This window comes from Passer montanus, unplaced genomic scaffold (assembly GCF_014805655.1).
Source record: "Passer montanus isolate IOZ18808 unplaced genomic scaffold, ASM1480565v1 scaffold157, whole genome shotgun sequence".
Classification (NCBI taxonomy): Eukaryota; Metazoa; Chordata; class Aves; order Passeriformes; family Passeridae; genus Passer; species Passer montanus.
In genome coordinates this window covers 483,524-552,714 of record NW_024362827.1, presented here as the reverse complement: position 1 = coordinate 552,714, position 69,191 = coordinate 483,524, and the positions used below count along the sequence as shown (strand labels likewise).

Genomic DNA, 69,191 nt, shown 5'->3' with positions numbered 1-69,191 from the left:
GGCACCAAATCCACCTTTTTAAGGCACCGGGCACCACACCGCCCACGGGCAGCACGGCCTCGTGCCAGGGGCTGAAGCAGTGCCAAACGCCCCGGTGCTGCTGTCCCCGTGTCCCCCTGTCCCCACCTCAGTGGCTCGCCCGCTCCTCCATCGCCACCAGCCAAGGATCCGGGGACAAGGTCCTCCAACGGCCACGGGCAGTGCCAGCCCTCCTTGGTGGCACTGCCAGGGCTCGCCCGGTGGCGCTGCCACCACGGCGGGATGGCACCTGCCAGGGGAGGCTGTGGGGACACTTTTGGGGACAGCAATCTGGGGACAGCGTGGCAGGAGCAGGGAGTTCCCTTCCCTTCCCTTCCCTTCCCTTCCCTTCTCTTCCCTTCCCTTCCTCCGTGTTTTTCCAACCCTTTTCTTCCCCTCCCATCCCTCAGAATTCCCGTTCTGCTCTCCTGGGATCTGCAGCTCTCAGCACCCAGGGGTGGCCGCTCAGGGTCACCCTGTCACCCACGGTCCCCGCGAGGGACAATCCGCCCTCGGGGGAGCAGGGACAAAGTGCTGAGCCCCGCTCCGCAGAGGAGCCCAGGGAGGGAAAAAATGGAATGTAAGGCACAAAAATACCACCCAGGCCACAAAAACCATCCCAGGGCCACCTAGACCCCAAAAACCAGGGTAACCCAGACCCCAGGAACCATCCCAGGGCCGCCCTGTCCTGCAGGACCAGTGCCCCTCGTGCGTGGTCCCCGCGGCAGCGGCTCAGGGAGGGAAGGGGAGGCCGGGGCCGAGCCGGGAGCCCCGGGAAGCGGCCGGGCCGCGGTGCCAGCCTCGCCAAGCCGGGCAAAGTCCTCGGGAAGGGCGGGCGGCAGCAGCAGCGTCACCCGGGGACATCCCGGGGCTGGGGAGGGACAGAGGGGGAAGCTCCCGGGGGATGATGGAAAGGGAAGGCCGGGATTTCCAGAGAACAAAGCGGCTGCTGGCAGCCAGCGCGGCCGGCGGCCGAGGGGAGGGCGAGTCCCCCACTGCCGCGCCAGCTGGGGTCGGGGAGAAGCACAAAAAGCACAAGAAAAGCACAAAAAAAGAGCCGGGAGTTTGTGTTTTATCTCCCTGGAAACGCCGGCTCCAGCCCCGGGGGCTGGCGGCCAAAAAGCGCCGCTGCTGCTGCCGGGGCTGGAGCAGCGTCCTGGGCCCGGGGGGACACGTGGGGTGGGTGACAGCCCTGGAGCAGGGCACAGAGGGTGACAGGCCCTGCCCGGGCAGCTCTGGTGTCGCTGCATTGTCCCCTGGTGGGGACAGAGCCCCAGTTCCTTGGGCATGGGATCGCAGAGCCACCATTCCCACATGGAGCCACCATTCCCGCTTGGAGTCATTGTTCCCATCCAGTGCCACCATTCCCACATGGAGCCACCATTCCCGCTTGGAGTCATTGTTCCCATCCAGTGCCACCATGTCCCCTGGTGGGGACAGAGCCCCAGTTCCTTGGGCATGGGATCGCAGTGCCACCATTCCCACATGGAGCCACCATTCCCGCTTGGAGTCATTGTTCCCATCCAGTGCCACCATTCCCACATGGAGCCACCATTCCCACTTGGAGTCATTGTTCCCATCCAGTGCCACCATTCCCGCTTGGAGTCATTGTTCCCATCCAGTGCCACCATTCCCTCCTGAAGCCACCATTCCCGCTTGGAGTCATTGTTCCCATCCAGTGCCACCATTCCCACATGGAGCCACCATTCCCACTTGGAGTCATTGTTCCCATCCAGTGCCACCATTCCCGCTTGGAGTCATTGTTCCCATCCAGTGCCACCATTCCCTCCTGAAGCCACCATTCCTACCAGGAGGCACCATCCCCACCCCGTGCCACCATTCCCAGCAGGTGCCATCACTCCTACCTGGAGCCACCATTCCCACCCAGTGCCACCATTCCCACTGAGTGCCACCATTCCCATCCAGTGCCACCATCCCCACTGAGTGCCACCACTCCCACTTGGAGTCATTGTTCCCACCCAGTGCCACCGTTCCCACCACAACCTCCAAGCCGCCACCTGCAGGGTTCAAACTCTCCCTGAGCTCTTTGGGAAGCTGCTTCCACGGCTGGGAATTCCTGTCCCGAGCAATCCCCGGCATCAAAGGAACACGGCCCCGACCCCTCCCCGCCGGGTCAGCTCAGGGGAAATCCTGCAGGAACAAATCCCCAAAATCCCGCAGGGACAAATCCCCTGAATCCTGCAGGGACAAACCCCCAAATCCTGCAGGGACAAACCCCAGAATCCTGCAGGGACAAACTCCAGAACCCTGCAGGGACAAACCCCAGAACCCTGCAGGGACAAACCCCGAGCCCTGGGCTCCACAATCGCACCCAGGTGTGACGGGGCCGTGCCCAGCGCGCTGCTCCTGCCAGCTCTGCTTGTCACCACCCTCGGGCCACCCGCTGCTGGCCAGACAATGGCCACGAGTGCCACGGCCGGCCCTGTGTGACACTGCCGGGCCTCCGTGTGACACAACCAGGGTCCGTGTGACATGGCCAGGATCCGTGTGACACAACCAGGATCCGTGTGACACAACCATGGTCCGTGTGACACAACCAGGGTCCGTGTGACACGGCCAGGCTCCGTGACACGGCAACACACACGCACTCACTCACACACACACACACTCACCCTCACCGGTGCCACCGCGCGTCCCCTCCGCCTGCCGCGCCCCTCGCCGAGCCGGTGGCGCTCCCGCAGCCGGCCGGGGCGGATGGTTTCCCTTCCAAGCCCGTGGAGACCGTCCTTGGGATCAATCATTAACAGCCGCCGCAGCTGCCGCCAGCTTTAACCCCCTCGGCTCCGGCCGGGAGCCATCCCCGCTCCCGCTGGAAGCGCCTTTAGTGGCACCGTGACACGGAAAGTCACCGCGGGACAGCAGCCCCGCAGGAAAAAGGGTTTCCAAGGGGCTCCGCACTGCCACGGACCCGCGGCCGCTCCTGCAGCGTCCCGTGTCCCCTGTCCCCGGGACAGGAGCGCCGGGAGCAGCCCCCGCGTGTCCCGAGCTGCCCGAATCACCACATCCCGGCGGGAGCGGCTGGAACCGCCGCTGTCCCCGCGCTCAGGCTGCTCCCGAGGGGCAGGGGCTGATCCCCGCACCCCGGAACGGCTCCCCGCACCCCAAGGCTGATCCCCGCACCCCGGGGCCGTAGCTCGGGGCCGCTCCCCGCACCCCAAGGCTGATCCCCGCACCCCAAGGCCGCTCCCCGCACCCCGGGGCCGCAGCTCGCGGCTCTCGGAGCTCCCTCTCCCTCTCCCCGCAGCCTTTCCAAGGATCATCAATGGCTGTAACTCTACCCCGCCGTGTTTACAGCCCAGCTGCGGCTCTTGGCTCCCTCAGCCGCGCCGGGGGCCAGCTCGGCTCCCGCTCAGCCGCCACTCGGCGCTGTCACAGCGTCCCTGTCCCCCCCCGCCCGCCCCCCGCGGTCCCCAGGGGACCACCGGGATCAGCACCTGCATCCCCACGGAGAGGGGCTGGAGAGGAGGAGGAGCACAGCGCTGTCCCCGTGCCGGAGCCCTGCCGAGCGGGTGCACAGATGTCGCTGTCGCCTCCCCCCGCCCCCGCCGCGTTACCCAACCTGCCGAGGGGTTGAATGATTAACCTCGGGCTGTCCCCGCACAGCCCCGCGGCGCGGTGCCACCTGCGGACCCCGCGCTTCTGCCACAGCTCGCAGGAGCATCCCCCGCCAGGCCCCTCAGCGTGTCCCCGCCAGCACTCAGAGGGTCCCCACCCTGTCCCTCACCCCTGTCCCCCGTCCCTGGAGCGCTCACAGCACCGGCACCTCCTTCCCGACGAGGCCACCGCGGGAATTTCGCCCTTGTCCGGCCGCAGCTGCGGCGCCGGGGGCTGGAATGATCACAAACAGCTTTGGACAAACATCTGCACGGCACCACCCCCGGGCTGCGGCCGGGGGCTGCTCTCGGTCACGGGCAAACCCCACCAAACGGCCGCAAAAACGCCCGGGGCAGCGAGGCAGGAGCGGCAGCCGATAAGGCCCTGCAGATGTGGGGCTCGGTCTGGCTCCCCGAGTCCATGAGAAGCCGTGGAATGGGAACAGCTTTGGGAATTCCCACTCCCCACACCCACCCGGGATATAAAGCCACGAGCTCCTCGTGAACACCCCAAGCTGGGAGCGCTCAGGGGGTGAAGTGAAGCATCCCCCTGTTCTCAGCAGTGATTCCCCGGCTCTGCAAACCCAGCAGCTGCAATTCCCTCTCCGGCCCACCGGGATGGGGCTCGGGGCGAGCCCCCCTGGGCTCCATCATTCTGTGCCACTCCCTGTGGAGCCTCTTGATGCTTTTTGGATAAACCCCCCAATTTTCCACTCCAGGACCAACAACAAAGCCACAAGCGCGGCACCTCAGGGCCACGAGACAGCGGCAGCTGCCACCACGGGATCCCATTTCCCGGAGCTGTTTGGAGCCTCTGGACGGGGGGTTCGGGCAGCGCTGGCTCTGCCCAGCCCGGGAGCTGCCAGCCCCCCCGATTCACCCCGACCTCCCGCAGTCAAGCCCCGGCACATCCGGCACATTCCTGGCATAGCCGGCACCCGGAGCCCCACACCTGCCGGAGCGGGAGCCTGGGAAGCTGCCAGCGGCACCATGCAGGCCCTGCCAGGAGATTTCTGGATGCCAGGCACGGTGCCAGGGCGGGGATGGCGGGGCGGGAGCAGCGGCGCTCCGGTGACACAGCGAAGTTGTCGCCTCGCTGAGCGTCCCCGCTTGTTTTGCTGGTGCGGTGCCACGCGTCCCTTGCGCCGGGCTGGGTGTGAATGGGGAAATTGTCCTTTTTTAGATCTGATCCCACACCTTGCCGGGGCTGGGAACAGCCTGTCACCGGCGGTGACACAACCGTGCCGGTTGTGCAAGGGCTGTGCACCGAGCAGCGCCCAAGGACGGGATCAGCGCCGGCTCCGGGCTGGCCGCGGTGGCTCTCCGGCCCCAATCCCATCTGGGGCACATCCCACGGCCCCGGGAGCGGCCTGGGACCGCCGGCGTGGGTGCCAGGAAATGCGTGGAGCGGCCAAAAGCATTCCTGAGTGCCTGGGAAGAGCCGCCGTGGAGCCAAGGCTGGCGCACGTGGGTGGCACGGCAGCTCCAGCCCCTCCAAAAAACGGGCACGTGCCCACCTCCGTGTCAAAAAGAGCCAAAAGTCCCCCAAATCGGGTTTGTCCTAAGAAAAAAGTCTAAAAAAACACTCTCGGGGCTCCCCAAATCCCAGGGTCAGGCTCAGGATTTTGCCGGGATTTCCTCTGGAAATTCCCTCGGGACGTCCCCGGGGGGGAACCGCAGCCTTTCCCTCGCTGTCCTCGGATGTGACAGCGCTGATTTAGTGTCACCTCCAGCCCACCACGCCCTGGTGTGCCCGGGAACGGCGTCCCGGTGAATCACAGCTCGTTCCCAGCTTCCCACCCGCGTCCTCACCAGCGCCCCAAGCCCCGGGGAGCAGCTGCGGGGGAAAAGCCGGGAATCTGCTGGGGGAAAAACAGAGAGAGCCGAAAAACCAAACCCTGGGAGCCTCCCAGGCGGCGCGGGGACAGGGACACACCTCTGTGTCACCAAACAGCCCTGGCCGTGTCGCCTGTCCCCCTCCCAGCGCCACGGGCGGGCGAGTGGAGTTTGGTCACCGTGGGATGCTTCCAGTCGGGAATCGGGACAGTTCCAGCGCCAGAGCGCCGCTTCCCACAAATCCCAGCCGTGCCAGCTCCCCCTTCCTTCTCCCACACAAACAAGCGCGGCCCCGGCCCTTCCTCCGCCCCGCGGGGAGGAGCGGAGCTGGAAGGACGGGATGGCTGAGCCGGGCTGGAGCCGGGCCAGCCCCGCCTCGGGAGAGCCCCCGGAGGGGCCTTTGGGGGCGGGGAGCAGCTCGGGATGAGCCCCTTGGGGTGGAGAGGATTCCCCTTGGAATGCTCACAGGGTCTCTCCGAAAATGTCACAGGACCGCTGCGAAAATGTCACGGGGTCCCCACCTTGGAATGCCCACAGGATCCCTCCAAAAGTGTCACGGGATTCCTCCAAAACCATCACAGGATCCCTCTGAAAATGTCACGGGGTCCCCACCTTGGAACGCTCACAGGATCACTCCAAAAGTGACACAGGATCCCTCCAAAAATGTCATGAGATCCCACCAAAAGTGTCACGGGATCCCCACCTTGGAACGCTCACAGGATCCCACCCAAAAGTGCCACAGGGTCCCTCCAAGGGTGTCACAGGGCCCCCTCTTGGAATGCCCACGGGATTCGCTCTTGGGATGCTCACTGAACGCTGGATCCCTCCAAAAATGTCACGGGATCCCCACCTTGGAATGCTCACAGGATCCCTTCCAAAACTGCCACAGGATCCTTCCCAAAATGTCACAGGGTCCCTCCCAGGGTGTCACAGGGTCCCTCCAAGGGTCCTCACGGGCTGGGACCGAGGGGCTGCCCCGAGGAGCTGGGATGGGTTTGCTCGGCCCTGGGAAGAGCCCGAGGCCGTCCGGCATTCCCGGAGGGCACAGCCGGGATAAAGGCGTGGGAAGGGAGGGAGCTGGGGGATCTGGGGGGATCCGGGGGGGATCCAGGGGGATCAGGGCAGGGATCACGGGGGGGGTGTGTGTGTGTGTGTATCCCAGGTGGATCCCAGGTGGATCCCAGGTGGATCCAGGGGGGGATCCCAGGTGGATCCCAGGTGGATCCAGGGGGGGATCCCAGGTGGATCTCAAGTGACTCCAGGGAGATCACAGGTGGATCCGGGGGTGGATCCAGGGGGGGATCCAGGGGTAGATCCCGGGCAGGGATCCCAGGTGGCTCCAGGGGGATCCCAGGTGGATCTCAGGTGGATCCAGGGGGGATCCCAGGTGGATCTCAGGTGACTCCAGAGGAATCACAGGTGGATCTCAAGTGACTCCAGGGGGATCACAGGTGGATCCAGGGGTGGATCCCAGGCAGGGATCCCAGGTGGATCCCAGATGGATCCCAGGTGGCTCCAGGGGGATCACAGGTGGATCTCAAGTGACTCCAGGGGGATCCCAGGTGGCTCCAGGGGGGATCACTCCCCAGGTGCCCGTGGCTCCCGTTTCCCGTGGGTTTGGCTCAGGGATGCTGCTCCACGTGACTGGTGTCCCCCAGCGCAGGAGCCCCTGGGAACGGCGGGAATGTGATCCCCAAGCTCCCCCCTTGGGAAGCAGGCAGAGCCATGCTGCCCTCGGCCTGCCCCGGTGCCTTCCCCCCTCTCCTTTCCCTGCCCAGCAGGACGGCGCCAGCCCGAGGAAGGACGGAGCAGGATGGAGCTGGGACTGAGCTCAGCCCCAAACCCGCCCCCGGCAGCGCTGCAGAGCTCATCCCAGCTTCCGGGCATCCCAGGGATGGCTGGGAGCCAGGGCATGGAAACACAGCCAGCCCACAGCCCACAGCAGGGCAGGGATGATCCACCACAGCCAGCACAAATCCCACATCCCAAATCCCACAGCTGGGCAGGGAATCCCAGCACAGATATCCCAAATCCCACCACAGACAACCCAAACTCCACATACCAAATCCCACAGCCCACAGCAGGGCAGGGAATCCCACCACAGACATCCCGAATCCCACCACAGACATCCCAAATCCCACCACAGACATCCCTCTCCCTCATCCCACAGCCCACAGCAGGGCAGGAATAGATCCACCACAGCCAGCCCAAATCCCACAGCAGGGCAGGGAATTCCCATCACAGCCAGCACAAATCCCACATCCCAAATCCCACAGAAGGACAGGAAAATCCCACATCCCACAGGAGGGCAGGGAAAATCCACCACAGACATCCCAAATTCCACATCCCAAATCCCACAGCCCACAGCAGGACAAGGAATCCTACCACAGCCATCCCAAATCCCACAGCAGGGCAGGGAATCCCAGCACAGCCATCCCAAATCCCAAATCCCACAGCAGGGCAGGGAATCCCAGCACACCCACTTGGTGCTGCCAAACAGGGGCTGGGGCACCTGACACTGGGATTTGGGGAGCAAAGGGCTTTTCCAGGCTCCAGGAAAACTCTGGGAAGCCTGACAGGGCCCACAGGGAAGGGTCAATTCAAAAAAGCCTTTCCTAAAACATCCCTTTAAAGAGAACAAAGCAGGAGTCACGGTGGGGTCTCTCCCAGGGGATTTGAAGCAGAATTTCCAGGAGATTTGAGCTGGAATCTCCACCACAATCCCAGTCTGCTCCCTCAGGGGTGCTCCCCCAGGCTCCAGACCTGGCCCACGGCACAGGGAGAGACCCCCCAGCCAAGCAGCATCCCCTCCCAGCCTGGTAGGATCCCCCAAAACTGGGCAGGATTCCCCAGGATCCCCCTGAGCCACGAAGGATCCCCCCCAAAACCGGGCAGAATTCCCCAAAACCAGGCAGAATCCCCTCCAGCTGGTCAGGATCCCCCAGGATCCCCCCCAAGCCAGGCAGGATCCCCCCCAAAGCCGGGCAGGATCCCTCAAAATGGGCAAGATTCTCCAAAACCGGGCAGGATCCCCCCAAAGCCGGGCAGGATTGGGCAGGATTCCCCAGGATCCCCCTGAGCCACGAAGGAACCCCCCCAAACCCGGGCAGAATTCCCCAAAACCAGGCAGAATCCCCTCCAGCTGGTCAGGATCCCCCAGGATCCCCCCAAATCCAGGCAGGATCCCCCCAAAACTGGGCAGGATTCCCCCAAAACCAGACAGAATCCCCCTGAGCCACACAGGATCCCCTTCCAACAGGGCAGGATCCCCTCAAAACCGGACAAGATTCCCCAAAGCCAGGCAGGATCCCCCCAAAACCAGACAGAACCCCCCCAGTCCCGCTGGAAGCAGAGCCCTGTGCAGGCACCGGCTGCCCCTGCCCGCTCCCGGCCGTGCCAGCCTTATCCTGCTGCCACACCTTCCCGCAGCTCCGGCACGGAATTAACCCCTGGCACGGCACGGCACGGCACGGCCCGGCCCGTGTCCCCGCGGAGCCTGCACGTCCCACTCTCCCCGAGCGCCACCGGGGCCGCGTCCCCTCCCCACGGGCTGCTCCAAACCCCATCCTCGGCTCCATCGCCCCCATCCCGTTTTGACCCCTGCGAAGCCGGGCAGGCAGCACGCCGCGCCCGCAGCCGCCTCGGTTACCTGCTCGCGGAGCCCCGGGCGGGCGGGGAAGGGACGGGAGGAGCCTCGGTGGCCTCCGGGAGCCGGCAGGAGCAGCGAGGGCTGAAACGCGAACCTGCTCCTCGCTATATAAACACCGCGCACACCCCCGGCCGCGCCGCCCCTCCCGCTGCGACAGCGACAGCGACACCGACAGCGACAGCGACAGCCACAGCACAGCCACAGCACAGCGACAGCCGCGCTGCCCGGGCCCCGTGTGCCAGCCCTGCCCGGGCCCCGTGTGCCAGCCCTGCCCTCGCCGGGGCCAGCCCCAGGTGGAGCCTCTCCCGCTCGGGGTGGTGCTCCAGGGGCGCTGGCAGCGGGGCCGGGGGTCGCGGAGCCCCGGGCGGGCGGGGAAGGGACGGGAGGAGCCTCGGTGGCCTCCGGGAGCCGGCAGGAGCAGCGAGGGCTGAAACGCGAACCTGCTCCTCGCTATATAAACACCGCGCACACCCCCGGCCGCGCCGCCCCTCCCGCTGCGACAGCGACAGCGACACCGACAGCGACAGCGACAGCCACAGCCACAGCCGCGCTGCCCGGGCTCCGTGTGCCAGCCCTGCCCGGGCCCCGTGTGCCAGCCCTGCCCTCGCCGGGGCCAGCCCCAGGTGGAGCCTCTCCCGCTCGGGGTGGTGCTCCAGGGGCGCTGGCAGCGGGGCCGGGGGTCCGGGAAGGGGACGGGACCCCCGGTGGGCTCCGGGGAATGGAGGAATCAACCGTGCGGGGGGAGCGGAAAACGCGGGGTTTAGCCTTAAAAATGCGGGTGGGAGGGGCTGAGCGCGGCGCGGGGCACCTGTGGCCGTGGGAAATGAATGTCCCCTGCCCCAGTGGTGACACCAGGGGAGTGACGAGGGCAGAGCGCGGCCGGTGCCACCCTGGGGATGGCCAGGAGCACACCGTGCCACCGCCGACTTCCTTGTGCCACCGCGGGACTTCCTCGTGCGTGAGGAATTCCCGCCCTTCCCGCAGAGCGACAAAACCCTCCTGGCGACAAAACCCTGTCCCGTTTTTCCCAATTTTTCAGTCTCAGCCCCGCACTGGGACGGTCGCACACCACGGGCGAGGCTGGGCCGGGCGGGGTGTCCTGATGCCGGGATCATCCCGGGAATTATCCCAAAAGGGGGAACCCCGGGAGCTCTGCCAGCTCCGGGGGCACATCTGAGGGGACACCCCAGCCCTGCGGAGCTGAGTTTGGGAAGGAGCAGCCCGTATTCCCTGCGCTGCCAGGGCTGGATCCAGGCTGGAATTCTCCGGGGGGGTGCGGGGAGCCGCGCGGAGCCAGCTCCCCGCCCCGGTTGCTCAAGCGGCCCTGGGGACAATCCCAGCCTGTTTACCAGCAGCCGCCACCTGCTGCCCGCCCGAGCCCGGCAGGAAGAGCTGCGGCTCCTGGATCCACCCCCGGATGGCCGGGCAGGGCCACCAGCTGTCCCCAGAGCGGCCAGGGGCGTGGGGACACTCCCCGGAGCAGGGGGTGCACGCGCTGAGCCTCAGCGTCCCCCAAAGGTGTTTTGGAAAAGCAAAATTTGGAAATGTGGGTGGAGTGGGGTGAGGATTTCCTCCCCGGGGCCACCCCGAGGGGTTTGGCTCCTGGGGACAGCGCCCACCGTGCCCCTGGTGTGAAAATCCCCCCTCAAGGCCTGGCAGCGCCCAAAATCCCCTTCCAGCACCCCAAAAATCCCCGGGATGGAGCAGAGCAGCTCCGGCACGGGCTGGGGCTCCTGCCAGCACAGGGAGAGATTTGGGGGCGATGGAGGAGAAACTGGGAGCCTCTGCATGGGGGTTTTGAATGCACAATCATCACACTGGCCCCAAATATGAACTTTTCTCTTCAGTTTCTTTCCCTTCAAGAGAAGAAGGAGCAGAGCCAACCCCCAGGCCGTTCCCAGCCCCAATTCCTGCCCCATGCACGCACGGAAAGGCGCAGCCTCCACTCGCCCAGGGCTGCTCTGCGACCCCAGCCCCACACCGAGCTTTTGGGGGGATCTCCCCCTCCCAAAGGGGGGGTTCAGCCCCCCAACACCTCCCTCCCGGCCCCAGCAGCGGGACAGGGAGCTTCCCCCCCTGCCCTGCTCCAGCAACCCGAGCCTGAACCCAAGGCCCCGCTTATCTGCAGCTCAGGCTTGTCTGCTGATAAGCCGGGGTGAGATAAGGCCCGGCAGCCCCGGCGCTATCTGCAGCCCTTCCTGCAGCCCTGCGCCCCAAGGCCGAGGGGTCCAGCACCCCCAAACCTCCCCCCAAACATCCCCCAAACATCCCCCCCATCAGCCTCTCACTTGGGCGAGATTTCAAACCCCCACCCCGTTCCCCTGTGGTTGTTGTTTCCCAATCAGGCAAAGCGTTGGTTCAGGGGAAAGGGGGAAAAGTTGAATAAAAAAATAATAATAAAAAAAAAGAAAACAAAACCACGCAAGCAAAACAACAAATAAATCCCAAAGCAGAGCAAATAACGTGTCAGGGCTCCCCTGCCAGCGCCGGGGGGGCACACCCAGCATTAGGTGTGCGGAAACTGGAATTGCAAATCATCGCTGCTCAGCCGAGCTGAAAGGAGAGCCGAGGAAAACAAACCCGCGCGGGGACCTGGCACCCGAGCCTTCCTCCTCCTCCTCCTCCTCCTCCTCCTCGCTGGGGCACCGCGGGCTGAGCTTCCCCCGAGGGAAAAGAGGGGGGAAACACAGCCCGGGGAGGGGAGAGACTCCGGGGTCACCCCAAAAACAGAGGAGGGCAACACAGCCCAGAGAGGGGAGAGACTCTGGGGTCACCCCAAAACAAGAGGCAAACACAGCCCGGGGAGGGGAGTGGTTCAGGGGTCACCCCAAGCTGTGCCAAGCCCCGGTGCCCCTTCCCGGTGGCACCCTCGGGGACATTCCCGGGATGTGCATGGGACCCCCCCGGCGGGGCCAGCCTGGCGTTAAATTGGAGAATTAAAGGGAAAAAACCCCAAAATGCCCCCCTGGGGTGGCACCGCTCCCTGGCATCCTGCCAGGCTCCAGCAGCCGGCACCGCTCGGGCGGGAGCGGAGGGTGGCACGAGGGACAGGAGGGGGGACACGCGTGGTGGCATGGCGGGGACACGGGGCTGGCAGGAGGCGGCTTTTCCTCTGGGGCAGGGCAAGAGAGGGGCAGGGAACGGGGTGACACTGCCAGAGGGGTGACAGTGCCAGAGGGGTGGCACTGCAGAGGGGTGGCACTGCCAGAGGAGTGACAGGGCCACAGCAGGGTGACACTGCCAGAGGGGTGACCCACGGTGGGGTGGCACCGTCAGCGAGGTCACACTGCCACAGAGAGGTGACACTGTCAGCGGGGTGACGCTGCCACAATGAGGTGACCCTGCCACAGCGGGGTGGCACCGCCAAAGGGGTGGCACCACCAGTGGGGTGACCTTGCCACAGCGGGGTGACCCTGCCACAGCAGGGTGACATCGCCAGCGGGGTGACGCTGCCACAATGAGGTGACCCTGCCACAGCGGGGTGACACCGCCCCAGGGGTGACACCACCGGCGAGGTGACCCTGCCACAGCGAGGTGACACTGTCAGCGAGGTGGCCCAGCCCCAGGGGTGTCACCACCAGCGGGGACAAGCGGGGGCGAGGCAGGGGAAGCGCCCCGGAGGTGGCGGGCGGTGCCAGCCTGGCACGGGCACCGCGGGGACACGCCACCGCCCGCTGTCCCCAGCGCCACCACCGGGCAGCGCGCCCTCTCCCCGGATGTCCCGAAATGTCCCAAAATGTCCCCGCGACCCCCGCCGGGGGCACGGCCAGGGGCGGGGGAAGCGCGGGCCCGCCGCAGGATTGCCGCCTCATTAGAGAGCAATTACCGCTAATTACGCGGTGGCAACGCCCAAAGCCGATCGGGAAATGGGAAATGGGGCTGCTGGGCGCCCCAGGCGCGCGCATCCCACCCATCCCAAAAACCCCTCTGGAGCGGGGGTGGGACACGGCGCGCCGCGCGGCTCCGTGCCTCAGTTTCCCTGGTTGGGGGGGCGCGTTCCGCCCCCAGACCCGCGCCGGGATGATCCCATGGGATCGGGAGTGGGGTTTGGTGGCACCCGGAGGGGGTGGCCCTGTCCCCTGGCCCCGTGCCAGGGCCGGGGGTGCCCAGGGCAGGTGACCTTGGGCCCAGAAGTGACATTCCTGCGGGATGCCGCTTATCGGGGCGTGCCTGGCACAGCCACAGCCGGGACACGGGGCAGGGACAGCCCGCCGGGAAGGTCACTCCGAACCCGCCTGCACCTCCAAAATCCTGCTGGGGGTCCCTACAAACCCTCTTGGACCTCCAAAATCCTCCTGGAGGTTCCTCCAAGACCTCCAAAATCCTCCTGGGGGTCCCTCTAAACAGCCCTGTGGGTCTCTCCAAACACTTCCAGACCTCCAAAACTCTCCTGGAGGTTCCTCCAAACCCTCTTGGACCTCCAAAATCCTCCTGGAGGTTCCTCCAAGACCTCCAAAATCCTCCTGGGGATCCTTCTAAACAGTGCTGAACTTCCGAAATGCTTCAGAGTTCCTTCAAGACCTCCTAAATCCTTCTGGACCTCCAAAATCCTCCTGAGGGTCCCTCCACACAGCCCTGGGAGTGTCTCCAAACCCTCCTGGACATCCAGAGTCCTCCTGAGGATCCGTCTAAACAGTCCTGAATGTCCAAAACCCTCCTGGGGTCCCTCTAAATCCTTCTGAACCTCTAAAACTCTCTTGGGGATCCTTCTAAACAGTCCTGGGAGTCTCTCCAAACACTTCTAGACCTCCAAAATCCTCCTGGGGGGTCTCTCCAAAGAGCCCAGGACCTCCAAAACCCTCCTGGGGGTCTCTCCAGACCCTCCTGGACCTCCAAAATCCTCCTGGGGATCCCTGTAGACAGTCCTGGACCTCCAAAACCCTCCTGGGGTTCCTCTAAATCCTTCTGGACCTCTAAAACTCTCTTGGAGATCCTTCTAAACAGTCCTGGGAGTCTCTCCAAACCCTCCTGGACATCCAAAGTCCTCCTGGGGATCCCTCCACACAGTCCTGGGAGTCTCCCCAAACATTTCTAGACCTCCAGAATCCTCCTGGGGGGTCTCTCCGGACCCCCCTGGACCTCCAACCCCCCCGGGGGTCCCTCCGCCCCCCCGGTGCCGGCCCGGGCGGTGGCTGCGGGGGGCAGTGCCGGGGGGATGGCATTTTCCAGCCGTGGGCTCTGGATGGGCACAGCCCCTGCCCAGCCTCCCCCGTGCCCCGCAGCCCCCCGGGCGCTCGGCAGCTCCGGCAGCTCCGGGAGCTCCGGGCTCGGCCCCGCGGGACCGGCCGGGCGGGGCGCGGAGGCGGCCGGGGCTGCCGGACCGGTCCCGGCTGTTCCACCGGGGCCCCGGGCACGGCACGGCATCCCCGGGGCTCCGGGACAGCCCCGCGGAGCCACCGAGCCCCCGGGGGCTGCTCCGTCCTGGCTGTCCCCAGCCCTGTCCCCAGGGATCAGCAGCACCTCATCCCCAGCTCAGCGCCCACCACGAAGGGTCCTGGACCTCCAAAATCCCTCCTGGGGGTCCCTCTAAATGGTTCTGGATCTCAAAGTCCCTCCTGGGGATCTCTCCAAACCCTCTTGGACCACAAAAATCCCTCCTGGGGGTCCATCCAAAAGCTCCTGCATGTCCAAATTCCTCCTGGGGGTCTCTCCAAGCCCTCCTGGACCTCCAAAACCCTCCTGGGGGGTCCCTCCAAATGCTCCTGGAACTCAAAATCTCTCCTGGGGGTCTCTTCAAAACCTTTTGGACCTCCCAAGTCCTCCTGGAGGTCCCTACAAACATTCCTGGACCTCCAAAACTCCCCTGAGGCCCTCTCCAAACCCTCTAGGATCTCCAAAATCTTTGTGGCGGGTCCCTCCAAACCCTCCTGGATCTCAAAATCCCTCCTGGGGGATCTCTTCAAACAATCCTGGACCTCCAAAACCCACCTGGGGGTCCATAAAAGTCCTCCTAGACCTTCAAAACCCTCCTGGGGGTCTCTCCAAACCCTTCGGGGGGTCTTTTCAAACCCTCCTGGGGTCTCTCCAAAAGCTCCAGGACCTTCAAATCCCCCTCAGCGCCGCTCCCGCCCCACCCGGGGAAATCCAGCAGCCACATCCCAGCTTTCCCCACCGGGCCCGGGCCTCGGTGTCACCGAGGAGCTGCCGGTGTTTGGGAAGGAAAGCTCGGAGGGGGAAAACGGCGGCGGGGGAGGAACGGGAGCGGCGGGACCGGCGGGAATGCGGGATGTTCACCAGGAGGATGAAGGGGGTTCCCCGGGAGAATGGGAAGTGTTCACCGGGAGGATCCGGGGTGTTCACCGGGAGGATCCCGGGTTTTCACCGGGAGGATGCGGGGTTTTCACCGGGACAAGCCCCAGCCCCCCGGCTGCAGCCCCCCAGGCACGGGGAGGTGCCGAGCAGCGCAGGGACGGTCCCCGGGCTGGCGGAGGGCACCGGGATGTCCCCGCGGGCCGGGAACAAAGGGATGCGCGGGAGCAGCTGCGGGGCCAGCGCGGGTGGGAGCGGGGCTGGGGCTGGGACAAAGCCGGAGAGGGGCGGGGGACACGGACGGGGGGGACACGGAGAGGGGGGATCAGGGACACGGAACAGGGACACGGCTCGGGGGGGTCACAGACACGATCCAGGATCACGGACACGGCCCAGGATCACGGACACGGCACGGGAATTATGGAAACAACCTGGGGGGTGATCACGGGCACCACCCAGGATCACGGACACAGCCCGGGATCACCGACACGATCCAGGATCAGGGACACGATCCAGGGTCACGGACACGGTGTGGGTGGATTGTGGCACGGGGGGATCACGGACAGGGCATGGGAATCATGGACACGATCCAGAATCACGGACACGATCCAGGATCACGGACACAGCCCGGGATCACCGACACGATCCACGATCACAGACACGATCCAGGATCAGGGACACGATCCAGGATCAGGGACACGATCCAAGATCATGGACACGAACCACGATCACGGACACGATCCAGGATCACGGACACGATCCAGGATCAAGGACACGATCCAGGATCACGCACTCGGCCCTTCCCCAGCGCCCCGGCCCATCCCCGGCCCCCGGGTGTTCGGAGCACGGCGTCTGTCGCCGGGCTGCCAAACACACACAAAGGCGTCTCATTATCCCCTAATTAGTGCCTTGCCGGCTCCTGCAATTAACACCCGTGCGGGCGGCTGCTGTTGAGGTAAACAGAGCGTTTGGAGAGCTCTGGAGAGCCGGGGGGCCCCGGCGGGGTGGGGACCACCCATGAGGCCAGAGGGTCCCGCTGAACTGCAGAGCCCCCCTTGCCTCGGGAGAGCTGGGCAGGGAACAGGGACACCCTCCCCTGTCCCAACCCCACAAACCCGGCCTTGGACACTTCCAGGGACGGGACAGCCACAGCTGTCTGGGAAATCCATCCCAGGGCCTCCCCGTCCTCACAGCCAGGAATTGCTTCCCAAAATCCCATCCAGCCCTGCCCTCTGGCAGTGGGAGCGTTCCCTGTGTCCTGTCCCAAATCCCTCTCCAGCTCTCCTGGAGCCCCCTCAGGCCCTGGGAGGGCTCTGAGCTCTCCTGGAGCCTCCTCTCCCAGCCTGGCTCCGAGCAGGGATGCTCCAGCCCTCGGAGCACTCCGTGACCTCTGGCCCCGCTCCAGCAGCTCCACTTTCTCCCAGAAGGAGCCCGTGAGTCAGGAGCAGCCGGGCCGGGACCCGGGGCTGCGGCTCCTGCACAGCCAGGTGTGCATTCCCTGGAAACATCAAAGGTCGGGAACCTTTCTCCGGCTGACCCAGAAACGCGGATCAAGAGCTGCCTCATCCCTTAATTGAGAACTCGCTGGCTCTGAATCTTCATTAAGGAGCTTTAGTGAATTGGAAGATTAAGGGCACGACCGGCTGCTGCCACTGCCACCATCCAGTCTTTTTCGTTGTCACCATCCAGTGTCACTGCCATCATCCAGCTTCATTCCCTGCCACCTTCCAGTGTCACTGCCACCATCCAGTGTCACTCCCTGCCACCATCCAGCCTCACTTTCTGCCATCATCCATCCTTGTTCCCTGTCACAATCCAGCTTCCTTCTCTCCCACCATCCAGCCTGGTTCCCTGCCACCTTCCAGTGTCACTGCCACCATCCAGTGTCACTCCCTGCCACCTTCCAGCCTCATTCCCTGCCACCATCCAGTGTCACTGTCACCATCCAGTGTCACTGTCACCATCCAGTGTCACTGCCACCATCCAGTGTCACTGTCACCATCCAGTGTCACTGCCACCATCCAGTGTCACTGTTACCATCCCGCCCCACAGCCGCTGCTCCAGGGCCTTTTCCCTGCTCCAGCCCGGCTCTGGAGCTCTGGACAGGCCCTGAAGAGCTCCCTGTGCTGCTGCCACTGAGTAAAAACCAGAATCAAACCAAATCCACGCGGAAAAGCAGCGCTGCCTGCACAGAACATCCCGATCCCGGGGGATTTTCCGGATTGGGATGGTGGAAGGAGCAGGCAGGGTGGAAGGGGGGTCCACACGTGCCCCCTGCCTCCCTCTGCCCGCAGGTTCCCACCTGCCCGTGCCCGCAGCCGTGCCAGGAGAAGCAGGGATGGTTGGGATCAGTGGGAAGGGGCTCCCGGGCGGGCGCGGAGCCGCGAGGCTGCGGGGGAAGGAGGCTGGAGAGGAGGCAGCGCGCTGCTGCAGGCGCCGCTGCTGCGGGTGAGCGTGTTTTCCTGGGAAAGCAGGAGTGGGGGATGCTACTACCAAATCCTGGGAGGGAGGGAGGGAGAGAAAAGAGAGAGGAGCAGCGCCGGAGCCGGAGCCGCGCGGCCCCTTCCAGCCCAGCTCCGGGAGAAATCCCAGCCCGGCAGATTCCCGGGGCACAGACGGAGCAGAGAACACCCCCGGCCCTGCCGGGCTCAGGGGCCTCGGGGGCATTGAAAACACCTCGGTGCCCATCTGGGCTGGGGTTTGTGCCCGAGGCCGGGCCTGGCAGCGGCGTGGGCACCACGACAAACGCACACACACACGGAAACAGCCGTGTCACGGTGACACACGGCCAGGGCCACGCTGTTGTCACTTGTCCCTTTCCCCACGGCGGGGAGCAGCCACTGGTCAGCGGTGCCTTTGAGGTGTTGGCACTGTGGCATCACCCAGGCAACACCAGCCGTGTCCCTCACCCTCCTGCCTGGCACTGTGGTGTCACCCTGGCAGTGCCAGCCGTGTCCCCCGCCCTCCTGCCCGTCCCTCCTCTGCCTCGTCCTCGCCAGCCCCGCGGCTGCTCCCGCCTGTTTCTATGGGAACTCGGCAGGAAAGCGCGGTTTGCAGCGCCAGCCCCGTGCCAGCCGCTGTCACCCTGTCACCGCCTCTGCCGGGGGCACCTCTGGGCACCTGGGCACCCCTGGCCACAGCCCCTGTGGGATGTCCCCGGTGGGCAGCAGGGTGGGTGCCAGGGGTCCCCAGGGTGGGCTGGGGGCTCCCCACGAACACCCATGTCCATAAAGGGCAGATTTTGTGCTTCCCATGGGATTTTTAGCTCAGGAATTGTAATTCCTCAGGCACCCCCTCTCTGGGAGCCCGATCCTGGCTCTGTGTCCCCACGGGGGTGGCTCGGGGTGGGTGACAGGCCCGGGTGTGCCCCAGGCACGGCTCTGCCAGGCCCAGAGGGAAGGAGATGCTTGGGAAGCGTGTCCCGGTGAAGGGACGGGGACAAGAGGGACGGGGACAAGAGGGACGGGTGCCGGTCTGAGCGGGACAGGAGCTGCAGGAGATCTCCTTTCCCATGAGGAGGCACCAGCAGGAGCCAGGGGAAGGATCTGGAGCAGCCACACACACACACAGAGCCCGGCGTGTGCAGGGCTGGGCACCCCGGGGCGAGCTCGGGGTGGGGATCACAGCGGGGTTCACAGTGGGATTCATGGAGGGATCACAGTGGGATTCATGGAGGGATCACAGTGGGATTCATGGAGGGATCCATGAGGGATCACAGCGGGGTTCACAGTGGGATTCATGGAGGGATCACAGTGGGATTCATGGAGGGATCCATGAGGGATCACAGCGGGGTTCACAGTGGGATTAAGAATGGGATTCATGGAGGGATCCCAATGGGATTTGTGGTAGGATTCATGGAGGGATTCATGAGGGATCACAATGGGATTCATGGAAGGATTCACGGAGGGATCCACAACATGTTTTGTGGAAGGATCACAGTGGGATTCATGGAGAGATCACAGTGGGGTTCAAGGCAGGATTCACAGTGGGATTCAGAATGGGGTTCATGGAGGGATCAGAGAGGGATTCATGGAGGGATTAATGGAGGGATCAGGGTGGGATTCATGGAGAGATTCACAACAGGATTCATGGAGGGATCACAGGGGGATTCAAGGTGGGACTCACGGTGGGTTCAGGGAGGGATCCACAACATGATTCATGGAAGGATTCAGGATGGGATTCAGGGCGGGATTCACAACGGGATCATGGTGGGATTCAGGGAGGGATTCATGATGGGATTCACAGTGGGATCCCAGCAGGATTCATGGAGGGATTCACAACGGGATCACAGCAGGATTCAGGGTGGGATTCACAACGAGATCATGGTGGGATTCAGGATGGGATTCAGGGTGGGATTCACAGCAGGATCATGGTGGGATTCAGGGTGGGATTCACAATGGGATCATGGTGGGATTCAGGATAGGATTCATGGTGGGATTCACAACGGGATCATGGTGGGATTCAGGGAGGGATTCACGGCGGGATTCACAGCAGGATCCCGGCAGGATTCATGGTGGGATTCACAACGGGATCATGGTGGGATTCAGGGAGGGATTCACAGCAGGATTCATGGTGGGATTCACAGCAGGATTCACAGCGGGATCCCGGCGGGCTGCAGGCGCTCCTGCAGGCGCGCAGGAGCGGGATTCGGCGGCGGGGTGCCCGACTGCAGAGCCGCCCGCAGCGCCGCCGCCGCCGGGAGGGACGGACCCTGCAGCAAACGCCAGCCCCGGCTCCTGCACTGCCCGCGCTGCCCTCCCCGCTCGCAGGGATTACCGGAGCGGCTCCGCGGCCATCTGGAGCGAGAAACCCCCCCGAGGCCCCGCGGCATGGCAGGGCCGGGGCTGCCCGGAGCCCCCGAGACCCCGCTCGGAGGTGCCGGAGCGAGCGGACGCCCCCGGCCCGCGGTCAGCAGCGGGGTCCCCGGCGAGCCCCGGGGGGGCGGCCCGGCCCCTTCCGCTGGGCTTTAACAGACTCGCGGCGTACGAACACCCCCGTCATGTGATGAACCGGAGGCTGCTTCGCTGCGAGCTGCGAGCGGCGCAACAAAGCTGCGATTGAGGGCTCGGGGCAGCGGCACCGCCAGACACCCCCCGGTGCAGGGGGGCCCGAGCTGCCCTTCCTCTGCCCGGCAGGAGGAGGAGGAGGAGGATGGCAGCTCCAGAGCCGCCCGCAGCGCCGCCGCCGCCGGGAGGGACGGACCCTGCAGCAAACGCCAGCCCCGGCTCCTGCACTGCCCGCGCTGCCCTCCCCGCTCGCAGGGATTACCGGAGCGGCTCCGCGGCCATCTGGAGCGAGAAACCCCCCCGAGGCCCCGCGGCATGGCAGGGCCGGGGCTGCCCGGAGCCCCCGAGACCCCGCTCGGAGGTGCCGGAGCGAGCGGACGCCCCCGGCCCGCGGTCAGCAGCGGGGTCCCCGGCGAGCCCCGGGGGGGCGGCCCGGCCCCTTCCGCTGGGCTTTAACAGACTCGCGGCGTACGAACACCCCCGTCATGTGATGAACCGGAGGCTGCTTCGCTGCGAGCTGCGAGCGGCGCAACAAAGCTGCGATTGAGGGCTCGGGGCAGCGGCACCGCCAGACACCCCCCGGTGCAGGGGGGCCCGAGCTGCCCTTCCTCTGCCCGGCAGGAGGAGGAGGAGGAGGAGGAGGAGGATGGCGCTCCGCTCGCAGCAGGCAGCGAAAGGAGCCGCGCAGCCAAGGGAAGGTCTCGGCTTTCCTGGGAAGCGCCAGACGACATCTCCGAGCCCCATCCATCACATCCCGGCCCCGGCGCAGCGAGGCGGGTCCGGCCCTTGCGAGCCCCCCCTGCACCACGATGGGGTTTGGGGGGGCTGAGACAGCGAATTGCGGGGCTCCCCCAAAGCCTCGGCGCTGCTCTGCCCCTGCACGGAGTCGGGGGGGCCAAACCCGGCGCGTCCCAGCCCGGGGGGGCCAAACCCAGCGGGTCCCAGCCCTCAGGTTTGGGGTTTTGGGGACACCAACCCGCTCGCAGCCCGTAAACACACGGCGGGGACAGCTCGGGGGGGCCCCGCTCGTCACCCAGAGCTCGGCACGAGGGGCGGGGGGTGCAGGGGGAGCCCCTCGGGCAGCCGGGGGGTGCCGACCCCCACAGCGCGCCTATGGGGCCGGAGCGCAGCCCCCCCCTTCCCTAAAAGAGCCCCCGAGGGGATGCGCTGCCGCTCCGCGCCCGCGAGGAGGAGGAGGAGGAGGAAGGAGCCGCGCCGGAGGCACTCACCGTGCGGGGCGGGCGGCGGCCGATGCCCCCCCGCTGCCTACGGGCGCAGCATCCTCCCGGCCACCGCCAGCCCGAGCCCGAGCCGGAGCGGGAGCCGGAGCCGCAGCCGGAGCCGGAGCTGGGCATGCTCGGGGGCCACCGAGCGGCACGTGACGCCGGGCTGGCACCGAGCAGGGCGGGGGCGCCGCGCCGCCCCCGCCGCCCGGCCCCCGCCAGCCCGAGCCCGAGCCGGAGCGGGAGCCGGAGCCGCAGCCGGAGCCGGAGCTGGGCATGCTCGGGGGCCACCGAGCGGCACGTGACGCCGGGCTGGCACCGAGCAGGGCGGGGGCGCCGCGCCGCCCCCCGCCCCCGCGGGCACCGCGCCGAGCCCCCCGCCCCGCACCGGGGGCACCGCGGCCCTGCGGGGGGATGGAGAGCGCTGCACAGCCCGCATCCCGCGGGAGCGGCCGGGACCCGCTCCCGCACCCCCGAGCCTGGACCCGCACCCCCGAGCCTGGGCCCAGAGCAGACCCGAATTCCAGAGCCTGGGCAGCCGCCCCCCGCCCCCGCGGGCACCGCGCCGAGCCCCCCGCCCCGCACCGGGGGCACCGCGGCCCTGCGGGGGGATGGAGAGCGCTGCACAGCCCGCATCCCGCGGGAGCAGCCGGGACCCGCTCCCGCACCCCCGAGCCTGGACCCGCACCCCCGAGCCTGGATACAGCCTGGATCCACATCCCAGAGCCTGGGGCCAGAGCAGACCCGAATTCCAGAGCCTGGGCACAGCCTGGACCGGAATTCCAGAACTAAGGCAAAGCCTGGACCCACATCCCAGAGCCTGGGGCCAGAGCAGACCCGAATTCCAGGGCCTGGGCACAGCCTGGACCCAAAATCCAGAACATGGGCACATCCTGGACCTGAATTCCAGAGCCTGGGCACAGACTGGACCCACATCCCAGCAGTGGGGACACAGCCTGGACCCGGAATCCCAGAACTTGGGTACAGCCTGGACCCAAATTCCAGAACCTGGGGCCACAGCGGACCTGAATTCCAGAATCTGGACATAGCCTGGGACCTAAATTCCAGAACCTGGGCACAGCCTGGACCTGCACCCCTGGGCTTCCTGGGCACATCCTGGACCCGAATTCCAGAGCCTGGGCACATCCCGGACCCAAATTCCAGAGCCTGGGCACAGCAGGGACCGAGCTCCCCACACATCCCCGTGTCAGGGCACGGAGGGGTCGTTGCTCCCTTTCCCACATCCCAACATCCCAGACCCTGCACCCCAGCGCTGGACAACGCTCCCCAGGCACCCCAGCCCTGGGATGGGGGCAGAGAGGTCCCTGCATCCCCCCGGATCTCACAGGACATCCCTGGGACCGTGCATCCCTCGGGATCCTGCACCACGCGGGGCAGGGGAGCCCCTCTGGTGCCAGCCGGGTCCAGGGTGGGCTCTGCACCCCGGGACTGCCCCCGCGGGGAGGGGATGGGCAGCAGGACGGCCCCAAAGCCCAGCTGGTGGCCAGGATGGCTCAGGTGGGGCTGGCAGGACCCTGCCCAGGCCCCCAGCCCGGCCTGGCTGCTCCCGGAGCTGGGCACGGGGGCACCGACCCTGCAGACTGCAGCCCTGCAGCCACAGCACCGTGCCCCCATCCATGGCACTGCCCTCATTCTGCCTGTCACAGCTGCCAGGCCCCTGGTGGCACCGTGCTGTCCCCTGCCAGGCCCGTGGTGGCACCGTGGTGGCCCCGTGGTGGCACCCAGCTGACCCTGCCAGGCCCGTGGTGGCACCAGCCGGGGCTCAGAGCCCGCAGGGACCTCCCGTCCTGGGCAGGGCAATCCGGCGGCCGCCCCTGATCCCGTAATCCCTCATTAGCCACGCGGCTTTAGGGCTGGCCACGGGGTGGCTTTCACTGGATCTGCTGCCTCCGGTGTCCCCACAGCGCGGGGGACGCCGTCCCTCCCTGCCAGCCCACGGCAGAACCCCAAAGTGGCAGCTGTGCCCTCCCCAGGGCCGTGTCCCCAGCTCTGCAGGCAGAGGGGATCCACGGGGGCTGCTCCACCACCTCCTGCTCCCCAAAACGAGCCCAGGAGAAACTGGGGAGCACTCGGGGCAGCCCCCAGCCCCCGGCAGGCCGAGCACCCCAGTTTGGGGCTGGCTGTTCCCTCTGCCTTCAAGGCAGCCGGGAGCTGCTGGAGCAGCCCCATCCCAGCCATGGACACAGCAGGGCCCCTCCTGCAGGCACAGCTGGGGCAGGGTTGGGATGAAAATCCCAATTTTTGGGTGGGGGCACTGGGTGCTGCCCACCCACACTCCGGGCTGGGGGTGCCTGGCATCCCCTGGAGCTTCCCTTCCTCACAGCTGGGCCCGGGGCCACCTCTGGAGGACAACGGCCACCACTGTGTCCCCTGGGAGGGCTGGCGGGACCCTTCCCAGCCCCGGCCTGGTGGCTGCCACCTTCCAACCCCATTCCCTGCTCTGCTGTGACATTCCCAGGCCCTGGGGCACACAGGAAGGTGGTCCCTGTCCCTGGGGTCACAGCTCCAGCCCCACCACGAGGCTTCTGGAGCAGCCCCAACCCCATTCCCTGCCCCACTGTGACATTCCCGGGTCCCTGGGCACACAGGAAGGTTCCTGAGGTCACAACTCCAGCCCCACCAGGAGGCTCCTGGAGCAGCCCCATCTCATTCCCTGCTTTGCTGTGACATTCCTAAGTCCCGGGACTCACAGGAAGGTGCTCCCTGTCCCTGGGGCCACAGCTCCAGCCCCACCTGGAGGCTCCCAGGGCAGCCCCAGCCCCATTCCCTGCTCCGCTGTGACATTCCTAAGTCCCGGGACACACAGGGAAGGTGGTCCCTGATTTGGAGGACACAGCTCCAGCCTGACCAGGAGGCACCCGGAGCAGCCCCAGCCCATTCCCTGCCCCACTGTGACATTCCCAAATCCCAGAAAACACAGGAAGGTTCCTGGGGTCACAGCTCCAGCCCCTCCAGGAGGCTCCCGGAGCAGCCCCAGCCCATTCCCGGCTCCACTGTGCCATTCCCGGCTCCTGGAGCAGCCCCAATCCCATTCCCTGCCCTGCTGTGCCATTCCCGGCTCCCGGAGCAGCCCCAATCCCATTCCCGGCCCGTCTGGGGCTGCCTCAAGGCCGCTGCCCAGATTAGAGCGGCTGATCGCGGCGCTTTGCTCCAGCCCGCCGGGGATCTTTGCTCTCTCTGCCGGGTTTTTATTGCTGTCTGGGCGCGCAGGGAAAGCTCCGGGAGCTCAAAGATCCCGTCTGGAGCAGCCTCGCCCGGCAGGGCCCGGAGCCTGCAGCTCTCAGCCTGTCTAGACACCGAAATCGCCTCGCCACGGCCCCGATCCCAGCACCGGGGGCAAAAAGGGGCGAGAGGGAACACGGAACAAGCCAGTGGGATGAACCGGGAGCAGCGCCTCGGGCTGGAGCCCCGCGGGGCTCCCGCTGCCTCGGCCCGGCCAGCACAGCCAGCTCCGTGTCCCCGGGACCCCCGCTCCCTCCCACAGCATCCGGCGGCTCCGGGAGGCCCCGCCGGGCTCCGGGGATGTTTCCCTGCGGGATGACGCGGGGAAGGGGGTGGTTGGCTCGCCCACTCCGCCCCGGAGCCTCCGAGCGCCGAGAATTTTGCATCTGGGACGGGCGTGTGGCGCGGGAGCTGCAGGTGCAGGGCCCGGAGCTGGGGCTGGTCCCGCCCCATCGCTGCGGAGCCCGGCGCGGGGAGCGTCCCGCACATCCCGGGGAGCGTCCCGCACATTCCACAGCATCCCGCAAATCCCAGAGCGTCCCGCACATCATCCCGCACATCATCCCGCAGCATCCTGCACATCCCAGAGCATCCCGCACACTCTGCACACCCCGCAGCATCCTGCACACCCCGCACATCCCGCGTATCCCGCAACATCCCGCACATCCCAGAGCATCCTGCACATCGCGCACATCCCGGGGAGCATCCCGCACACCGCGCACACCCCGCACATCCTGCAGTGTCCTGCACATCCCGCACATCCCGCACATCCCGCACATCCCGCACATCCCGGGGTGCCAAAGCTCCTCCCCGGCCCCTTCGCACTCACTTGATGAAGTAGAGGCCGCCGTGCGTGGCCGTGTCCACCTCCCAGCCTCGGGGCAGCCCTGCGGGGACAGGCCAGCAGCGGGGTCACCCTCGCTGTCCCCACCCCGCTGTCACCTCCCCCGGGGAGGGCGGGATGGGCGGGCAGGGATGGAGGGGTGACGGCCACGCTTTGTGCTGCCGTGGTCGGCTCTCGCAAGGCTCAAACTGAATTTTTGGAGAAGTTTGAGGCCCCTCCTCATCAGAGACCACAGGAGGGAGGGGAAAATCCAGCAGGGAAACCCGAGCTGGGGAGAGACAGCATCACCTCGTCCAGCCCCCAGCCCTCCCCAGCTGCACACGGTCACTTTTGGGGGGTCTCCCTTGCACACGGTCACTTTTGGGGGGTCTCCCTCGCACTCCCGGGGGATTTCGCTCCACATTTCCCAGTCCCGGTCCCCGGGAGCCGGCCCGGGCTCACCTGGGCAGGAGAAGTGCCCGCTCTGCACGGCGTAGCCCGAGCCCGGGTGCACCCAGCTGGTGGATTTGGTGTCGTCGCTGTGAGGGACAAGGACAAGAGGGGCTGTCAGCACCCCCGGGGGGCTCGCCAGCCCCTTCCCACCTCCTGGCACCACGGGGGACTTCTCCAGATTTTAGGGAAGGGGGGAGCTGCCACAGCGATGTCCCCAAGGAGGGAGAGACGGGAGGACAGGAGAGTGACAGCACAGGGAGCTCTTGTTGGCACCCCAAAGGGAGCCCCCCACCCTTTGCAGCCCCCCAGCCCCAGCAGAGCCCCCTCCCCAGCCCAGGCCGTACTCGATGAAGAAGATCCTGCCGTCCCCGCAGACGCCGTAGGTCCACCTGCCCGGCAGGTCCAGCCACTCGATGTCATCGCCCATGGGGGTGGCACGGGGGGCTCGGGCACGGAGCAGCCGCCACAACTTCCCGGGAATTCACTCGGGAAGCGCCCGGCAGCGAGTCCCGGGCTGTCCCCGGAGCAAAGCTCAGCTCAGCCCTTCCAGCCCGGCTGTGTTTGCTGGGAATAACCCGGCAGGGAGGGAAAAGCAGAAAAAAAAAAAAAATTCCCGACCAAACCCATGGAGTTTAACCCCTTCGGAGCCGCGGTGCGCAGGGCACGCTCCCAGCCCTCCCCGTGACTCTCCAGGGCCAGCCCGTCACTGCTTCCTCCAGTGCCTACTCGCTGTAATTACCATCAATTAACTCGAGGTGAGTAATTATGGAGCTGTTACTTCCCTCTCCTGTTCATTTTGGAACAATGTCGGATTCTTCTGGCCCGTCTGATCTCGCAGCCAAGCCGTATGTAGGGCACTCCGATGATTATCTGGGCACTCCTGGGGCTGCCCACCGGGTATTTTCTCTCGCAGCCCTCAATTAAAAGTCTTTTAAGGCCCAAGGTGGGGTCTGGGAGGCACCTGGGCCGCTGATTGAAGGAGCCAATTTGCCCTCCTGCCTCAGCGGCGCCTTTGCAAAGCTGCTCGTGGCACCAGCAGGGAGATGCTGGCTCAGGAGAGGCCCCAGAGGTGGAAAAGAAGAAAAAAAAAAATAATTCCCGGTTCCCAAAAACTCCCTGGTTCTCAGAGCAGGGATTTTAGGATTATTAAGGTTGGAAGAGAGTTCTGAGATCGAGTGGAGTGTTTGAACACCACCACGGCCACGGAAGCATTTTGGGGTTTTTCCTGCTCAGTCCCCACATCAGAGCTGGGATTTGGGGAAACCAGTTCCCCAAAAGCTTTTCCAGGAGTTCTTTGAACCACTGGATGAGAAAAACACGTCTGGTTGGTCCCTTTGGGAGAGGAGCTGATGGCACCCTGGCGCTGCCACCGTCCTGGGCACTGTTTCACCTGGAAAACTCCATTCCATGGCCCTTGTTTCACCTGGAAAAGTTCAATTTCCTGGGCATTTTTTCACCTGGAAAACTGCAATCCCTGGGCACTGTTTCACCTGGAAAAGCTCCATTCCATGGGCATTGTTTCACCTGGAAAGGCTCTATTCCCTGGGCCTTGTTTCACCAGGAAAACTACAATCCCTGGGCATTGTTTCACCTGGAAAAGTTCCATTCCCTGGCCCTTGTTTCACCAGGAAAACTGCAATCCGTGGGCATTTTTTCACCTGGAAAAGTTCAATTCCCTGGGCATTGTTTCACGTGGAAAACTCCATTCCAGAGGAACCTGGGAATACCAGCAGGGCTTTTTGTTTCCATGGAATCCCAGACTGGTTTGGGTTGGGAGAGACCTTGAAGCTCATCCAGAGCTGAGGGCAGGGACATTTTCCTTATCCCAGGTTAATCCAAGCCCCATCCTGGGGCACTCCCAGGGATGGAAATCCGCTGTTATCCACAGGGATCCGTCCCTTTGGGTGACTTTGTTGTGGTTCCCAACACGAATCCCAAACTCCTCTTCCATCCATGACTGCCCCAAATTCCTCACTTCTCCCCCAAAGAAGCAGCAAGACAGGGAAGTGGAGGATCTGGGATTGAGGGAATAAAATCAGGAGCTCAGGCTGGAGCTGGTTCAGGGTTGTGGTGACCCCCAGGGTGCCCAAATTCCATCCCCTCCCAAGCCAGGGGGATTTGCTGCTTTTTCCTGGGATAACAAAAGCCTGGGGGACAGCAGGAAGAGGAAGGGGACAGCGGGATGAGAGGGAATGTGTCCTGTAGGAAGATCCATGGCCTTGGACAGGGATGCTGTTTGGGGGGTGAGGATTTTCATTTTCTCCCTTCCCTTTCAGTTTTCCTTTCCATTTCCCTTTCCCATTTTCCTTTCCTTTTTCCTTTCCCATTTTCCTTTCCATTTTCCTTTCCCATTTTCCTTTCCTTTCCCATTTTCCTTTCCATTTTCCTTTCCCATTTTCCTTTCCTTTCCCATTTTCCTTTCCCATTTTCCTTTCCTTTCCTTTCCTTTCCTTTCCTTTCCTTTCCTTTCCTTTCCTTTCCTTTCCTTTCCTTTCCTTTCCTTTCCTTTCCTTTCCCGGATTTTCCTTTCCCGGATTTTCCTTTCCCGGATTTTCCTTCTCTTCCCATTTTCCTCCCAGCACCGATGTCCCCACGGAGCAGCCACCAGCTGCCACCTCCTCCCCAGCACTCCCAGCCTCCCGGTCACGCTGGGACCGGGGAGCAAAGGGAGGGCAAAAAGGGACGTGCGGTGAGGTGACAGCGCTGTCACCCCGGCAGGGAGGACACCCAGCCCGCGGTGACCCTGCTGGGTGACACCAAGCCGGGCTGGGGACATTTCCTGCTGGATCGCGTGGCTCAGGCACCAGGAATGTCACAGAACCGGGCTGGGGGGCGGTTCTTGCTCCCGCCCTGGATTTTCCCGTCCCAAAGCTCACCCAGAGGATGGGGGCGGTGGCACCCTGGGGACAACCTCGGAGGGGGCGGTGGCACCCTGGGGACAACCTCGGAGGGGGCGGTGGCACCTTGGGGACAACCTCGGAGGGGGCGGTGGCCTCGGAGGCGGCGCGTCCCGAACGGTTCTGGCACCACCTTCTGGACAAAAGATTCCCGGGAAAAACCAAAAACCGGGAATGCGGCTGAGAGCGAGGGACGCGGCGCTGCCACTGTCCCCAAGCGATGTCCCCTCCTCGGCTGCAGTCGTGGGATGGGGAGGATTTAGGGATTTAGGGAAGGAAGGGACAACTTCCACTGTCCCGGGGTGCTGCGAGCTGGCCTTGGGCACTTCCAGGGATGGAGCAGCCACAGGTGATGTCCCAGGGTGTCCCCACCAGTGTCCCTGTCACCCAGCTGTGTCCCTGGCACGCAGCTGTGTGCCTGTCACCCAGCCGTGTCCCTGGCACCCAGGTGTGTCCCTGGCACTCAGGTGTGTCCCTGTCACCCAGCTGTGTCCCTGGCACCCAGCTGTGTCCCTGGCACTCAGGTGTGTCCCTGTCACCCAGCTGTGTCCCTGGCACCCCTCCCTCCCCCAGGCTGTTGGCTCCCCTGGCATTCCCAGCTGGAGCAGACCCCGGGGATCAGCCCGGGTGAAGGAACTGGAATTTCCTCCTGCTCTTCACTCCTGGTGGTTTTGAGATGGTGCCAGGGAACGCTGTGCTGCTGCTCCCGGGTCATTCCTCCCGGGTCATTCCTGCTGGGAATGCCGGGCCTGTCGGTGAACTCTGCTCCCCCATCCCAGAACCTCCCCCTGGGATCTCCATCCAAGCCCTGATTTTCTGGAATCCGGTGTAGGGCGATGCCAGCAAAACTCCCCTGCAGCTCTGGGAATGTTTTCCACCTGGATCTGCTTTCCCCTCTTTGCCAGCACCTCAAATCCAACCTCCGTGATCCCAGGGAGGAGCAGGAAGAGGAGCTGAATCCAAATGTCCTGCCCGGCACAAAGAGGGAGCTGGGCCTGGAGCCCAAATCCCCGATGTTCCAGAGCCAGGGGATGTGCCTGGCACGCAGAGAGGGCACAGCTGGCACGGACCCACTGCCCCCGGGGAGGCTTCCTGTGGGGACAGGGATGGGAGGAGCAGGGAGGGAAAAGGGGAAGGGAAAAAAAGGGAAAAGGGGAAAAGGAAAAAAAGGGAAAAGGGGAGGAGTGGGAAAAATAAAAGGGAAACGGAAATAAGGGAAAACAGAAGGAAAAAGAGGGAGGGAAGGAAAGGAAAAAGGAAAAAGGAAAAGGAAGAGGAAAAAGGGAAAAGGAAAAGGAAAAAGGAAAGGAAAAAGGAAAAGGAAAAAGGAAAAGGAAAAAGGAAAAGGAAAAAGGAAAAGGAAAAAGGAAAAGGAAAAAGGAAAAGGAAAAAGGAAAAGGAAAAAGGAAAAGGAAAAAGGAAAAGGAAAAAGGAAAAGGAAAAAGGAAAAGGAAAAAGGAAAAGGAAAAAGGAAAAGGAAAAAGGAAAAGGGAAAAAGGAAAAGGGAAAAAGGAAAAGGGAAAAAGGAAAAAGGAAAAGGGAAAAAGGAAAAGGGAAAAGGAAAAAGGAGGAATTGGAAAAATGAAAGGGAAAAGGAAAGAAGGGAAAAGAGAAGGAAACAGAGGGAGGGAAGGGGAAGGAAAGGGAAAAGGAAGGAAATGGCAGCTCCTCCTCCATTGCCACACCCCGAGGTTTGGCTGATTTCAGAGGCTCAGAGGGGACATTGGGAAGGAATTCCCAGAGCAGCCCTGGCAGTGTCCGAGGGCAGCCCGGAGCAGCCGGGCCAGGAAAAGGGCTGGGATCCTGCCTGGGGGATCCTGCCTGGGGGATCCTGGCTGGGGGATCCTGGCTGGGGGATCCTGGCTGGGGGATCCTGGCTGGGGGATCCTGGCTGGGGGATCCTGGCTGGGGGATCCTGGCTGGGGGATCCTGGCTGGGGGATCCTGGCTGGGGGATCCTGGCTGGGGGATCCCGGCTGGGGGATCCCGGCTGGGGGATCCTGCCTGGGGGATCCTGGCTGGGGGATCCTGGCTGGGATCCTGGCTGGGGGATCCTGGCTGGGGGATCCCGGCTGGGGGATCTCGGCTGGGGGATCCTGGCTGGGGGATCCCGGCTGGGGGATCTTGGCTGTCTCTCCCATCCCAAACCATCCCATGATTTTATTTTTTTCCTGGCAGAAAGCAGCGATGGAAGGTGAGGAGAGCTCAGGAAAAATTCCATGTGCATCCCAAAAACCCAGGCCAGGAAAGCAGCCCCATCCAAGGGGAAAGCAGGCAGAGTTTTTACCCTGAGGGCAGCTCCAATCCTTTATTCCTGATTTAAATCCCATCCAAAAACCTGGATAAACTTTGGATTAAACCCCTCTCAGAGCCCAGCGGGCCAAGGTGGGGCTGCAATTCCAGGCTCTCCTGGAATGTGACAAAATTCCAGGTTTATTCCTTCTCCTGCTTCCCAGAAAAACCTGAATTTTGGGATCAAAGCAGCACCTCAGGAGCTCCAACAAATCAATTCTTCCATCCTGGGAGAAGCTGCAGCTCTGGAGCAGGAATTTTCTCCTGGTGCTGATGGGATAAAGAATTCCCAGTGGGATTGGTGTGCTCCAGAGGGAAAGCCCAGGGAAGCTTTCCCTGCACCCCAGCATGGAAAAATCCCAATTTTCAGTTCAAAGCAGATTTTAGAGACAGAATTTAAAAATCTGCTTTAAAAACTCCCCACATTCCCCATATCCAGCTTTTTTTTTTTTTTCAGGAATACTGCAGGAAATTCCCTGTTTTTTTTTTTTTTTTTCTTTATTATTCCAGTTTTTTATCCTGATTATCAGGAAAATCAACCTTGGGGTGTTTTAGGGATGAACAAGGTGAAAACAAAGAGGGGAAAACACGGATTGTGCTCCAAGGTGGGAATTCCAAGTGAAACTTTTCCTTTTTTTTTTAGGAATAAACCTCCAAGAAGTTGGAATTTCTTCCCAAAACTCCCCCAGAATTCCAGAGATTCCCAGCAAAACCCTGGGGGTGTCACCTCCAAAGGGAAGTGACAGCAGGATTTTGGTTAAATCCCAAAAATCCTTCATCCCATTCTTTGAGAATCCCTGGAAAAATCTATTTTATTCCTCCAGGCACCTTCAATCTGAATTTTTGGGATGATTTCCCAGCTCCTGCCAGGAATTCCAGCCTGAGAGGAGCCCCCTGGGTGGAATTCCCTGCTCCAAACCCCATGGAATGACAACCACAGCTCCTCACCACCCAAAATTGGATTTTCCAGCTGTTTTTCCCCAAATTTCCCCCGAATTTATCTTGCAAATCTCTTTATTACAACACACAGATTAGTCCTGAATGGTTTCTTATGTACAGAAATAGAATTTTTAGGTAGAAAAAACCCAACAAAGCGGCCACAAACCAAGGAAAAAATCCATAGAAAGCCAAATCCAAACTTTCCCCCCCAAAATGATACAAAAATAAAAATCTGCAGATCACAGTTTTGATTTAAACCCCTCCAAGTTTTGCTTCCCATGAATTTTAAGGAATTTTAAAGGGGAAAAAGGAGCTTTGAGGTGTTCAGGGATGGGTTTGGTGGTAATTAAATTCCATTTCCTGCTGGAATAGCTGGAAAAAAGGAGGTTGGAGAAGTGGGAAAAGCTAATTTGTGGGAATTTAGTTAAAAAATCTCCTTTTCCCCAAGGTTTCAGCCCTCTGGAAGCAGCTGTTCCTCCTTGGGATCCATTTTTCCAAGCAGCTGTGGATTCCCAGAGCTCCCAAGGCTCTCCTGAGCACCAAGAAATCCGAGTTGTCCACAAGGAACTGAAGCAGCACAATCCCAAAAATCCCAAAAATCCCCAAAATCCCAGGGATTGGGAGAGCCGTGGGAAAAAGCAGCTGGGAGATCCATGGAAAAATCCAGAAATCCACACTTTTTGCTTCTTGGAATTCCATTTTTTTTTTGTTGGTTTTCCCCCCTGAATTAAAAAGCAAATCCAATGTGGGGAAAATCCTCCAAAATTCCAAGTGGATTTCTCAGGGTTTGAGGGGGTGATGCAAATTTGTAATTTTTTTTTTTTTTGAGGAAAAAATTCAGTTTTTAGGATGGCAAACAGCTGGAATTTGAATTAACACAGCTCTAATTTAAGTAACCCCCTGAATTTTCTAACTGCACCACAAAAAAAGAGGATTTTTCAACTCAAAGAAGCCACTTCCTGCAATAAAAATAAAGGAAAAATCCAAAAATTCTGGGATTTTCAAGTCAGGATAAAGCAGGAAGAAATAATTTTCTTCCAAATTAAAAACTGAAGGAATTAGGGACAAATTTAAAGCACTTTAAGGTTTTTCTTCTACACAATGGAAATTGTTCTGGCCAGCTGAACAAATAATTGATTTATTGACCCAGCTTTGTGCAAACATTGGAATTTTTCCATTTTTTATTCCCTGCTTGGAAAATTCCCACACCAACCTGCAGCTCCCAACTCCTTTTTCCCTCAAGGATTTTGATTAAATAATGTAATATTTTAAATTAAGAACATAAATAAAGAGTTTTGTCCTCTCACTGAAATGTTTTTGGTGACCCCAGTGCAGACACAAAGAGTTAATACTGATTTTTGGGAAAGAAAACAAGGAATTTTTGCCTTTAAATTTCCTTAAATCCAAGATAATTTCCTTAAATTTAAGAAAATTATCAAGATCAGCAGATTGGATATAAAAATTCACTTCAATCCCTCTCCCAAAGCAGAATTACAGCAAAGGTTAATTAAATAATTCAGGAATTTTCCTCCCTAAATTCAAGCATCATCCACAGCCTCATTAAGTTTGAATTATTAATTGGGATGAGGAATTTCCTTGCCCTAAAAACCAAGGAATTTGTTGGACAAGCAGCCAGAACCCTCTGGAATAATCCTGGAAAAGGGATTTATTTAAATCAAATTTAATTATTTAAATCAAAGCTTGGCTGGAATATTCAAACCTCAAAAACACTCAAATATTGGATTATTCCAAGCAAAAAAGTGGGAAAAAAATCCCTAAAGAGATTTTTTTAGAAATGAGGCTTTTGGATAAGCTGGAAAAAAATGGAGAAACACAAAAAAAACCCAAACAAAAACTCTCACCTGCACATTCCTCAGGGAATTTTAAATCAAAACTGCAATTCCAGGGAATGAACCCCATAAATATTTTAATCAAAATAGGTTTTGCTTTTTTTTTTTTTTCCAAAGTGCAAAAATCCAACAGAACAGTCCCCACACTTCCCAAGGTCTGGCAGGAAAAGGCATTTTTTGGGAACGGGTTGAACCCCCAAGCAGTCTGGCTATGTCAAGTGCTAATTAACAGGAATGCAATCAGAGCACCCTTCTCAGGGCAGCTCCAGGGATTTTATCTGGATACCAAAACGAGAATTTCAATATCAAACTGGGGGAAAAAAACGGGCCAAAACAACAATCCCATTTTTTTTTCTCCCCATTTCAGCACATGCAGCTGCCACTCGCGGTTGAGATTGAATTAATTTAAGGGTCGGGCAAATTGCAGGGCTGGAGGTGCTAGAAGGGCTCAGTCCTCTGGGCACGGCAGCCCTGCAGCCTGTGGAGCACCCTCAGCCTGTGCTCGGGGCTCAGGCAGTAGCCGATGGCCTCCTCGGTCTCCTGGATGCGTTTGTGGAACCTGCAGCCGTCCCGAGCCAGCTCCTCCCACGGGCCCCTGCGGTCCTCCTCGCTGCTGATGTAGTACTCGGTCACCTCCTCCTGGAATGTCACCTGCCAAAAGAAGAGATTCAGCGTGAATTATCAGCAAATGGAGCGTTAGAAGTGCTGGGGTTTGGGGTTTAAGCTGAAGTTGTTGAGTGGTGAAAAGGTTGGGGATTTTTTCCTGAAGAGTATTAGGAAGGGATTCCTGACTGGGATGGAACTGCCCGAGGAGCTGTGGCTGCTCCAACCCTCAGAGTGTCCAAGGTCTGGCTGGAGAGTGGATAAAAAAATGGCAAAAAATAGATAAAAATAAATAAAATATGGATTTAAAATATTATAAACATAAATAAAATATGAGGCCCTTTCCGGGCCTGCTGCTTGTGTAATACTCTGTCACCTCCTCATGGAATGTCACCTGGCAAAAGAAGGGTGGAAGTCAGGAATTCTCAGCAAATGGAGCTTTGAAGTGCTGGGGTTTGGGGTTTAAGTCAAAGTTGCTGAGTGGTGAAAGGGCTGGGAATTGTTGCTGAGTGGTATTGGGAAGGGATTCCTGACTGGGATAGAATTGCCACAGGAGCTGTGGCTGCTTCATCCCTACAAGGGTCCAAGGGAAGGCTGGAGAATGGATAAAAATGGCAAAAAACAGATAAAACCAAGTAAAATATGGATTTAAAATATCACAAAAATAAACAGAATACGAGGCCCTTTCTGGTCCTCGTCACTGCTGATGTAATACTCTGTCACCTCCTCATGGAATGTCACCTGGCAAAAGAAGGGTGGAAGTCAGGAATTCTCAGCAAATGGAGCTTTGAAGTGCTGGGGTTTGGGGTTTAAGTCAAAGCTGTTGAGTGGTGAAAAGGTTGGGAACTTTTTCTGAGAGGGATATTGGGATTTATGGGATATTCCATCCTGACTGGGATGGAACTGCCAGAGGAGCTGTGGCTGCTCCATCCCTGCAAGGGCCCAAGATCAGAATAAAAAAATGGACAAAACATAAGATAAAAATAAATAAAATGTGGATAAAAATGGTTTAAAAACATGGATATAAAATATTATAAAAACAAATAGAATATTATTAAAATATGCATGGGACTGCTGCCAGGACTGTGGGGTCCCTGCTGGGACTGGGGGGTCCCTGAGGATTAGGCAACAACCCCAAAAAAGAAAAAGCAGAAAGGTTTTGTTGAGTCAAGAGCCCCGTGAGTCACCACGGGGACAGATAAGGAAGGAACAGGGCACACTCACTGCAACGTGACCAGAACAACCCGTCCTGGATTGAAAATACACCAAAAACTGTCACAATCCCTCCTGGAACTCCAGGGGTGGAGCTCACATAATGAAATTAATTAAAAATATACACACCAAAAACTGTCACAATCCCTCCTGGAACTCCAGGGGTGGAGTTTGTGTAATGAAATTAAAAATATACACACCAAAACTCACAATCTCTCTTGGAATTCCAGGGGGTGGAGTTCACATAACGAAATTAATTAAAAATATACAAACCAAACTGTCACAATCCTTCCTGGAACTCCAGGGGGTGGAGTTCATCTAAGGAAATCAATTAAAAATATACACACCAAACTGTCTCTTTAAACTCCTTTTAGCAGCTATTCAGCTATTTTTAGTAAATAAAGGAATTTACAGGCTCGGGATCTGCACTTGGCAGGGTTTAGACTAAGATTACAGCAAGGATTTAAGTGTGAGTTAAACCCAGCTTATTTTAGGCTCCTGCTGGCCTACTTGTCTTTATTTTGCACTCGGCTACAAAAAGGCACAAACTGAACTGTCACACCTCTAAAATCAGGATTAATCACTCAGAACAAACTCTGCTACAGCACAAATATTCCTGGAAACATGAAAAACCATGGAAATGTAAAAAAAAAAAAAGGTGTTGTTCTTTTCCCAGGATTTACCAGCACACCGAGGAGGGTGTTTGTGCTGCAGGGAGCTCCCAAAGAGGAAAATCTGGAATTCCAGAGGGGTTTGGGACACTTCCCACTGTCCCAGGGGCTCTGTCCAAGGACAGGATGAAGAGGTGACTTTAAAAGGAGGATCCGGACATTCCCTGCTCCCAAAATCTCCGCGAGCGGAGCCAGCAGGTGCCACGTGCCGACACCGCTGAGCCCAAAGTGCCACCAACACTCCCGCATTTTATGGCTTCAGCAGCAAAGCACGGCAGGATTCCAGCCGGGAAGGGGCTGAATAATCCCAAAACTGCCGGGAATGGGGCTGGCCTGTGCAGCAGCCGCTTCGGGAGCTGTTACATCAGCCCGTCCCCACCTTGCAGCTTTTTTACATCAGTCGGAGCCGCAATTCCCGCGGCTCTGACATCAGGGGGGACACTGCGGGCAGCTCAGCCCGCTCCCAGCACAGCTGCCGAGGCAGGACCCCGGCTGGAACCGCAGCCCTGCACCTGCCAGGGAGCTGAATTAATTATTGATCGGAATTCAGGGAGGAAATAAATGTATGTGATGCAAAAACAGGAAAGAATTGTTAAATGTTTGCTGTTTGCAGGGTTTGTTCCACCACTGGATTGCCCGCGGATCTGGTGTTCAAGTCATTCCTCATCCAGATGTTTGAGGAATGCACCTTGAACATCCGCAGCAGCACAGAATTTAGGATAAATTCCTGTTTATCTGCACCCCAGCACCACTATTATTATTATTATTATTATCACTATCCAAATTAAAAATCAAATTATTCTGTTTGGGCTCTAAAGCCTAATTTTTGATTACATCCCTCCAATAAATAAATATCCCATAAATAACTATTCATACTTACAAGATAAATATAATATTTACAAATAATGTTATAATATTTAATAATATCTTAAGCGGAAAGGGGAATATTGGGATAATTTATATGGGAACCTCAGTTTACTTCAGAACACTCAACAAGGCCACCTGGGTTATAAAAAAATTCTAAAAAATCTTTTGGTTTCAGGTCCTAAGTAACTTCCTTTTAACAGAAACTGCTGCTTTTCAGGGAAACTCCTCACAGCTCCGGAGTTCCTCAGGCAAAAATTTCCAGCCCAGCCCTGGAGTTTCTGTGACGTCGAAACCACAAGAGAAGCAGAAGAGAAATTACAACTCAAAACGGAAATTGAAGTTTGAGTCTAGAGAAAAAAAAAAATTCTCTGTGGCGGCTGTCAGCGAGACTCAGAATGAGTCTCAGAATTTCCCATCACGTGCCCGGGATGGGGCGCAGCATTCCAGGGAAATTAGCAGCACACACGGAACGCTGACCTCACCCCCACTTGGCTCTGTGTGGGTTTGTTTTTTCTTTCTTTACCAATCCCAAAACACACAAATATGAATAAAATCTACCTTTTTCCGCTTGGAGCTCGCGGTTTTCTCCCTGCTGTGCCCCAGTTCAGTGCTCCCGCAGGTGTGTTGTTCCAGCTGGACCCTACACACGCTGAAATGCTCCGAGGGGACAGAGCTCGCCCTCTCTGCCCCTCGCAAACCCGGCGTCCCTTTTTTCTCCGCTGTCTGAAAGGCCGCCGTGAAATTTAAAGGGTTGTAGGGATCGTCCGAGCTACAGAACGAGTTCCAAAGTTTCAAGTTTTCCGCCTCGTCCACGCTCTCACAGTCCCACTCGTCCTCCTCGGAACTGGGAGAGCCCTCGGAGGACTCTGTTCACGAGTCTTCCTCCTCCTCCTCCTCCTCCATGTCCGACATTCCCTTTCCCGGCTCGCTGGAAGACGTCTGGATGGTGGCTGTGAAGTTCTGAGGGTTGTAGGGATCCAAGCTGTAGAAGGAATTCCACAGGTGAAGCCTCTCCCCGTCCTGGCTGCCGGCGTCTGAGTCCGAGGGCAGCTCTTCGCTGTCAAACCCGTCATCATCCTCTTCATCACCACCACCATCATCATCATCCCAGTCTTCCTCACCCTCACTCTCTTCCCCGCTGGATACTCCCCCGATGATATAATCGATTAATTTATTCGCGCAGGCAGGTCGGGTGGAAATTGGGAAGCTCTGCTCCGTTTCCGAGTCCTCCCGTTCCTCTTCGGCCGAGGCTTCTCCCTGCTCGGCCTCACCCCGGAGCCGCTCCCGCTCCACGGGGACACCTCCGGGCTGTCCCCCCGCATCCTGGGGCTGCTCCGCAATGTCCCGGCAGACACCCCGGTGCTGCTGCTGCTCCTCCTCCAGGCTGTGGTAGCCGTGGTCGGGCTCGGGCACGGGCAGGTGCCAGCGCTGGAGGAACGCCAGGCGCTTGCTGCGCAGGAATTCAACCTCGGGCAGGCCCTCGGCTCGCAGCGGCTGCGGCAGGTGGCTCTTGCCCTGCTCCAGCACGTACAAATCCATGGGAAGAGCCCTCAGGCTGCTCCGCACCACCCCTGCTGCCCACAGCCCCGCCGGCGCCTCCGGGCCGCGCTCCGGCCGCTTCTCCGGGGGCTCCTCCTCGGCCCAGCCCAGCGAGGCGTCCGCCCTGGGCAGCAGCACCAGCGGCGGCGGCGCCTTGGCGGGGCACAGCGCGGAGCTGAGCGCGGCGCCGGGCAGCAGCCGCTGCAGGAGGGCGGGCAGCGGCGACAGCAGCTGCGACACCGCGCGCAGCCACGAGAAGGGCGGGCTCGCCTGGGACGAGCCGCCGGCGGGCGCCGCGCTGGGCGCCGCCAGCTTCGGCCAGGCCGCGGCCAGGCCCAGCCGGGGCCATGCCAAGCCGGGGCCGGCGCGTTCGCGTCCGCTGTGCTCCATGAGGCCGCTCAGCGCTGCCAGCGGTGCGGAGGGGTGCGTGGAGCGGCGCTCCGTGGCGGGGCGGTGGGTCTGAAGGCTCGGCGGGCGGCGGGCAGCTCCGGTCCGGGTTTCGACTCCATCCTGAGGCAGCTTCAGCACAAAATGGCGGCGCCGCCGCCTCAGCGCTTCCCGCCCCCAGAGGGAGGGGCGGGGCGTCAGCGCCTGACCCGCCCACTTCGCGTCACCACCTCCCATTGGGCGGTGTCGGATATGCCACGCCCACTCCCCATGTGGCCACGCCCCGCGGGGATTGCATCAGCCGGGGCGCGGCGCGCGGCAGCGCCCCCTAGCGGCGCGGCGGGGTCTGGGGGTCCCCAGCCCACCCGGGCTGGTCACGGGACACCTGGGGACACTCGGGGACACTTTGGGACACCTGGGGACACTTTGGGGACGCTTTGTCAGCCCCAGCCACAGCGCTGGGTGAGGGGCGCACTGGGAGAGGAGCTGGGGGTTGAGGGAGGCAGACCCCAGACCCCCAGGGCTCGGCGTTCTGCAGGGTGCGATGGGCAGAGGTGCAGAGGTGTGCCCAGATGTGCGCCCAGATGTGCAGGCAGAGGGGCAGATGTGCCACCCCTGCCTTTCATCCCCTTTTTTGGTCCCATCCCCGTGTTCCAAACAGGAGGGTCCCAAGGCAGGAGATTCCCAGCTCGCCCACCCTCGAGAAGCCAGAGCATCCCCCATGCCCCAAGTGCCACCAGATCCAATATTTAAAACTTTTAATATAAAGGTTAAAGTTAATTATTCTCGATCCTGAGAAACATTTCGTCCGTTTACGGAGCTGTCGCTGTAAACAAAGCACCACAGGCACCAAGCCCGCACCCGGGGCCGGGTGCCAGGCGGGAGGGACACGGGTGTCCCCAGGCATGGGGACACCGAGGGTGGCCGGCAGCCACACGGGACGGGCAACTCGCCACGCCGCTCTCCTTTGGGAGCGAATTCCCCGCGGTGGGAATTGCCCGATTCCTGGGGTGGGGGGGTCCACACACCCCCCAGCCCTCCCCCCCGCCCCGGTGCTCACGCTACTCGTTATTAAAAAAATTAAAATACGGATATCCCAAAGGAAGAAATAACCCCCGAACCGCCCCACGCCCCGCCCTCCCCGCGTTGCTCCCTTGACACAAGGTAAACTTAAAAAAAAAGCCACTTTTGGGGACACCCCGGGGGTCCCCACGGGGACTCAGAGGGTGCCGTGGCCGCGGGAGCCCAGGGCGAACCAGCCCATCTTCTCGTGGGCCAGGTCCAGGTCGCGGAGGCGAATGCCCACCTCCCCCAGCAGGATGTTCTCCCAAAATCCCTCCTCGCTCAGCACGCTCAGCCGCAGCTCCCGCTGCTCCAGGTCCCCCCGGGGGATCCCGTCGTACACCAGCTGTGGGACACAACGGGGACAAGCCCTCAGCCGCGGCCACCCCTGGGGACGCCCCGAATGCGTCCCTGTCCCTCCTCCTACCATCTCGTTGTAGGTGGGGTTGCAGGTTTTTCGGGCCACTTTGGTTTTCCTCTTGGTGGTTTTTTGGGGGTCGGGCAGCAGGTAGGTCTTGACGTAGGGGTCGGGGTCGTTGCCGTCCTGCAGGGGTGGCTGTGGGGCACAGTGGGGACACGGCGTGAGCGCGGGGAGGGGACAGCCCCCCGGGCCCGCTCCCGTGGGCGCCGCGCTCCTACCAGCCCTCGGATGTGCATCACCATGATGAAGAGCTTGTTGTTCTTGTAGGAGATGGAGAGCTTCACCTCCCCGCCGACCTTGCCCAGGGATCGAGCCCACGTGGCGTCTGGAGAGGGGGACAGGAGGGATGGCACGCCCCTGATGTCACCGGCTGCCATCACCCCCCGAAATCACCCCCCAAAGTCACCCCTTCCCCACCTGCCGGCTTTGGGGTCGGGTTGGTTCCAGCCGCCTTCTCATCGCGGGGCAGGGGGTGGAAGAAGGTGTAGATGAGGTCACACTGCGGGGTCAGGAGGTGACATTAGTGGTGACAGCGGTGACAACATCCCCGCCATTCAAAACCGAGGGCAGCTGCGTTGTCCCCAAGTGTTTCCCCGCCTCACTGGTGGTCCTGGCGCTGTCCCCACCTCCCTGTCCCGTGTCCCCACCTCTGCCACCTCGGGGGCGGCGTGGATCAGGTGCCAGATGTAGCCGTTGAGCTCCTCCTTGCGCCGCTCGGCCACCGCCTCGCCCCGCGAGCGCCCGATGACGAACCTGCTGGGGAAGCTGCGGGGACGGGCACTCAGCGGGGTCCCGGGGGGATCTGGGGAGTCCCTGGGGGGCTTCAGGGGTACCTGGGCAGCAGCGAGGAGGGGAAGAGGAGGCGCAGTTTGTTGTGCAGCTCCTGGAACTCCTCGAAGGTGCGCTGCACGAAGGTGACCTCGCTGTTGTCCCTCTGCACCTTCACCACGTAGGTCTGCGGGGAGACGGGGCCGTGACGTGGGGTGGGGAGCTGGGGCGCCCCGAGCCCAGCCTGGGCCTGTCCCCAGCTGTCCCCACTCACGTAGCCCTTGCTGGGGTTGAAGACCCTCTCGTGGCGGCAGAGGAAGACGTCGCGGATCCGGCCGGACGTTTTGAGGGTGTGCGTGCGGGGCGCGAAGGACAGCGCGGGCCGCGCGTCCGAGCCCGCGAACTTCATCTGCGCCAGGTTGTGGATGAAGAAGTTGAGCTTGGTGGCCACGCTGCCCAGGCTGGACTCGATCAACCTGCAAGGAGGCCACCGCGCGCTCAGTGCCACCGTCCGCGGGACCCCCCGGCCGCTGCTGTGTCACCCACCCGTGTCCCCCACCTGGTGAAGTAGGTGGTGGCGTCGGCATCGGAGTCCTGCGGCCTCAGCGCGTCGTAGACGTACTTGAGGTCCTCCAGGTCGGAGAGCTCGGGGATGCCGCAGGACAGCATCTGGCAGGGAGGGCAGGGATGAGCACGGGGCACAGAGGGACCCCCGTGCCACGCCGAGGGGAGTTTTGTCACCCCTGGCTCTCACCAGCCCCAGCAGGTTGAGGAAGAGGTGGGTGTGCTTGCGGATCAGGTTGTAGGCCTGGCAGCACAGGTCCACGAAGTCGTGGAAGCGGCTGGAGGGCTTGTCCCCGCCGTTGATGACGTACGCCATGTCCGAGGTGAAGACAAACGGCGCCCGGTCCCTGCGCCAGGGGACAGGAGGGACAAAGTGAGTAGGAGTGGGGGGCGGGACAAGGAGAGGTCACCCACTGCCAGGACATCAAGAGGGAGAGGTCACCCACCACCAGGATGAGAAGAGGGAGAGGTCACCCACTCCCAGGACAAGCAGAGGGGGAGGTCACCCGCCAATAGGACAAAGACAGAAGGAGGTCATCTCCCACCAGGACAAGGAGACAGGAAGGTCACCTCCCACCAGGACAAGACCCACCACCAGGATGAGAAGAGGGAGAGGTCACTGATGAGCAGGATGAGGAGAGGGAAAGGTCACTCACTGCCAGGACAAGCAGAGGGAGAGGTCACCCACCATCAGGACAAGGAGAGGGAAAGGTCACTGATGAGCAGGATGAGGAGAGGGAGAGGTCACCCACCACCAGGACAAGGAGAGGCAGAGATCACCCACCAATAGGACAAAGACAGAAGAAGGTCACCTCCCACCAGGACAAAGAGAAGGGGAGGTCACTGTGGCCACCACTGGGATGACTGGAGAGGTCACCCGCCACCAGGACATGAAGAAGAGGTCACCCACCACCAGGACAAGGACAGGGAGCTTCCCCCTCGGCAGGGGTGAGGCAGGAGGTCCCTCTCACCTCTTGATGTTGCCAAACATCTGGGCGTGGCCCAGGAACCGGCCGAAATCGATGTGGAACATGTGGCCCGTGGTCTTGAGCATGATGTTGTCGTTGTGCCTGTCACAGATGCCCAGCACGTAGGTGGCCACGCAGCAGCCGGCGCAGGAGTAGATGAAGTTTTCCACGGCCTGTGAGGAACAAGGAAGGACGTGGAGAAAGGATGGAAGCAAGGGGCTGGTCCCTGGAATGGGGGACACAAGGAGCGGGGATTGTTCCTCACCTTCTCGTACTCGTCCTCCTCGGGGTTGTGTTTCTGCAGCCAGTCCGCCAGCGGCCGGTCCTTGAAGGAGCCGGTCACGCCGTGCTCCACCTGGATTTTCCGCAGGGTCTCGGCGTTGGGGATCATCTCCACCATGCCTGGCAGGTGGGACAGGGGGGTGAGACCCTTCCAACCCCAACAACCACGACCCCGACCCCCTGTGTCACCAACCCAACCGCTCCCCACCCGTCACCACTGCGTGACAGGGATGGGCTGGTGGGATCCGACCCCAGGATGTCCTGGGCCAGCCCCAGCCCCACCAGGGACACCTGGGGACACCCAAACTCCATCTCACCTCGCCCGCGGCCGGTGGAGAAGCAGCGGAAGATGACCATGCGCATGTCCAGCCCCTCCTGCACCCAGATCTTGTTCATGATGCGGATCATCTGCAGCGTCAGCATGTCCTGCCGCAGGTCATCGCCACACTGCCGGGGAAGAGCCACCAGAGCCATCAGAGCCAGGGAAGAGCCACCAGAGGCACAAGAGCCACCAGAGCCATCAGAGACACCAGAGCCACCAGAGGCACAAGAGCCACCAGAGCCATCAGAGACATCAGGGCCAGGGGAGAACATCAGGGCCAGGGGAGGAACCACCAGAGCCATCAGAGCCAGGGAGAACCATCAGGGCCACCAGAGCCACCAGAGACATCAGGGTCAGGGGACAACCATCAGGGCAGGGGGAGAGCCATCAGAGCCACCAGAACCAGGGGAGAACCACCACAGTCACCAGAGCCAGAGGAGAGCCATCAGGGCCACCACAACCCCCAGGGCCAGGGGAGAACCCCCAGAGCCACCAGAGCCCTCAGAGCACGGAGCAGGGGCATTCTCAGAGGGCTGTGCCAGGGTTTGGGCATTTCCAGAGGCTGACCTTGAAGATGACGCGGATGTTCTCCCCGAGCGGATCGACGTTCTGGAAGGAGAGCTTCAGCGGGACGGCGTTGGAGTTGAAGTAGGAGCAGTCCTGCCGTGGGGAGGAGGGAGGGGCAGCGGGTCAGGGCGAGCCGGGAGCGGGCAGAGGAGCCCCCCGAGCCCCCCGGGCTGGCACTCACCCGGGGCACGATGCCCTTGACCAGCAGGCTGGGGCTCAGCGGCAGCCGGCACGAGCCGTGCGCCTTGAAGAACTGCGCCACGTCCTCCAGCCCCTCGCGCAGGATGGCCTGGGGGGAACGGGGCATCCGTGGGAATGGGATCCGTGGGAATGGGGTGGGGTGGGATGGGATGGGATCCGTGGGAATGGGGTGGGATCCATGGGAATGGGGTAGGATGGGAGGATGGGATTCATGGGAATGGGGTAGGATGGGATTCATGGGAATGGGATCCGTGGGAATGGGGTGGGATGGGATCCATGGGAATGGGGTGGGATCTGTGGGAATGGGATCCGTGGGAACAGGGTGGGATCCGTGGGAATGGGGTGGGATCCATGGGAATGAGGTGGGATGGGATAGGATGGGGTCCATGGGAATGGGGTGGGGATGGGATGAGTTGGGATGGGATCCGTGGGAATGGGGTGGATGGGATTCATGCGAATGGGATGGGATCCATGGGAATGGAGTGGAGATGTGATCCATGGGAATGGGGGGGGTTGGGCAAGGGACAAGGTGGAAATGGGATGGGATGGGATGGGATGGGATGGGATGGGATGGGATGGGCAAGGAACAGGGTGACCATGGGATAGAAATGGGATAGAGAGGGGTGGGCATGGGAAGGGGTCAGCATGGGATGGAGTAGGAATACAGCGGGCAAAACCCAGGGTGGACATGGGATAGGGCAGGAACGTGATGGGACAAGGCGGGCATGGGACAGGGGCTGGCACCCAGCACCCCCTGCACCCCTCCCAGCCCCCCAGCACCCACCTGGCGGGCGGAGGGCGCGGCGTCCCGGACCTGCTGTGCCAGCCTGGCCAGCGTGCTGACCAGCAGGCACTGCCGGTCAAACTCCTCGCGCAGCCCCTTCCCGCAGCAGCACAGCAGCGCGGCCAGCAGGTACTGGTACCGGATGCTGAACTGGGAGTCCTTGAGGCCGTCCTTCAGCAGCCTGCTGGGGACACGCGGGGTCACGCCAGGCCCGGGGACCCACCCGGTTTGGGGACATGTGGGGACAGGCCAGACTTGGGGTCCCACCCGGTTTGGGGACATGTGGGGTCACGCCAGGCTCAAGGACATGTGGCATCAGGCCAACTTCAGGGTCCCGCCCAGCTTGGGGACATGCAGGGTCAGGCCAAGCTCGAGGACCCTACCAGACTGGGGACACGCGGGGTCACGCCAGGCTCGGGGACCCACCCGGTTTGGGGACATGTGGGGTCAGGCCAGGCTCAGGGTGCTCCTCTTGTTTGGGGACATGTAGGGTCAGGCCAGGCTCGGGGTGACACTCAGCTTGGGGATGCACAGGGTCAGGCCAAGCTTGGGGTCCCACTTGGTTTGGGGACATGTGGGGACAGGCCAAGCTCTGGGACCCTACCAGACTGGGGGCATGTGGGGACAGGCCAGGCTCAGGGTCCTGCCCGGCTTGGGGACACACAGGATCAGGCCAGGCTCAGGGTCCTGCCTGGTTTGGTGACATGTGGGGTCAGGCCAGCCTCAGGGTCCCTCCCTAGCCTGGGGACACTCGGGGTCAAGCCAGGCTCAGGGTGCTCCTCTGGTTTGAGGACATGCAGGGCCAGGCCAGGCTTGGGAGCCCCACTGGATTAGGGACATGCGGGGTCAGGCCAGCCTCAGGGTGCCTCCCTAGCTTGGGGACACACGGGGTCAGGCCAGCCTCAGGGTGCCTCCCTAGCTTGGGGACATGCGGGGTCAGGCCAGCCTCAGGGTGCCTCCCTAGCTTGGGGACACACGGGGTCAGGCCAGCCTCAGGGTGCCTCCCTAGCTTGGGGACATGCGGGGTCAGGCCAGCCTCAGGGTGCCTCCCTAGCTTGGGGACACACGGGGTCAGGCCAGCCTCAGGGTGCCCCCGCTGCTCCCAGAGCCCCCAAACCCACCAGAAGAAGTAGTGGGTGATCTTCAGGTCACAAATGGCCCTCTTCATGAGGAAGCGCACCAGGGGGCTGTCCAGGTAGCACTCGTACTTCAGGGCCTGCGCAGGGACAGTGTCACAGCGCCGCGGTGGCACCCGCGGGCACCCCTGGCACATCCCGGTGCCACCACGCACCTGCACCAGCTGGGGCAGGTAATCCAGCAGCTCCGTGTCCGAGATGGAGTCGATCCACTGCACGGCCGTCCTCCTCACCTCCTGGTCCGGGAACCTGCAGCGGGGACACGTTCCGTGGGGTGACAGCGCCCTGCAGCCACCGCCACACGTCATGGGTGTCCCCACGGCCCGCGGGGGCTTACGTGGCGTGCAGCAGCCCCAGGGCGTCCTGGTGGCTCATGGAGCTCCACTGGCTGAGCAGGGCGTAGATGTCGGGCAGGCAGCCCCAGTCCCAGCTGGGGGCACTGGCCAGCAGCATGGGCAGGGCGCCGGGGGACGCGTGGCAGTGGCAGCGCTTCTCCCACAGCCGCTGCCGGTCCGCGTCCGTCAGCCTGGGGGGACACGGGGACAGCGTCAGGGAGGGCGAGGCGGGGGCGGGAGGGGGACGAGGTGGCACCCCTGTGACCCCAGAACACATGGAAGGTCAGGGAGGTGACGTCGCTGTGACCCATAACACATGGGATGTAGGGGAGGTGGCATCCCTGTGACCCCAAAACCTGTGGACGGGATGGGGCTGGAAGGTCAGGGAGGTGGCACCCCTGTGTCCCCAGAACATGATGGAGCTCAGGGAGGTGGCATCTCTGTGCCCCACTGTGCATGGAGAGAATGGGGCTGGCAGGACTGGGAGGTGACGTCTCTGTGACCCATAACACATGGGACATAGGGGAGGTGGCATCTCTGTGCCCCACTGTGCATGGAGAGAATGGGGCTGGCAGGATTGGGAGGTGGCATCCCTGTGTCCCCAGAAGACATGGGACGTAGGGGAGGTGGCATTCCTGTGACCCCAGAAGACGTGGGAGGTTGGGGAGGTGGCATTCCTGTGACCCACTGTGCATGGAGAGAATGGGGCTGGCAGGATGGAGAGGTGGCATTCCTGTGACCCCAAAACCTGTGGATGGGATGGGGCTGACAGGATTGGGAGGTGGCACCCCTGTGACCCCAAAACACATGGGAGGGTGAGGAGGTGGCATCCCTGTGATCCCAGAACATGATGGAGCTCATGGAGGTGGCATGTCTGTGCCCCACTGTGCATGGATTAAATGGGGCTGGAAGGTCAGGGAGGTGACATCCCTGTGCCCCCAGAAGACATGAGATGTAGGGGAGGTGGCATGCCTGTGACCCCAAAACACATGGGAGGATGAGGAAGTGGCACCCTTGTGACCCCAAAATACATCGGAGGTAGGGGAGGTGGCATCCCTGTGCCCCACTGTGCATGGAGAGAATGGGGCTGGCAGGATGGGGAGGTGACATCCCTGTGACCCCAAAACCTGTGGGAGCTCAGGGAGGTGGCATTCCTGTGCCCCACTGTGCACGGATTAAATGGGGCTGGCAGGACTGGGAGGTGGCATCCCTGTGACCCCAAAACCTGTGGATGGGATGGGGCTGGCAGGTCAGGGAGGTGGCATCCCTGTGCCCCACTGTGCATGAATTAAATGGGGCTGGCAGGACAGAGAGGTGGCACCCCTGTGCCCTCCTCACACCTGGACAGAACAGGGCTGGCAGGATGGGGTGTGTGCGGGGAGGTGGCATTCCTGTGACCCACTGTGCATGGAGAGAATGGGGCTGGCAGGATGGAGAGGTGGCATTCCTGTGACCCCAAAACCTGTGGATGGGATGGGGCTGACAGGATTGGGAGGTGGCACCCCTGTGACCCCAAAACACATGGGAGGGTGAGGAGGTGGCATCCCTGTGATCCCAGAACATGATGGAGCTCATGGAGGTGGCATGCCTGTGCCCCACTGTGCATGGATTAAATGGGGCTGGAAGGTCAGGGAGGTGACATCCCTGTGCCCCCAGAAGACATGAGATGTAGGGGAGGTGGCATGCCTGTGACCCCAGAACACATGGAAGGTCAAGGAGGTGACATCTCTGTGACCCATAACACATGGGACCTATGGAGGTGGCATTCCTGTGACCCTGAAACACATGGGACAGTGAGGAGGTGGCATCCCTGGGACCCCAGAACATGATGGAGCTCAGGGAGGTGGCATCTCTGTGCCCCACTGTGCACGGATTAAATGGGGCTGGCAGGACTGGGAGGTGGCATCCCTGTGACCCCAAAACCTGTGGATGGGATGGGGCTGGCAGGTCAGGGAGGTGGCATCTCTGTGCCCCACTGTGCATGGATTAAATGGGGCTGGCAGGACGGAGAGGTGGCACCCCTGTGCCCTCCTCACACCTGGACAGAACAGGGCTGGCAGGATGGGGTGTGTGCCCCCTCTGCCCCCAGCATTTACTGGAACCCCAATAAATCCCCGAGCCCCCCTGCATGCCCCCGGGACAGAGGGGCTGGTGGCAGCAGGGCCCTGCTGAGGGACAGCCAGCAGGCCCCGTGCCCAGCGGGGACAGAGCTGTCCCTGGCTGTCCCCCTGCCCAGGGACCCCCGAGCCAGCCCTGCTGCCAGCCCCTGCCCCTCTGGGCAGCTGCTGACACCCGATCCCTGTGCCAGCCTGGCCGTGGCACCGGCCAGCTGTCCCCGAGGAGGGGACAACAGTGAGCGCAGAGCACGGGACACCCCCCAGCTCCAAAGTCACAGGAACCCCCCCTGTGCCACCCCCTGTGCGTGCCGGGGGGTGTCACCGCTGTGCCCCCAGCCAGGCAGTGCCGCCCCGGGTGTTTTTACCAATAAAGGGATTTTTTCTGCATGGCGTCCCGCAGCTGGCGCTGCTCCTCCTCCCCCAGGCTGCCGAACTCGAAGCGGGGGCTGCCCTCGGCCGCGGGCGGGCTGGTGAACTTCACCTCGAAGGCCGAGCTGGGGAAGTCGATCTGGGGCACAGGCAGAGGGTGAGGGACCCCCACCAGGAGCTCTGGGGAGGGGGGGTCTGTGCCCCTGGAGTGCCAGCACGTACCTGCAGGATGACGCTGTCGGGCTGGTTGAAGTTTGGGGCGCTCGACCTGGCCCTGGAGTTGTCCTGAGTGGCCGGCCACAAGCCCAGGAGCTTCCGCCCGCAGGTCAGGACCCTGGGGGGACAAGGGGTGGCACTGGGGGGCACTCTGCTGGGGCACGAGGGGGGCACCGCTGCTGGTGCTGAGCTCGGGCACTGGGGACCCTGGCACTGGGGACCCTGAGGTTCTGGGGACCCCATGGGACCCTCCTGTGCCCCTCAAAGATGCCAGCCCAGCCACTCACTGTGCCCCCACAGCACTGGGGACACCGAGGTTCTGGGGTCCCCACGGCACTGGGGACCCTCCTGTGCCCCCCAGGGATACCAGCTGAGCCCCTCCCTGTGCCCAGGGTGCTGGGGACCCCTGGCACAGGGGACACTGAGGTTCTGGGGACTCCACAGCATTGGGGACCCTTTTGTGACCCCCAGGGATGCCAGCCCAGCCCCTCACTCTGCCCAGGGGACCCCACAGCACTGGGGACACCGAGGTTCTGGGGACCCTCCTGTGCTCCTCAGGGATGCCAGCCCAGCCCCTCCCTGTGCCCAGGGGACCCCACAGCACTGGGGACCCTCCTGTGCCCCCCAAGGATGCTAGCTGAGCATCCCCTCCCTGTGCCCAGAGTGCTGGGGACCCCAAAATGCTGGGGACCCTCCTGTCTCCCCCAGGGATGCCAGCCCACCCACTTGCCATGCCCAGGGGACCTCACAGAACTGGGGACACCGAGGTTCTGGGGACCCCTGGCACTGGGGACACTGAGGTTCTGGGGACCCTCCTGTGCCCCCCAGGGATGCCAGCCCAGCCCCTCGCCGTGCCCAGGGTGCTGCCACACCCCACGTACTGCCTGAAGTTGAAGAGGGGGGTGGTGACCCAGCCCAGGGCCTCGGGGACCCGGCGCTGCCTGCTGGCGTCCGAGGAGCCGCCCGGGGGTGGCACGGGCACGGCGAACAGGGTGACACTGAGCAGGGTCTCCCGGGGCAGCCGGTTCACCTGCACCGGGAAGCAGATCCTGCAGGAGAGAGCTGGGGTTGGCACGGGGTGCCGGGGATGGGCTCGGGGTGCCAGGGATGGGTTGGGGGTGATGGGGACAGGCTCAGGGTGCCAGGGATGGGCACAAGGTGCCAGGGATGGGCTCGGGGTGCCTGAGACAGGCTCAGGGTGTTGGGAACTGGCTCAGGGTGCCAGAGATGGGTTTGGGGTGCCAGGGATGGGCACAGGGTGCCAGGCACCAGCTCAGGCTGCCAGGGATGGGTTCATGGTCCCAGAGATGGGCTCAGAGTGCTGGGGATGAGCTTGGGGATGGGGACCCTTTTGTGAAGATGAGTTTGGCGTGCCAGGGATGGGTTTGGGGTGCCAGGGATGGGCACAGGGTGCCAGGCACCAGCTCAGGGTGCCAGGGATGGGCTCATGGTCCCAGAGATGGGCTCAGAGTGCTGGGGATGAGCTTGGGGATGGGCTTGAGGTGTCAGAGATGAGTTTGGGGTGCCAGGGATGGGTTTGGGGTGCCAGGGATGGGCACAGGGTGCCAGGCACCAGCTCAGGCTGCCAGGGATGGGTTCATGGTCCCAGAGATGGGCTCAGAGTGCTGGGGATGAGCTTGGGGATGGGCTTGAGGTGTCAGAGATGAGTTTGGCGTGCCAGGGATGGGTTTGGGGTGCCAGGGATGGGCACAGGGTGCCAGGCACCAGCTCAGGGTGCCAGGGATGGGCAGGGGGTGCTGGGGACAAGCTCAGGGTGCAGGGGATGGGCTCAGGGTGCCAGAGAGAGGCTCGGGGTGCAGCAGATGGGCTCAGGGTGCAGGGACCAGCTCAGGGTGGCAGGGACAAGATCAGGATGCAGGGGGTGGGCTCAGGGTGCTGGGGACAGGTTCAGGGTGCCAGGGACAGGCTCAGGGTGCCAGGGACCAGCTCAGGGTGCAGGGGATGGGCTCGGGGTGCAGGGGACAGGCTCAGAGTGCCAGGGACAGGCTCTCCCAGTCCCCTCCTTGGGGGGGGGTGGGCTCAGGGTGCTGGGGACAGGTTCAGGGTGCCAGGGACAAGCTCTCCCAGTCCCCTCCTTGGGATGCCCCGGGAGAGCCTGGCCCTACAGCCGCCTCTTCTGCGGGCACCGGGGTGCCCTTGGAAGTCCCAGCAAGTCCCAGCAAGTCCCAGAAAAGTCCCTGCAGTCCCTGCAGTCCCTGAAGTGCGGCCACCCCGGCGGTTGGGGACAGCCAGGCTGCGCTCCCCATCCCGCGAAGGTGACCGCGGGGCCGGGCCCGCCACGGGGAGCCCCGCCGGGCACTGACCTTGCCCCACACCCCGGGGGGGGCCGTGGGGGACCCCCGGGGCTGGGATTCCTCTCTGCCGCTCCCAGGGAGCTCGGGCTGGCGGCTACATCCCGCGGGAAGGACGGGGAAGGATGGGGAAGGATCCCCGGGGTCGCTGCGCTCGCCGCCGTCCCGCCGGGCGCCGTCCTTGGGGGCACCGGCGCCGTCTAAAATTATCCCGTGCCATCCCCACCTCCCGGGCCGCTGCGGATGCCAGGCGTGGCGAGGGCTCAGCCTGCTCCCCGCCTGCTCCCGGCGCTATTTTGGGAGCAGATCCCCTTTCCCGGGGGTTGCTATTTCCGGGCCATGACACAAAAACTTCCAAAACGCGCGCGGAGAGGAGGAGGAGGAGGAGCAGGGGAGGGGAGGATGGTGGTGAGGGTGATGAAGGCAGCGTGGCTGGGACCCCCGTGGTCCCAAATGCCTTACTGCTGGTCCCAAATGATGAGGTGGAAGAGGTATTTGTAGACGTGGGCCTTCCTGGTGAGCAGGGGGCTGCACAGCTCCTTCCCGCCGTGGCTGAGGGAGCACGAGAGGTAGAAATCTTCATAACTGCAGGGAAAAACACCAAATGAGCCGGGTGGGGCCACCTGAGCCCCTCAATCCTGTCCTGAGGATGGGGAAGAGTCACCAGAACCCCTAAATCCTGCCCCAAGGATGGAAAAGGGGTGGTGGGGCTTTATCCGGACCACCAGAGCCCCTAAATCCTTCCACAATGATGGGAAAACCCAGATCACCAGCACCCTTAAATACTTCCACAATGATGGGAAAACCCGTATCATCAGAACCCCTAAATCCTGCCCCAAGGATGGAAAAGGGGTGGTGGGGCTTTATCCGGACCACCAGAGCCCCTAAATCCTTCCACAATGATGGGAAAACCCGTATCATCAGAACCCCTAAATCCTGCCCCAAGGAGGGGAAAGGGGGGGACTTTACCAGGGTCACCAGAGCACCTAAATCCTGTCCCGAGGCTGGGAAAGGAGTGGGGCTTTAGCTGGGCCACCAAAACCCTTAAATCCTGCTCCAAGAATGGGAAAGGTGGGGGGACCTTTACCAGGGTCACCAGAGCCCCTAAATCCTTCCACAATGATGGGAAAACCTGGATCACCAGAGCCCTTAAATCCTGTCCCAAGGATAGGAAAGGAGTGGTGGGGCTTTATCTGGGCTGCCAGAACCCCTAAATCCTGCCCCAAGGAGGGGAAAGGGGGGGACTTTACCAGGGTCACCAGAGCACCTAAATCCTGTCCCGAGGCTGGGAAAGGAGTGGGGCTTTAGCTGGGCCACCAGAACCCTTAAATCCTGCTCCAAGAATGAGAAAGGTGGGGGGACCTTTACCAGGATCACCAGAGCCCCTAAATCCTTCCTCAAGAATGGAAAAGGGGGGGCTTCACCCGGATCACCAGAACCCTTAAATCCTTCCACAATGATGGGAAAACCCAGATCATCAGAACCCCTAAATCCTGCCCCGAGGAGGGGAAAGGGGCGGACTTTACCAGAGTCACCAGAACCCCTAAATCCTGCCCCAAGGATGGGAAAACCTGGATTACCAGAGCCCCTAAATCCTTCCCAAGAATGGAAAAGTGGGGGCTTCACCCAGATCACCAGAGCCCCTAAATCCTTCCATAACAATGGGAAAACCCAGATCATCAGAGCCCCTAAATCCTGCTGCGAGCATGGGAAAACCTGGATTACCAGAGCCCCTAAATGCTGCCCCAAGGATGGGAAATCCCGGATCATCAGAACCCCTAAATCCTTCCACAATGATGGGAAAACCCAGATCATCAGAGCCCCTAAATGCTGCCCCGAGGATGGGAAAACCCGGATCATCAGAACCCCTAAATCCTTCCACAATGATGGGAAAACCCAGATCATCAGAGCCCCTAAATCCTGCCCCGAGGATGGGAAAGGGGGACAGAACGGGGACACGTCCCCCCGCCCCGATGTCCCCAGCACCATATGGCACGGCGCATTCCGGCACACGGGGGGGCCCTGCCATGTGGCAGGTGCCGAGCGACAATCCGGGCAGGGCTGCGACAATCCGGGCAGGGCTGGGGGGCGCGGGGGTCAGGGGCTGGCGGCATTTCCCAGGCTCGCCGCTTTGTTCGGAGCCACTCACCAAGGGAATACATTAAGGACAAGGACAAAGGCGAGGGGTCCCCGGCGGGGCGGCTCTGCCGGCGCCGCTGTCGCCACCCCCCGGTCCCCTCCCGGTCCCCTCCGGTCCCCCCCGCGCCGGGCACGGGCACGCAGGAGCGGAACAAAGGGGCCACGCCGCTGGCGCGGGGCGCGGGGCCATCTGTCACCTCCCCCGGGTGGCCTCGGGATGAGCCAGCCCGGCCCGAGCTGCGGTGACATCCCGGCCTGGCTGGCAGTGCCAGCGATCCCGGGAACAGGCTGGGGTTTTGGGGTGTCCCAGCGCCAGGGATCCCGGGAATGTGCTGGGGTTTTGGGGTGTCCCAGCGCCAGTGATCCCAGAAATATGCTGGGATTTTGGGGTGTCCCAGTACGAGCAATCCCAGAAGTGTGCTGGGATTTTGGGGTGTCCCAGTGCCAGTGATCCCAGAAATGTGCTGGGATTTTGGGGTGTCCCAGTGCCAGCATTCCCAGGAATATGCTGGGATTTTGGGGTGTCCCAGTGCCAGCGATCCTGGGAGTGTGCTGGGATTTTGGGGTGTCCCAGTGCCAGCAATCCTGGGAATGTGCTGGGATTTTGGGGTGTCCCAGTGCCAGCGTTCCCAGGAACACACTCTGGGATTTTGGGGTGTCCCAGTGCCAGCGTTCCCAGGAACACACTGGGATTTTAGGGTGTCCCAGACACACAGTGGGATTTTGAAGTGCCACATTGCCAGGAACGTTTTGTTTTTTGCTGACTCCCTCAGGCTTCTTTTTTATGTTTTTTTTTGGGTTTTTTTTTTTGCACTATTGCATTTATATTTTAATTCCCCCAAGAAACCACTGTCATCCCCATTCCCACCTGGGATTTTGGGGTGTCCCAGTGCCAGCATTCCCAGGAATATGCTGGGATTTTGGGGTGTCCCAGTGCCAGCGTTCCCAGGAACACACTCTGGGATTTTGGGGTGTCCCAGTGCCAGCGATCCTGGGAGTGTGCTGGGATTTTGGGGTGTCCCAGTGCCAGCGTTCCCAGGAACACACTCTGGGATTTTGGGGTGTCCCAGTGCCAGCGTTCCCAGGAACACACTCTGGGATTTTGGGGTGTCCCAGTGCCAGCGTTCCCAGGAACACACTGGGATTTTAGGGTGTCCCAGACACACAGTGGGATTTTGAAGTGCCACATTGCCAGGAACGTTTTGTTTTTTGCTGACTCCCTCAGGCTTCTTTTTTATGGTTTTTTTTGGGTTTTTTTTTTTGCACTATTGCATTTATATTTTAATTCCCCCAACAAACCACTGTCATCCCCATTCCCACGCCTTTACCCGACAATCCCTTAACTTCAAAATTACATTAATTCGACGGGAGGGAGGGATTCCATTTTCCATTTCAGGGGAGGCCGTGCCTTCCTCAGCAACCACCCAGCTTTGCACACCAAGGCAGCGGGCGAGGAGGGCCCAGGTGACAGGGACGGTGTTGGGTGGCCGTGTCACACACCTGGCCGTGCACACCAGGGCACCGGGCGAGGCCTTACCTGGCGGCCCAGGTGATGGGGATGCGGTGCGTGGCGTAGACGGTGAAGCTCAGGGGGCAGGTGAGCAGCCGCGCCTCCTGCGCCACGCCCAGCTCGCGGCTGCCGGGCGCGGCCGTCTGGAAGTCGGCGTTGAAGGTGCTGCAGTAGAGCTCCACCAGGTTGAGGATGGCGGCCGTGAGGCTCTCCACGATCCTCTCTGCGGGAGACACGGCGGGGGGAATGCGTCAGTGGCTTGGGGATCCGCCAGTGCCTCGGAAACGGGGGCGGGGATCCATGAATCCGTCAGGAGAACATGGACAGGGATCCATCAATCCCTCAGAAACGGGGGTGGGGATCCATCGATCCCTCAGGAGAACATGGACAGGGATCCATTGATCCCTCAGGGAAACATGGATAGGGATCCATTGATCCCTCAGAAATGGGGACAGGGATCCATTGATCCCTCTGGGAAACATGGATAGGGATCCATGAATCCCCCAGAAACAGGGATCCATCAATCCCTCATGGATTCATCGATCCCTCAGGGAAACATGGATAGGGATCCGTCAGTCCCTCAGAAATGGGGGCAGGGATCCATTAATCCCTCAGGGAAACATGGACAGGGATCCATTGATATCTCAGGGATCCACCCATCCCTCAGGGAAACATGGATAGGGATCCATCAATCCATAAAGGATACACGGACAGGGATCCACCAGTCCCTTGAGGAATCCATCAATCCCTTAGGAATCCATCAATCCCTCAGGGCTCCATCAATCCCTCAGGGAAACATGGACAGGGATCGATCCATCAATCCCTCATGGATCTATCAATCCCTCAGGAATCCATGAATCCCTCAGGGAAACACAGAGAGGGATCCATCAATCCCTCACAGATCCATCAGTCCCTCAGGAATCAATCAATTTTCCTCAGGGAAACACGGACAGGGATCCATCGATCACTCATGGATCCATCAATCCATCAGGGACCCATCAGTCCCTCTGAGATCCCTCAATCCCTCATGGATCCATCCCTCAAACCTGAATTTGGGACCCCCAACCCCCATGCTGCTTTGCCCCCACTCAGGGGTGAATTAATGATGGGGAAATTCCAAACTTCCCATTTGGAGTAAGGGGAATTCCAAATTTTCCTTTTGGAGCTCACAAGGAGCAACAACACCCCCCAAAATCCTTTTTTTTTTTTTTTTTTTTTTTTTTTAACCAGACCGGTTTCCAACCCGTTTTTTGGCCTCAAGAACTGAAGGGGGAGGAGGGGCTTGAAGATGAAAAGCATGGCACGAACTTGAGCCCAGAAAAGGGGAGCAGGAGAAGAGAAATACCTCGATTTTCCCTCTTGGCCAGAACGTTTGGATCCTGTGGAGGGAAAGAGAAAAAAAAAACACATAGAAAAAATTGAGAAACCACCAAAAAAAAAAAAAGAGAAACCACTAAAAAAAAGAGAGAAAAACCACCAAAAAAGAGAGAAACCACACACACAAAAAAGAGAAAACACAAGAAACCCCTGAGTGCTGCCAAGGTGGATTTTACGTAACCACCCCAGGCTGCCAGATCCAGGCTGCTCCCGGCTATTGAGGGATTTTCCACGTGGTGGAAAGGAGGGAAAAGAGCCAGATGTGACAATTTTTTTTCTCCTCCCACTCCTGGCTGAGTTCCTTCGGGTGCTGGATTGCAAGAGAAGTGTGGATTCTATTGCCACCTCTTAAAGGAGGAGCAGTTCTCTGCTGCTTATGGGGCAGTTTTTATCTCTTCCACAACCAATCCTCCCTCCAGGAGATCTCTGCTGTTCATGGGTCGTTAATTATTAATTATTTTCTGTCCATGGCCAGTGAGTGTCCCTGCATGGCTGATCCAATTCCAGCATCCCACGGGAGATGCTCCGCCCAGGGGAGGAGCCAAGCATTCCTACCTGGATACAATCTGAGGTTTGGGACACCAGCACAGCCTCTGCCCCCTGCATTCCCACAGGAGCAGCTTTCTCCTGCCCCGCATTCCCACAGGAGCAGCTTTCTCCTGCCCCGCATTCCCAGAGGAGCAGCTTTCCCCTGCCCCGCATTCCCACAGGAGCAGCTTTCTCCTGCCCCCTGCATTCCCAGAGGACACCAGGCCCATCCCAGCAGCCCTGGAGCTGCAGAGGAAAACTCCCCCCTTGTGCAGGATCCCTGCTGCAGCAGCAGCACAGCTGGCACTGCAGGAGGGCTGAGCCACCCCGGCATGGGGCTGTGCCACCACCCTGACCCCGGGGGCAGCTCCTAAACTGACTCTGGCAGGGTTGTTTTTTGGGTTTTTGTTTGCACTACTGCATTTGTATTTTAGTTTTCCCAATAAAGAACTCTTATTCCTGCTCCCATATCTTTGCCTGAGAGCCCCTTAATTTCAAATTTATAACAATTCAGAGGGAGGGGGTTTGCATTTCCCATTTCCCGGGGGCTCCTGCCTCCCTCAGCAGAACCTGGCTGTTCAACCAAGGCACCCCAGGCTCACCTTCTGGATCTTGGGCTGCATGCGGGACGGGCAGGGCGGCATCTGGTTGAGGGCAGCGGTGATCTCCTGCGACTCCACGGCCGCCAGGGCGCTGCAGATGGCCATGACCGACTGGATCACGCGCTCGGCCTTGAGGGGGACATCGCCCTGAGGGGACACGGGGGGAGCCGGCTCAGGGGGACGGAAGGTGTGGATGGGGGGTGCGTGCTGTTGGTCTGTCAGGGGTGGGGCAGTTTTGTTTGTCTCTTTATTTCTTTATCTCTTATATTTATAGTGTATCGTATTATACTATGGTATAGTATAATTATAAAATTATAATTATAGTTATATTTTATCTCTTGATCTTTATATATAATATAATGTAATGTAATGTAATGTAATATAACATAATATAACATAATATAATATAATATAATATAATATAATATAATATAATATAATATATATGATACATGATATATGATGTGATGTGATATGGTATAATCTGATATTATATTATTATATAATATTATTATATAATCTGATATTATATCATATTATATTATATTATATTACATTATATTATATTATACTATATTATATTATATTATATTTACATAATATTAATTTTTATAAGTATAACTATATTGTATTTATTTATTTATAGTATTTACATTATATTACGTTACATTACATTTATGTTTTGTCTCTTTATATTTTTATCTCTTCCATCCTCCCTCTGGGGAGATCTCTGCTGTTCGTGGACCATTAATTATTAATTATCCTTTGTTCATGGCCAGTGAGTGTCCCTGCATGGCTGATCCTATTGGGAGAGGCTCCGCCCAGGGGAGGAGCCAAGCATTCCTACCTGGATACAATCTGGGGTTTGGAACACCCAGCAGCCTTTGCCCCCTGCATTCCCAGAGGATCAAACCCCCCAAAATCCCCAAAACCCCCCAAAACCCCCAAAGCCAGCGCTGGGCTCACCTCGGCCGCCAGGAACGCGTCCACCTCGTTGTGGAAGGTGTCGAAGAGGAGACTCAGGGCCTGTCTGGGGGACGGGGACAGCGCTCAGCCCGGCCGGGGGACACGTGGGGACAGCGCCACCGTGTCCCATGGTGGACACTGGGGACAGTGCCACCGTGTCCCAGCCCTACCTGCTGATGGTCTGCTTGATGGGCCGCTCCTGCAGGTGGATGTGGTGGTTGAGGGTGGACGGGCTCTGGTCATCGCTGGCCTGGGGACACAGAGAGGCTGAGCGGGGCCACAGGGAGGTGACACCGACCCCTCGGTGTGACACTGACCCCACAGTGTCCCAGGGAGGTGACACCAGCCCCTCAGTGTGACACTGCCCCTGCAGTGTCCCAGGGATGTGACACTGACCCGAGGAGTACCAGAGAGTGACACCAAACCCCTGAAGTCCCAGGGAGGTGACACCAGCCCCTCAGTGTGACACTGCCCCTGCAGTGTCCCAGGGATGTGACACTGACCGGAGGAGTACCAGAGAGTGACACCAAACCCCTGAAGTCCCAGGGAGGTGACACCAACCCCTTGGTGTGACACTGACCCCTCAGTGTCCCAGGGAGGTGACACCAAACCCCCAGTGTCCCAGGGAGGTGCTACTGACCTCATGGTGTGACACCAACCCCTTGGTGTCCCAGGGAGGTGACACCAAACCTCTTGGTGTGACACTGACCATGCAGTGTCCCAGGAAGGTGACACCATGCCCTCAGTGTCCCAGGGAGGTGACACCACCCCCGCTGTCCCAGGGAGGTGACACCAAGCCCTGGTGTCCCAGGGAGGTGACACCAAACCCCTGAAGTCCCAGGAGGTGACACCGACCCCATGGTGTGACACCAACCCCTTGGTGTCCCAGGAGGTGACACCAATCCCTCGGTGTCCCAGGAGGTTACACCAACCCCTCAGTGTCCCAGGAGGTGACACCAATCCCTCAGTGTCCCAGGAGGTTACACCAACCCCTCAGTGTCCCAGGAGGTGACACCAATCCCTCGGTGTCCCAGGAGGTGACACCAATCCCTCAGTGTTCCAGGAGGTGACACCAATCCCTCGGTGTCCCAGGAGGTGACACCAATCCCTCGGTGTCCCAGGAGGTTACACCAACCCCTCAGTGTCCCAGGAGGTGACACCAATCCCTCAGTGTCCCAGGAGGTTACACCAACCCCTCAGTGTCCCAGGAGGTGACACCAATCCCTCAGTGTCCCAGGAGGTGACACCAATCCCTCGGTGTCCCAGGAGGTGACACGCACCGTGCGGGCCAGGTCGCTGCGCACGCCCTTCCTGCGGAGCAGCTGCAGCCGGATGTCGATGTCGAATTTCCTGCAGTGCTGGATGTGCTCGTGGCTGCCCAGCGCGTGCTTGCTGTGGGGACAGGGCCACGGGGTCACCCCACACCCCAAAAACCAGCCTGGCTGCCCCAAAATCCCACCTGGAGTGCCCCAAAATCCCCTGGCCAGGCACCCTTGGCTGAGGTTCACAGTGAGAACAGATTTCCTGCAGAGCTGGGTGAACTTGTGCCTGGCAAATGTACAGGGAGAGCTCCACAGGCTCATCCCATACCCCAAAATCCCGCCTGAGTGCCCCAAAATCCCGCCTGAGTGCCCCAAAATCCCCATGCCAGGCAGGTTTGGCTGAGGTTCACAGTGAGACCAAGATTCCTGCAGGGCTGGGTGAACTCGTGAACTTGTCCAACATGAAGGGACAGGGACACAGGTTCACCCCACACCCCAAAATCCCACACAGCTGCCTCAAAATCCTACCTGGGTGCCCCAAAATCCCACCTGAAATCCCTCAGCCAGGCACCCTTGGGATGGGCTCAGAGCAAGGCTGAGCTTCCTGCAGGGCTGGGTGAACTCGTGCCTGCCAAACGTGCAGGGAGAGCTCCACTGGCTCATCCCACACCCCAAAATTCTATCTGGGTGCCCCAAAATCCCGCCTGGGTGCCCCATCCCGACGTCCCCCAGGCAGGCAGCCTTGGCCGGGGCTCAGGGTGGCCGCCCTGCCTGCACAGGGACCTTTGTGGCACCAGGAAATCCAGAGAATGAGGAATTGTTTTCCCTCCTTCCCCTCCGGAGCCGGCCCGGCCTGCCAGGACCTGCCCAGGATCCGTGGGAAGCAGGGCACGGATCGGAGAGTGGGAATGACAGGGGGAATTCTGGGGCTGGGAATGAGAGGGGGAATTCCGGGGCTGGGTATGAGAGGGGGAATTTTGGAGCTGGGAATGACTGGGAATTCTGGAGCTGGGAATGAGAGGGAGAACCCTGAAGCAGGGAGTGACAAGGAAAATTCTGGAGCTGGGAATGGCAGGGGGAATTCTGGGGCTGGGAATGAAAGGGAGAATTCCAGAGCTGGGAATGACAGGGGGAATTCTGGAGCTGGGAATGAAAGGGGAAATTCTGGAGCTGGGAATGACAGGGGGACCTTGGACCTGGGAATGACAGGGGGAATTCTGGAGCTGGGAGTGACAAGGGGAATTCTGGGGCTGGGAATGACAGGAGGAATTCTGGATCCTGAATGACAGGGAGAACCCTGGAGCAGGGTGTGACAAGGAAAATTCTGGAGCTGGGAATGGCAGGGGGAATTCTGGAGCTGGAAATGACAGGGAGAACCCTGGAGCTGGGAGTGACAGGGGGACCTTGGACCTGGGAATGACAGGGGGAATTCTGCAGGTGGGAGTGGCAGGGGGAATTCTGGGGCTGGGAATGACAGTGGACCTTGGAGCTGGGAATGACAGGGGGAACCCCTGAGCTAGGAACCACACTGGGAATTCTGGAGCAGGCAATGCCACGCTGCCTCCCCCTCCAGCCCCGTTCCCGGGCTGGCTCTGGGCAGCAGGAGCCCCCTGAGGTGGGGCAATCCCACGGGAATCCCGTGCCAGCAGCTCGGGGTGGCAGCGGAGCCCCGGGGCCTGCCCAGCCCTTCAGGGAGGGTTTGGCACTTCCAGCGTCCCCTCGGCCACAAAAGGGGCTTTGTGTGCCAGGGCTTTCCCAGCGGAGCGGGGAGATGTCCTGCGGGGTCTGCTCCCTGCCCCAAAAGGGGATCATTCCTTTGGGAATGGCAGCCCCCAGCCCCAGGGCTGCCGTGCCCACCTGGACACAGCTGGACACATCTGCTGGGGCTGTTTGGCACCACAAGGGCTCGGCACCCCTGCAACAGCCCCTTTTGGTGGCCCTAAACCACTTCAGGGTGGCCCTAAATCGCCTCTGGGTGTCCCTGAACCCCCTTTGGTAGCTTTGAACCCCCTTTGATAGTCATGAACCCCTTCAAGGTGGCCCTGAACCTCCTTTGGTAGTCATGAACCCCTTCAAAGTGGCCCTGAACCTCCTTTGGTAGCCCTGAGCCCCCTCAGGGTGGCCCTGAACCCCCTTTTGGTGGCTCTGCAGCCTCTTTTGGTGGCCATGAAGCCCCTCTAGGTGGCCCTGAACCCCCTTTGGATTCCCCTGAATCCCCTTTGGTAGCTTTGAACCCCCTTTGGTGGTCCTGAACCCCCTTTTTGTGTCCCTGAACCCCCTCTGGGTGTCCCTGAACCCCCTTGAGGTGTCCCTGAACCCCCTTTGGTGTCCCTGAAGCCCCCCTGGGGGTGCTGGAGCAGCTCTGGGCTCCCTCTCCCGATCCCAAACCCGTTCCCAGGCATCCCTTTGGGTCCTGATCCAGCTCCAGGGCAGCTCTCCAGAGGCAGGAGCTGCCCCCAGCCCCAGGAACGCCGTGGCTGCTGCTTCTCCCTCTGCAAGAGCTCCCCAAACCCCTGGAAAACCAGAATTCCTCCAGGGAAGCAGGGATGGGATCCACTTTGGCCATCCCTGACATTCCTGATCCCCCCCCAAATCCCTCTCCCACCTTCTCCTGGGATTTGTCCAGGGCTGGGATTTATCCAGGCTCCGCTGCCTGACACGGCTTTTACAGAATCCTCCTCCAAAAAGCATTTTTGGCAGCTCCCAGCTGGTTTTCCAGGGGTTTGGGAGTCAGCCTGACCAGGAATGACATTCCCAAGACATTCCCAACATTGCTTTTGGCAGGAGCAGCTCCAGAGGCAGGAAAAGGAGCTGAGAAGCTCCTGCTGTGCTTGCTGGATCAACCCTGGGCCTTCATCACACCCTGGAGTGCCTGCCATGGATTTTCCCTGGTTTCCCAGCTTTTTTTCCCCTGCTTTCCCCATTTTATTCCATATTTTCCCTGGTCTTCCCACGGTTTCCCAGATTTTTTTCTTGTTTTCCCATTTTATTCCATATTTTCCCTGTTTTTTTCCCTGGTTTCCCAGATTATTTTTCCCGTTTTTCCCAGTTTTTTTTCCATTTTCCCCTGTTTTTCCCCACTTTTCCCTTGTTTCCCCCCTATTTTTTCCTAATTTTTCCCTGTTCTCTCAATTTTCACCCAGTTTTTCCCCATTTTCCCCCTGTTTTTTCCTGATTTTCCCCCCACACTTTCCCTCCATTCCCCCCATTCTTCTCCATTTTCCTTGTGCTTTTTTCCCCTGCTTTTCCCCCATTTTTTCCCCATTTTCCCCTGGTTTTCCTATTTTTTCCCTGTTTTTCCATTTTTTCTGGTTTTCCCCTGCTTTTTCCCATTTCTTTCTGTTTTCCCCCTGCTTTTTCCCATTTTTCTATTTTCCCCCTGCTTTTTCCCATTTCTTTCTGGTTTCCCCCTGCTTTTTCCCATTTTTTTCCTTTTCCCCCTGCTTTTTCCCTTTTTTTTTCTTTTTCCCCCTGCTTTTTCCATTTTTTTCTGTTTTTTTTCCCCTGCTTTTTCCCTTTTTTCTTTTTGTTTTCCCCCCACTTTTTCCCATTTCTTTCTGTTTTCCCCCTGCTTTTTCCCATTTTTTTTTTCTGTTTCCCCCTGCTTTTTCCCATTTCTTTCTGTTTTTCCCCCCGTTTTTCCCCATTTTCCCCGTGGCCACTCACTTCTGCAGGAATTCCTCCAGGCCGCAGATCTTGAGCAGGAAATCCTGGACGTCGACGGCGCGCAGCTCGTCGTGGGTGTAGCACAGGGCCTGGTGGATCAGCAGGTCCACGGTGGAGGAGCCTGGGGACGGGAACGGCGTGGTGGGGATGGGGAAATTGTGGGATTGATGGGAATGGTGGGATTGGGGAAATGGTGGGGATGGGGGAATGATGGAATGGTGGGAATGGTGGGATTGGGGGATGGTGGGAATGGTGGGAACAACAGGAATGGTGGGGATGGTGGGAATGGGGGAATGGTGGGATTGGTGGGGATGGTGGGATTGGGGAAATGGTGGGGACGGCGGAATGTTGGGATGCGGGGAATGGTGGAGATGGGGGAATGATGGGGATATCAGGAACAGCGGCAACATCAGGAACAGTGGGAACAGCAAGAACGGCGGGAACAGTGGGAACGGCGGGAACGGCAGGAACGGCAGGAGCAGCGGGAATGTGGGAACGCGGCAATTCCGGCTCCCGCCGCGGCCGCGGCACTCACAGTCGCAGGTGAAGGTCAGCGGCTCCCTCAGGCCGTCACACAGCACCGTCACCTTGAGGCTGGCGCCGGGGCCCGGCTGCTCCGCGCTCGGGCTCACCGCGCTCCACACCAAGCCCGAGCCGGAGCCGTCCCTGGAGCCGCAGCTGGAGCGCAGCCTGCGGGGCAGGGGTGGCTCAGGGCTCCTGCCGGGGCTGGGGGGGTCCCCAGCCCCAAAAATCACCGGCCTGGCCTTGAATCCCCTTTTGGCACCACAAGGGGAACCGCCCCTCTTGGTGGCCCCGAATCCCTTTTTGGTGGCCATGAAACCCCTCTTGGTGGCCCTGAATCCACTTGGGGTGGCCCTGAAGCCTCTCAGGGTAGCCCTGAACCATTGGGGTGACCCTGAATCCCCTTTTGGTGGCCCTGAATCCGCTTTTGGTGGCCCTGAAGTCCTTTTTGTGGCCATGAAACCCCTTTTGTTGGCCCCGAGTCCCCTTTTTGGTGGCCCTGAAGCCCCTCAGGGTCGCCCTGAACCCCATTGGAATGGCCCTGAATCCCCTTTTGTGGCCATGAAACCCCTCTTGGTGGCCCTGGATCCCCTTTTGGTGGCCCCGAAGCCCCTCAGGACGGCCCTGAAGCCCCTTTGGGTTGTTTTGGGGATGTTTTGGGTACTCACACGTCCAGCATGTGACAGAACGCGGCCACCTCCTCGTCGCGCTCCTCGGACACCTCGAAGAGCTCGTAGCCGTTGGCCAAGGAGTGGGGCCTGGGGGCCACCTGTGGGGCAGGGCACGAGCCCGTGAGCTGGGGGGTCACCCCCGGGGCCCACACCCCCATGGGGACCCCCAGACCCCCCGCTGTGCCACGCCAGGGCCACCGTGGTGGGGACAGAGGTGGCCCTGCAGCGGTGTGGGGGCCGTGGGCCAGCATGGGGGGGGGGTTTGGCTTGCCCACAGCTGGGAGACCCTCAGAGCTCCCCCAAAAGTGGCCATTCCCAGGGATATCCCCCAGGGAGGAGCAGCAGGATGGGCAGGGAGTGTCCCCAGGCCGTGGGGGTGCTGCAGGGGACACGGCTCGCTGCTGTCCCCAGCAGGGCAGGTGGCACTGCCGTGCCAGGTCTGACCCACAGGACCATCAGTTTTGGGGTTTTGGGCAGGTCTGGTTCATGGGAACTTCAGATTTGGGGTTGTGGACAGGTCTGGCTCAGTTTTGGGGTTTTGAGCAGGTCTGGCTCAGTTTTGGGGTTGCGGACAGATCTGGCTCATGGGACTTTTCAGATTTGGGGTTGTGGACAGGTCTGGCTCAGTTTTGGGGTTGTGGGCAGGTCTGGCTCATGGGACTTTTCAGATTTGGGGTTGTGGGCAGGTCTGGCTCAGTTTCTGGGGCTCTGGGCAGGGCTGTCTCATGGGACATCTCCACCCTCAGATGCCTCTTCCCACATCCCATTCCACGGAGCAACCATGACAGCACAAGGAGAACCCACCCAGGAGGACACCCAGCTCTGGGACACCCCATCCAGCTCTGAATTCCCATCTCTGTGAATTCCCATCTCTGAATTCCCATCTCTGAATTCCCATCTCTGTGAATTCCCATCTCTGAACTCCCAACTCCGAACTCCCAACTCTGAGCTCCCATCTCTGAATTCCCATCTCTGAACTCCCATCTCTAAACTCCCATCTCAGAACTCCCATCTCTGAACTCCCATCTCTGAACTCCCATCTCTGAATTCCCATCTCTAAATTCCCAGCTCTGAATTCCCAGCTCTGAACTCCCAGCTCTGAATTCCCATCTGAATTCCCACCTCTGAACTCCCATCTCCGAACTCCCATCTCTGAATTCCCATCTCTGACCTCCCATCTCTGAACTCCCAGCTCTGAATTCCCATCTGAATTCCCACCTCTGAACTCCCATCTCCGAACTCCCATCTCTGAATTCCCATCTCTGAACTCCCATCTCTAAACTCCCATCTCAGAACTCCCATCTCTGAACTCCCATCTCTGAACTCCCATCTCTGAATTCCCATCTCTAAATTCCCAGCTCTGAATTCCCATCTCCATCCCAGCCCATCTCTGAATTCCCATCTCTGAACTCCCATCTCTGAACTCCCATCTCTGAACTCCCATCTCCGAACTCCCATCTCTGAACTCCCATCTCTGAACTCCCATCTCCGAACTCCCATCTCTGAACTCCCACCTCCGAACTCCCATCTCTGAACTCCCATCTCTGAACTCCCATCTCTGACCTCCCACCTCTGAATTCCCATCTCCATCCCAGCCCATCTCCAGCTCCCCGGGAAGCCGCACCGGCTCCACGGAGATCCTGCGGTTCCTGTTGGCCGCCAGGTTCTTCCTGCCGCCCGCGCGGGCCCCGTAGGTGCGCGGGGGCACCTGGGGGGGCATGGTCTTGCTCCGTGCCACCGGCTTCCCGCTGGATTCCTTCTCCAGGATGCTCCCGCCTTCCTTCCAGCCCCGGGAACCTTCCCTCAGCACCTCGCGCTCGTAGGTGGACTTGAGGTTGAGGCAGGTGATGGCGTCCACGCCGTAGGGATCCTCCTGGGAGATGCGGCGCCCCAAAAGCTTGTCCTGAGCCGCCGAGAAGACGTTGATGTCCCTGGGCTGGCCCTGGCCCTTGGGGGACAGCGGGGACGCCTTGCCCGGGCGCTGGCCGCCCTCGGGGCAGCCCCACAGCGGGTGCCGCGGGGGCAGCGGGGGCGGCGAGAGCTTTTTGGGGGAACCGCCGCCGCCGTGGGGCTCGCAGCCGTTGAGGGGCTCCCCGAGGAAATCCCGCTGGGAGCCCTGGAAGATGAGCAGGTAATCCCCGCTCAGGGGGCCCTTCCAGGGCTGCGGCTCCGGCCGGGCAGGGCTGGGCCCCGGTGGCGCTTGGGGACCCTCGGGGACGGCGCGGCTGAGCGCGGGGTCGGAGCCGGAGAGCCCCCGCGCCGCTTTGATGGCGCTCCTGTCCACGGGCTCGTCCCAGGAGATGAGGGAGCGCTCCTGGAGCTGCTCCTTCCTGGCCCGGCTCTCCTCCTTGTCCTGGCGGAGCCGGGATAAGGCGTCGTACTCCATCTGCAGCGCCTCGGCCAGCGCCAGCTCCTTGCGGCTCAGCCCCACCGACTCCAGCGCCGGCCACGGCTCGCCGGGACCGCGGCGGCACGACATCCTGCGGGCCGGGGTCAGGAGAACGGCATCCTGCTGCTCCTGGGGTGGGAACGGACGGGGTCACTGCCAGGTGGCCTGGGGAAGGTGAGGGGTTAGTGCTGGGAATGGGGAAGGGTGCGGGGTTAAGGATGGGAATGGGGGAAGGTGTGGGATTGATGCTGGGAGTGGGGGAAGGTGTGGGATTAATGCTGGGAATGGGGAAAGGTGTGGGATTGATGTTGGGAGTGGGGAAAAGTGTGGGATTACCAGATGAGAAGGGGGAAAGGTGTGGGATTAATGGATGGGAATGGGGAAAGGTGTGGGATTAATGCTGGGAGTGAGGAAAGGTGTGGGGTTAAGGATGGGAATGGGGAAAGGTGCGGGATTGATGCTGGGAATGGGGAAAGGTGTGGGATTGATGCTGGGAGTGGGGGAAGGTGAGGGGTTAAGGATGGGAATGGGGAAAGGTGACAGATGCTGGGAGTGGGGAAAAGTGTGGGATTACTGGATGGGAAGGGGGAAAGGTGTGGGGTTGATGCTGGGAATGGGGAAGGGTGTGGAGTTACTGCTGGGAATAGGAAAAGTTGTGGGGTTAACGGATGGTGGCCATGGCTGCTGGGAGCGGGGAAAGGTGTGGGATTGATGCTGGGAATGGAAAAAAATGTGGGGTTAATGGATGGGAACGGGAAAAGGTGTGGGATTCATGCGGGGAATGGGGAAAGGTGTGGGGTTAAAGGATGGGAACCACAGATGTTGGGAATGGGGAAAGATGAGGGATTGATGGTGGGAGTGGGGAAACATGAGATGGGTGTCCATGGATACTGGGAATAGGGAAAGTTGTGGGATTGATGCTGGAAATAGGGAAAGGTGTGGGATTGATGCTGGGAATGGGGGAAGCTGTGGGATTGATGGATGGGTGCCATGGGTGGCTGGAAATGAAAGGTGTGGGGTTAAAGGATGGAACTACAGATGTTGGGAATGGGGAAAGGTGAGGCGTTGATGCTGGGAATGCTTCCCTCCCAGGGAAGGATTTATTCCCAACATCCCATCCAAACCAGCACAGGGAATCCTGGAATGTTTTGGGTTGGAATTCCCAGGGAATCCGTGGCTGCCCCTGGGTCCCCGGGAGCCCCCAAGGCTGGATGGGGTTTGGGGCACCCTGGGACCATGGGAAGCGGCACGGGGTGGGGATGGGATGATCCTGAGGATCTCCCAACCCAAACCACTCCAGAATTCCATAAAAAAATCCCAATTTCTGCACTCCGGGCTCATTCCCAGCTGCAGATCCCCACAGAACCCGTGGCTGCCCCATCCCTGGGAGTGTCCAAGGCCGGGTTTCTCGGGGTTTGGAGCACCCTGGGATGATGGCTGGAATATCCCAAGGTCCTTTCCCACCCTCTGGAATCTCTGGGATAAGGAAGGCCGGGCTGGCTCAGCCCTTCCTGTGTGCCTGGAAAAAGGGAAACGAGCTGGGGCCCAGCAGGGCCAGGGGGTAAAAATAAAAATTTGGCTGCAGCTGCTGCTGCTTCCACTTCCCCAGGAGCCCACGGACACCAGGCAGGGAAGGGGCTCAGCTGGAATCCCAAATTTTTTTCCCCAAAGGGCAAAAAACCAGCCCTAAATTTGGGGAGGGCAGCGGGATCAGCTGTGGCTGAGCCCCCCCAAACCCCACCAGGCTGCCCCAGCACTGGGATTT

General features: G+C 60.7%; 2 protein-coding genes across 2 annotated transcripts; both read right to left on the bottom strand.

Annotated features, from left to right (window-relative positions):
* Positions 1–32,298: 32,298 nt before the first annotated feature.
* Positions 32,299–39,622, bottom strand: PPP1R15B (protein phosphatase 1 regulatory subunit 15B). Its single transcript, XM_039702568.1, has 2 exons — positions 38,003–39,622; positions 32,299–34,742 (listed from the first exon to the last, which is right to left on the bottom strand). Exon 1 carries the CDS (start codon positions 39,605–39,607, stop codon positions 38,315–38,317), a length of 1,293 nt encoding a protein of 430 aa, XP_039558502.1. The 5' UTR covers positions 39,608–39,622; the 3' UTR covers positions 32,299–34,742; positions 38,003–38,314.
* Positions 39,623–40,111: 489 nt separating this feature from the next.
* Positions 40,112–67,568, bottom strand: PIK3C2B (phosphatidylinositol-4-phosphate 3-kinase catalytic subunit type 2 beta). Its single transcript, XM_039702514.1, has 32 exons — positions 66,662–67,568; positions 65,035–65,135; positions 64,380–64,534; positions 63,845–63,965; positions 60,197–60,308; positions 59,087–59,166; positions 58,917–58,980; positions 57,951–58,097; positions 56,789–56,822; positions 55,471–55,666; positions 52,257–52,379; positions 50,364–50,531; positions 49,489–49,600; positions 49,263–49,405; positions 46,783–46,971; positions 46,601–46,694; positions 46,431–46,525; positions 45,310–45,490; positions 44,506–44,613; positions 44,325–44,417; positions 43,753–43,882; positions 43,419–43,555; positions 43,157–43,326; positions 42,376–42,532; positions 42,181–42,290; positions 41,896–42,097; positions 41,687–41,808; positions 41,501–41,618; positions 41,271–41,352; positions 41,072–41,178; positions 40,860–40,988; positions 40,112–40,778 (listed from the first exon to the last, which is right to left on the bottom strand). Exons 1-32 carry the CDS (start codon positions 67,514–67,516, stop codon positions 40,590–40,592), a joined length of 4,824 nt encoding a protein of 1,607 aa, XP_039558448.1. The 5' UTR covers positions 67,517–67,568; the 3' UTR covers positions 40,112–40,589.
* Between the last annotated feature and the right edge of the window lie 1,623 nt (positions 67,569–69,191).

Coding starts and splice junctions, on each gene's coding strand:
- PPP1R15B (XM_039702568.1), bottom strand. CDS start 39,607: ATGGGAGGTGGTGACGCGAAGTGGGCGGGTCAGGCGCTGACGCCCCGC.
- PIK3C2B (XM_039702514.1), bottom strand. CDS start 67,516: ATGTCGTGCCGCCGCGGTCCCGGCGAGCCGTGGCCGGCGCTGGAGTCG. Junction 50,532..52,256: donor CTCATCATTTGGGACCAGCA/GTAAGGCATTTG, acceptor TCTCTCCTGCAG/GATCTGCTTCCCGGTGCAGG. Junction 42,533..43,156: donor ATGTTTGGCAACATCAAGAG/GTGAGAGGGACC, acceptor CCCCTGGCGCAG/GGACCGGGCGCCGTTTGTCT.